Source organism: Bos grunniens, chromosome 19 (genome assembly GCF_055505025.1).
Source record: "Bos grunniens cultivar Pamir isolate PY7600 chromosome 19, Bosgru_T2T1.0, whole genome shotgun sequence".
NCBI classification, from domain to species: Eukaryota; Metazoa; Chordata; class Mammalia; order Artiodactyla; family Bovidae; genus Bos; species Bos grunniens.
This window is the reverse complement of record NC_141183.1, coordinates 22,307,583-22,360,034: the sequence shown is the minus strand read 5'-3', so window position 1 is coordinate 22,360,034 and position 52,452 is coordinate 22,307,583. Positions and strand designations below refer to the sequence as shown.

The following is a 52,452-nucleotide window of genomic DNA, read 5'->3' as shown; positions in this document are numbered from 1 at the left end:
TTCTGTCCTTAGACTCACATTTACATTATTGATGGTTTAAAAATAGCACCTTAGAACTTCCCTGGTGGCATGGTGGATAGGAAGCCACGTGCCAATGCAGGGACATGGATTCGATCCCTGGTCTGGGAAGATTCCGCATTCCTTGGAGCAACTAAGCCCTCAAGCCACAACCACTGAGCCTGCGTGCCACGACTTCTGAAACCTGCTCGCCTAGAGCCTGTGCTCTGCAACAAGAGAAGCCGCTGCAACGAGGAGCCTGTCCACTGCAGTGAAGAGTAGCCTCTGCTTGCTGCAGCTAGAGAAAGCCCGTGCACAGCAAGAAGACCCAGTGCGACCAAATATAAATAAGTAAATAAAAATGTAACAGCTTAGTTCCTGCTGCTTACATCAGTGGTTCATCATTGTTGAGGTCTACTCTCAAAACACCTATCCACGAATGCACATCTGATTATTTCACTTCCCTGAACAACACTTGGCACTTATGTGGTCAAGTCCAATACACAGCTCTCCAAGACCAAGCCCTTTGCCTACCTTTCTAGAGTCCCCTTCTCACCCCTTCATGCCTCAAACTCTACTCTTCAATAACACACCCCCCAATACTCCTCTATTCGATCATTTTGCACACACTATTCCCTTCCCTTTTTCTGGGTGTCCTTTCTTCCAGCTTTCTTTCTTCATCCCTGTGCTCCCCAATTCCTTTCTTTCCAGGACTGCTTAGGACTCCCCTGGTTTTAACACTGGAAGTCTCGCATCCCAGAAAACCTGTCACACTTAGGCAAACAAAGACAGCTGGTCACCCGATTCATCTCTCCTGTGCCCTTGTCTCGAGGACAGCCTGTGTACTCTCCTTATTGAATGAATGGGTGTGTGGCATGGGCAACAGGGTAAGAATAATTCCCAGGATTCTGACTTGGTGACTGGGTAGTGATAGTGTTACTGAGTCCGAGCTCACTCTGGCTTCCTGCACGACAGGCCAATGAATCTGAGACAAGGTGTTGAGGCAAGGAATATGACTTTATTCAGAGAGCTGGCAGACCAAGAAGATCACAGACTAATCTCTCAAAATAACCATCTTATCTGGGTCTGGATGCCAGATTCTTTTACAGATCAGAAATGGTGGTGGAGGTGAGAAAACAAAGTGAAAAAGGCCATTAATCTCACAAATATCCCCTAGAATGTTAATTTCTTCCTTCCTGCCATCTACAGGTGGACAGGGTTCTGAACAAAGGCACCTTGGTTTAACAGTTAGAAAGTGAAAGTATTAATTGCTCAGTCCTGTCACACTCTTTGAGACCCCTTGAACTGTAACCCTTCAGGCTCCTCTGTCCTTGGAATTCTCCAGGCAAGAAACTTGAGTGGGTTGCCATTCCCTTCTCCAGGGAATCTTTCCAACCCAGGGATTGAATCTGAGTCTCCTGCCCTGCACACAGATTCTTTACCATCTGAGCCACTAGGGAACTTGAGCCAAGCCTCTGTGTTAACAGACCACAAGTGACTGGGAGAAGCTGCCTTGCAGAAACCTCATTGCTACCTCGAAGTTTTCTCTTTCTCAAGACTACTCTGCTGCATTACCACTTTAGTGAGGATTTCATTCATTGTAATGATGAAAAAAAAAAAAAAAACAACGTAGTATTTATGTTGCTGGTATAATTTGTGATGGATCTAGGCTACCTGGCCTATATTTAGCTGAATGAATGGTAATAACCAATTAACATTGAACTTTTTGGACTATATTTTCAGGGAAAAAGTGATCAGTGATTCAGTTTTATGGGCATTATTTGAACAACCCAAACTTAGTGTATTTCAAAGACAAATAAGCACCATGTATTTTTACTACTCCTTGTGTTTATTTTTAAATACAAAGAACTATAAACTCACATCTCGAAGGGACCTTAAGCATAATGTCAGGCATCCTCCTCATTTTACAAACAAGGAAAAGGTGTTCATAGATTAAATGACTTGCGTATAGCAACAATACAAATATACAAAGTTAAGATTAATCAGTATAGTGTTTGCTCTCTAAATTGATTTTCAGTAAGTTTGCCTGACCCAGGAAAGTTGTCTTGTAAACACCACACTGATATACAAACAAAACTGTCACCAGTTAAACTACTGATTAAAAAGCTAATATAAGGTATATGCCCCACACATTCTAGTTTTCATCCTTGGTCTAAAGATCTAATCTTTAACTGTCTTCCTTCCTTCATTCCTAATAGCACAAAATTGAAACAAGTGCTCTAAAATATGCCTATGATCACTGGCTCCAGAATGCTAGAGCAAGGCACAGTATATACAGATACATCAAACTAGATGAAGAGATATATTATTAATTAGTCTTTCAGAACACAAACAGTAGATGTGTTCTCATTTGGGTGTTATGTCATTAGCTTTTAAAGTGCACACAGTTAAACTAGGGGAAAAAAAGTGTACAAAGCAGGATACTGATTGAAAGAGAAGCTCTAGATGTTTGTATTGAAAATTTGTTGAGGATTCAGAACAGAACTTGAAATTGACACTGAGCAGGACCCTGTGGGGCTCCTGGGCACAAAACTCTTTCTAGGTCTTCCATGTTTTCATTACAAGAAATAGGCTTCATTCAGCTTCCAAGGAGCAGGTTCAAACAATTGCTAATTAGGTAAGGGAGAGGATGCAAGACACGAGAAACAGATAATCGAGAGAAATGGTAGTGCAGCCCTGAGGCAAGGTCCTGGTTCCCCATCAAGGGATACACACAACAGTATCCCTTTGAGCTGTTTGCAGGTACTGAACCCCCTCCAGGTGGGAGAAGTATGTTGCTTACAAGCAGGTAGACCCCAGACCAGTTGGAACCAGAAAGTTGATGATGCTAAGTCCCACTTACCTCACCACTGTCCCATCAGAAGAATGTCCACAAGCTGATCATGCCCTCTTTCAACTATGAATGGAAAACATCTCACTACCTCCTTCAGGTTGGGACACACAGTTTTAAGGGCATTTGCCCACTGTGACCCCCTTTGCCTGGCAAAGCAATAAAGTTATTCTTGTCTATTTCACCCCAGACTGTGTCTCTGAGATTTAATTTGGTGTCAGAGTACAGAGGCCAGGTTCAGCTTCAAAATGAGGGGTGTGGAAGGGAGACAGAAAAGGGGGTTGGAGAGAGAGAGAGAGACGTTGAGAGAGAATAATCTTTTCCTAATGTCTAATTTTGGAAGGAGGGGTTATAAATAGGTTTGAGGGAAACTTGGCTATAAAGATCAACATATTCTGAACCAAGTAGTTGGAAAAGCATGAAATGACATTTTGAGAACTAGCTTCTGAAAGTAGAAAAATTAGTGTGTAAATGAGTCAGATCATTTATTCTTCAAGTATTTGTTGAATACTTACTTGGTGATCAGACTCTGCTCTCAAGGAGCTTATGGTCTAGCAGAGGAAATACATGGATTTCAATATTAATGTCAGTGGATAAGAAAGATGAGAAAATGTGGAATGTGACAACGGAACACTGAGACCCAAGAGACCTTAAAGGTAAAGAATTGGATGAGTTTGGACAGTCTGCAGGCCCCAAAGTCCAGGTTTCAGATTAATTATAGACTTGGGTTGTCAGCATGGAATAAGGTAATAAATCCTCAGATAATCCTACTTGGTTATCAGTGAGTCAGGAGGAAGCAATCTCATTGTGAGGAACCCTGTTTAACTTGATATAGAGAAATGAAGGTAGCAAGCCACCATTATCACGACAAGATTCAGCAGTGACAATAACCATTGCAGATTGCATAGCTTTCTGCAGTTTTGCATTTTGTTCCTGAGATATGTTTCCTACCCTTCTAACCAGGGGCTTTGCACTTTCTGGAGACTTACTAGATGTCAGTGGAGACTTGTTTCATCAATATTTTTTTTCCCAAGAATGATATGCTACTACTCAACTCTCCTGATGCAAGTAATATTTTTGACACCTTGTGTTCCACAATAGCCTCTTTGTTTGGTGTTTTCTACCTTTTTAAGCAATGAACAGGTGGAAAAAACCTGGAGCAATTTCTTATGTGTTTGACACATATGTTGAGCGATACTTAATAATTGCTACCCAGAGCAAAATATAACAGAATTTTATGACCTAGTCTTCTGCTGATAGAGTGGACTGACTGGTAGCTACACACAGTTTTTCAAAATAAATGCATCTCTGTGAAATGAGCTGTCAAGAGGACTCCCGGTTTTGAAAGCCTAGAGTAATTAAGGAGCAATGCGTTGCTTCTGAGGAACTGACATTAATGTTGACACATGATATTTCTGGGCAATTTGATCTGTACCAATAATTCACTTTGTTTCCAATAATTCACTTTGTTTCCTACTGCGGAACTCATTCTGTTCCTAAGTCATTTGAGGCTTTATTAAAAATTTACCCAGTAGCTTTTTAAAAGCACTGTATTTATTGTGGTGTGTGTTCAGTTATCATTTATGCTTGTTGAACATAATAAGTATGACATTTGACTAGAGTTCAGTCAGATCTCTAACTCAGATCTTTTTCCACTCCTAGATTACACTGACCTTATGCCCTAACGTCAAAATGGAAAACCGATATAGCAAAATCGATCCCAGAAGCAATGATCAACTAGTTGAAGAGTAAGCATGAGAATCGATTATTCTGGCCTGCCACACATGTTAAAACCATGATCCTTAATCTGTTTTCTCACAATGATTATGATCACTTTGTCTCCATCATTTTGCATCTTAGTATTCCAGGAATTTTATCCAAAATTTTTATGTGGAAACTTGAATGAAATATTATTTTGGTAGAACTATAAGAAAAATTTTAAAAGACTTTGTCCTTTTTATAGTTCTGTCAAAGTGGATTTAACAAGTAGTTCATATATTATTTCAAAGCTTTGATGTTTTAAATTTTAATGCAATATTTATAAACACAGGCCATAATCCTCAAAGTAAAACTGTCATCATTGAAATCTTCCTTTCTGGATAAACCAGCTTTTTTGATGAGGAAGGAATAAAGTTACTAGAAAAAAATGACTTCAAAACTGAAACCAACTCAAAAATATAAAGTCTGTTTTTCAAAGACCATTCCAGTAGAAGTGACTTTGCTGTAAAACAGTTGATTGGTGATTGATTTTGAATTATTCTTCCATTTTTTCCTTATAAGCCTATTTGTCCAACATATCACTCTGGTATGATTCATATTAATAACTGAAATGCAGTATATGTACATACACACATATTTGTATAATACATATATATGTATATGCATACACATGTTCACAACATTCTGGTGTAAAGGAAATGTCAGATTTGCATGTTTCTTGGAGAAAAAAAGATTGATGACATTTCTCTATTTTCTTATTTACTGAGAAACATGTACATTTAAAAAAACAGACTCAGAAAAAGAATTAAAGTATCTTTGTTTTGGTATGGCTATGAAAAAGCACCATTCAAAACCATCCAACATCACTTTTGCCTCTTTGCTGCACAGGCCATCCTGAACACGCTGCCAGTATTATAGATACCTAGAGTTGAAAGTATAGACTTTGGAGGTCTGGATTTGAATCCTGTCTCTGCTTCTTGTTTGCCATGTGAGGTGAGCAAGGTTCTTAACCTCTCTGAGCCTCACTTTCTTCACAGGAAGGTGGAGGGTGGGGATGACACGCAGCACAGTATTGTCATGAGGCTTAAATGAAATGACCTTTTCCAAGTGCTCAGCCCAACACCTGACATGTGGGAGGCACTCAGTGAATTGTAGCGATCATAGTAGAAGTGCAATAATTATAAACTTGGTGATGGTGGCATGGAAAGGGCCACTAAGGCTTACTCTTCAGTAAATACTAGACTAATAGCATTGTGAAATTGATGTTGATTGATGTAGCTAATACTAGATAAGCTGAAGGACAGCCTTCTGGATGAAAATGTAATTGAGGAAGCATGTGCTATCTTTGAAATCTACACAGTGACCCAGAAGTACAATGTCATAAGTAAGGAGAACTGTGAATGATTTACTAATACATGGAGCCTCAGTACATCAGATATTCATAGGTTACTTAGATAATAGGTCCTGTGCTGTGCTCTCAGTATAGATAAGGTCCTGTCCTTATGTATTCTCCACTCCTGTGTGTGTGTGTGTGTGTGTGTGTGCTGGTGTGGAGGGAACCAGAGAAGCAAGCTTGGTGTGGTGAGACCTTGAGAGATGAACTCAGCTATCAAGTTATTCCCTCCCTGTGGTTTCCAGGGCTGGTCTCATGTTCTCATCCCAGGTACGGTTTATAACCAAATGCAGAGGATGGATAAGTGAAGTTCCAACTAAGCTCCCAGAATGATGCTGTCCAACAGTGAGCCACATGAGTCATTAAAAATTTTCTAGGAGTCACATTTAAAAATGTGAAAAAAGGTGACTTACCTGGAGGTCTAGTGGCTGAGACTCCGTGCTCCTAATGCGGGGCATGTGAATTTGATTCCTGGTAACATGCTGCATGCAGCAACCAAAAAAAAAAAAGTTAAAAAAAACCCAGGTGAAAGTCTTTTTATTATATATTATACTTAAGCCAATATATCTAAAATAGGCAATCAATATAAAAGTCTTAATGAGATATTTTACCTTTTTATTTTGTGGGGGCTGTCTTTAAAATGTGGTGCATACTTCACACAGCATATCTCTGTTTAGATGAGTCACAGGCCTGTGAGGTTAGTGGCTACCTTAGCAGATGGGATGATTCTAGAGCTCCCCTATTCAGAGTGTGGTCCTCAGTCTCATGCCATGGTGCCTCCCGGTCCCTTGAAGAAAAGTGAAAGTGTTAGTTGCTCAGTCACGTCCGACTCTTTGTGATCCCATGTAAACTGCCAGGCTCCTCTGTCCATGGGATTCTCCAGGCAAGAATACTGGAGTGGGTTGCCATTCCCTTCTCCAGCTGATCTTCCCGGCCCAGGGACTGAACCTGAGTCTCTCACACTGCAGGCAGATCCTTTACTGTCTGAGCCACCAGGGAAGCCTCTGGGTCCCCTAACCACCTCCTTAATTCAGGATCTGCATTTAACAAGGTCTTTGTGAACCAATGAAGTTTGAGATGTGCTGCTTGATGACTTGAAAAGTTTGTTACTGGAGATTACACATCTCCTCTAATTACATTTGTGCTGTACGTTCCCCTATCATAGATTAGGTAAATTAGCTTATTATAATCAACCAAAGGTAGGGTTCAGTGTAACTCTGAATCAGTGGCATCCAGTGAGGGCTTGCCTGGTGGCTCAGGTGGTAAAGAATTTGCCTGAAACGTGAGAGGCCCAGGTTCAATCTCTGGGTCAGGATGGTCCCCGGAGAAGGGAATGGCAACCCACTCCGGTATTCTTGCCTGCAGAATTCCATGGACAGAGGAGCTTGGCAGTTCCCACGGGGTCACAAAGAGTCAGACAAGACTGAGCAACTTTCACTTTGTGATATTTCAGCAAAGATGGAAGGAAAGGGAAGCCAAAGATAAGACAAGAATAATTGTTTATTCAATGATATAACGAATGACAGCACTGTTCTCAGCAAACCTCTTCTTTTCTGGTACTTTTTGAGAGGGGGAAAGAAGGGAGGAGACTGAGGGAGTCTGGTTAGCTTCTCAGTTCAAGAGTTTTTCATTATGTCAGTCTCTTCATAGACAGATGGCCTTAGAAGGGCCTGGTGCTTGTTTTAAAGCTCGGCTGTTCCAGTGTTGAAATTCTTAATAATTTTGAACAACTGCCCCACATTTTCATTTTGCGCTGGGCCCTGAAAATTATGTAGCCTGCAATACCTGCAGCAGTAAAAAGGGCAAGTGGATGAGGGAGGTTTTGGGAGGAGCTAATGTTCTCTTTCACTTTCCCATCACCCCAGTCTCTTTATAACCTCAGAAATAACAAAGCGATATCCCAGGACTTAGGGGGATTTGGATTCAATAGTGCATTAGATAATGGTGTTCTAAAGTTGGATGTCAGTGAAGTACTAAATGCTGTAAACGTGTTACAAGACACCATTCACCATGGAACAAAGAGTAAATTTCTGAATCAACATATATAAGCAACCCCACCCTCCCAGCATCCCCACCAGGCTTACTATCATCTACACTGTTTGCACAGAGCTTGGGTACACCTGGGGAGCGCCAGTGAGTCAGCTGGGCCTATTCATATGGGAAGTTTTATATGGATGAGGGTTAACTGTTAACTTGCTTTGGTTTTGTCCAAAGTCTTAACAAAAGGCAAAAGTGTATTGGTAACTCTAGTGCTCAGACCCAAAATCAAATGCTTTGAACCAACTCAAAATTTTGGGATCTATGTTATTTAGTTTTATACTCTTCTACTTGGTACAGTTTGTGATGCCTTAACCTCAGTTTGCTTCCTGCTCTAACACATTGGTTTTTTCCTGGGCACTGGCTGGAAATGCAGATTTGGGGCTGTACCTCAGACCTATTGAATAATAACCTGCCTTTTCAAAAGATCCTTGGGTAATTTGCATGCATATTAAAGTTTGAGAGGGGCTGCAGTCATGTACTCAAAGCTGGCTAGCTTGGTTGGGATTGGGGGCAGGATATCTAACCTTTCACAGGTACGTGGACTCAGTGCCTGAGTCCTCTTGGAGGGTGATGGGGAAGCAGTGTTCTCAAAGTGTGGTCCCCAGATGGGCAGCATCAGCATCACCTGGGAACTTGTTACAAATAGAGATTCTCAGACCCTACCTGATCCTCTGAGTTAGAGACCCTGGGGCCGGGGTCTTAATCCTCTAGGTGATTCTTTTAGGATGACTGCTAGAAAGTTATGGTAGTAGTGACGTAGGAAGATGTTTCAGTTGGTTGTACATTTCAAATTTGAATGCTTTTATTTTGCTAAGCAGAGCCTAATGTTGAATCAGACATTTCATAAAAGCAAAAATTTTAACTTCGAAAGAAGCTGTGATGCTTTAATTCTATTAGTTGAAATTTATTTTGTATTTTTGAGGGAGATTTGAACAAGATACAGAATAATGGTTGAAAAATAAATGGAAACAAATGACCTGGGATTAGTCAGCCCAGAGAAGTGAGTGGGTAGAGGAATAGCAGTTGTCCCCACTTTATTTCTGCAAATAGTGAGTGTCTTGTCCTAAGGGCTCCCCTGGAACAGGAAAAAGTCATTTCTCTCTTGCCTGAAAGTCACGAGCAGGCTGCGTGTCCTTCGTTCAGAATCCCTGGGGACTCTTTTACAACGATAGGTCTGACGCTGTGATAGACAATGGGGCTCAGAGATGACCAAGACACTCCACGATGCCAAAGAGGCTGCAGACTAGTTGGAAAAGCTGATTAATAAGTCAGTAATTATAAATCAGTGTAAGTGTCAATGAAAAGTTTTGGGATATAGAAGAGAGATTCCCAAGAAAAACTGGCTGGAAAGGAATCACTGGATATTTCCTGGTGGTGGTCACGTGCCAGTGCCGTGCCCGACCAGCCAGGAAACTGGAGAGGACACGGGGGAGGCTCAGTGCCTCCTGAAAATGCAGTGATGAATGACTCATGGGAAAGTCAAACACTAGACATCTGAGAAATAATTCATTTATTCAGCAAGCAAAACAGACACAAATTTCTGTTTATGGAGCTTCTTTCTAGCTAGAATTGTATCTAGAGGGATTGTGCTCTAGCAATCAATTGTATTGATACATCCAATTATATCATTATATCTAGATAAGAACATAGAAATAAATTATAAGATAATGGTATATATTCTGCTAGGAAGGTAGAGAAGTGGGGACTGGGGGTGTCCGGTGATATAAGAACACAGTGTCATCTTCCACAATAGGAATTTGAGTCTTTAATGTCTTAAGTTGCATAATCAAGAAATAGCAGTATAAGCGTATTCCTTAGAAATATGCAGGTTAATACCACAAATGGTTAAGCAATTTTGGAGAGGAAGATTCAGGAGTGGGGAGACCAAGGACTGCTACTGTTTAGCATAAGCCTTGTAGAATATTTGATGTTCCATTCATTCATTCACTTGTTCACAAAATTTATAAGTACTTTAAGTGTGTGTCAGACTGTACTGTAGGTACTGAGAATACAGTAGTGAAAAAAGATCAAAATTTCTGCTCTTATGGAATTTAAATTCACAGGAGGGAGCCAGAGGTGAAGAGAGCATGTTAGAGGGTGATCCATGCTATGAAGAAGAAATGAAGGGGTCTGGCCTGGGGCTGTTGGGGGGGTGTACTTGTAAACAGAGCAGTTAAGACTGGTTTCACGGGGAGTGATATCTGAATGGGGTGAGGGACCCTCAGGTGCAAAGGTCTGGAGGTTTGAGTGGGTGGGATAGTGGATGGCCTGGCCCAGAGCTGGTGCTGAAGAATGGAAGGGAGGGTGGTAGGAAAGGAGATCAGAAGTAAATGCTGATGTAGTGCAGATGGCTCTGTCTTGCAAAGACTTTGGCTTTTACTCTGTAATATGGGAAGTTATTGAACTATGTCTGTAGAGTGATTCCCTGTAATGTTATAAAGAGATTTATAGACCATACATTATAAATACTGATTTTTTAAGTTAACAGAATAGACAACATACCGCTTTTTCAAATGTGTATATATATTTTTATAATCATTATTTGAGTGGGGAAAGTAGTATCAGTGATAACACACACACAGACACATGCAGTTTTGAATGTAAAGAACTTAAAAGCGAAAGAACAAGGTAATAATGATTCAGAGTGAGACCCCTAACATCTCCCAAATGGGATAAGAATCTTAGGACTCTGGAAACCCAGGCGGAGTCTAAGCAATCAGAGTTTCTTTTCATTCATCCATCCACCAGTCCATCCATCCTTCCATCTCCCCCTCTGATCACTAGAAATTGTGAAAGCTTAGTGTCATCCAGGTACAAATATGATTAAGCCTGTTCTCTCCTCGAGCATTCACCGTCCAGGCAGAGAGGCTGGCTTAGGGCTTGCAGGTGGATGTACCTGGAAGCACCTGGTGAAAGTGGAAAATAGGTGGGGACTGGAACAGACAACAGAATATTGCCCAACAGATGCCATCTGGCAGACACGGTATTCTCATCACAGCAGAGTGTTACTTAGTACTGAAGCAGTTTTCACATTCCTTAAAAAAAAATGCCTTTCAAGCCTATTCATAGCCTTTGCTTTTATTCCATGATCACTAAACACTTTTCTGATATCTAATTTAGTTGGCACATTCATCATAAGACAAAGCTGCAATGGATAATGGAAAAGCACCAACACCACTTCTATTGTAAGTGAATAGGAAACATTACTGAACCAAACTTGGATCCATTTGCCCATAGGCAGTAAAGCCAATCTATGAACAGTGGGTTGTGGTGAAGGAAAGTGACCCTAATTCCCTGATGGCTTTCAGGAAAAGGTTTTTCAAAGACAGAGTAAGGGAGAGGGTTGTGGGGTACATGATCAACTTGTTATTTTTCTGACTGGTTAGTGGTGGTTTCTGACTGGGAATCAAAATTATCAATCTTCTGGTTCCAACCTGTCTGGGGTCTATTGTTTGTGGTCAATATGCTGTTAATTTCTTCCACTCAGTGGGGGTTTCATATCCACAAAATAGCTTAAGTATATGGCTCAGAATATGGCTCTATATTGCTGCTGCTGCTGCTAAGTCGCTTCAGTGGTGTCTGACTCTGTGCGACCCCATGGACTGCAGCCTACCAAGCTTCTCCATCCATGGGATTCTCCAGGCAAGAACACTGGAGTGGGTTGCCATTTCCTTCTCCAATGCATGAAAGTGGAAAGTGAAAGTGAAGTCGCTCAGTCATGTCCGACTCTTAGCGACCCCATGGACTGCAGCCTACCAGGCTCCTCCATCCATGGGATTTTCCGGGCAACAGTACTGGAGTGGGGTGCCATTGCCTTCTCCCGGCTCTATATTAGGAGGAACTAAAAGTTCTAGACTTTAGTGGTTAAAGTATTGTTTTGTCTCACTTGATTGTTTTCCTTTGTTCCTGTGTTTTTTTCAGTCTCTGTAACTCAGGAAAGGCTGAGGGGGCTAAAGTTTTTCTACAAATAAGAAACAGACAGACATAGGGGAGTCTGTCCCAGGTAGGCCCCATAGGGTCCTGTTGGGTTACAGGATCTCTTGGTAATGGGATTTATATGAGTTCATCCCCTTAGCACCTATCAACCTTGAGCAAACTGATAAAGTCAAATATCTGAACCTTGAAGTCTGAGGACTGGACCTTTGCCTACAAATGTGTGTTGAATGAGTAAGCCTATAAAGTGCAATGACTTTGGAAAGCTCATTCGGAAATATTCTGTCCTTATCTGCTGTAAATAATACCTACAGCCACAAGTGTATAACACTGACAGCCACATAAGGAAACACAGCACAGTAATAGCCTGCATTGTGTCCCATGAAATATGCTATCTTAAGAAGGGGCTGCTGCTGCTGCTAAGTTGCTTCAGTCGTGTCCGACTCTGTGCGACCCCATAGACGGCAGCCCACCAGGCTCCCCCATCCCTGGGATTCTCCAGGCAAGAATGCTGGAGTGGGTTGCCATTTCCTTCTCCAGTGCATGAAAGTGAAAAGTGAAAGCGAAGTCGTTCAGTTGTGTCCGACTCTAGCAACCCCATGGACTGTGGCCCACCAGGCTCCTCCGTCCATGGGATTTTCTAGGCAAAAGTACTGGACTAAAACATCCCAAACTTCATTATAGGGCTATGAAGGTGTATAGGGCTTAGGTGGTCTGGATACATTGTTAACATAGTAAGTATACAATTGATGGTTAATAAATGAATGAATGATTGAATGAGTATGAGGGAATCTAATTTATCTATTTTAAAGAGGAAGAAGTTTCTGGTATTTTTCTGTTTTTTAAATCTTGGGTGCACTGGGTCTTCCTTGAAGCACTTGGGCTTCCCTTGTGGTGCAAGGGCTTCTTGTATAGGATGTTAGTTCCCTGATCACTGATTGAACCTGCGTCCCCTGCATTGGCGGGCGGGTTTTTAACCGCTGGACTACCAGGGAAGTCCCTCTTTGTAATTTTCTTAGAAATCCTTCCTGTTTTTATGGTGTCTGTGTGTGTGTTAGTCGCTCAGTCATGTCCGATTCTTTGAGACCCCATGGACTGTAGTCCACCAGGCTTTTCTGTCTGTGGGATTCTCCAGGCAAGAACACTGGAGTGGGTTGCTACTTCCTTCTCCAGGGTGTCTTCCCAACCCAGGGATTGAACCAGCATCTCGTCTCCTGCATTAGCAGTTCTTTACCACTAGCGCCACCTGGGAACCCTGCTGCTGCTGCTACTGCTGCTAAGTCACTTCAGTCGTGTCTGACTCTGTGCGACCCCAGAGACGGCAGCCCACAAGGCTCCCCCTTCCCTGGGATTCTCCAGGCAAGAACACTGGAGTGGGTTGCCATTTCCTTCTCCGATGCAGGAAAGTGAAAAGTGAAAGTGAAGTCGCTCAGTCGTGTCCGACTTCTAGCGACCCCATGGACTGCAGCCTACCAGGCTCCTCCATCCATGGGATTATAGTCACTAGGAGTCTGTTAATGAAAGAAAGGAATGTCTTAAAACTCAGAATGGCACCAGGCCCCTCATCCATAAGATGTATTTTGGGATAATCTTGGCACCAGATGATTCATCCCAGGCCATAAAACGATTGACTTGAGTCTTGTAGAAGGGCAGATTACCATACAAATAGTTTCGTTTACATAGATTAGGGGAACAATGTCTGAGTATAACATACTGGTTTGTCAAGTAGGTTCTGAGCCATTAGGCAGAACCGACTTGAAGACAGAGTCTGGGGTAAATGCACAGTACATTAGCATAGCTTAGGACAAACATTTCCATAAGAAAAACGCATTGGTTAACTCAAGGTTTGAGAATAGTTAACTTCAGGTGAGACCAGGTGTCATTATGGCAACACAGTATTTTAAGAGAAACCTTTTAAATTTGTATAGAGAAGGGAAAAAATATCGCTAGTTTGTTTCCTCCTGCCGCTTAAGAGAAATAAAAAGGTCTCACACTTGCAGCCTGTATTTCCTCTGTTTGGAGACCCCTGGCCTTCCTGCCTGTTAACCCTCTCACTACTATCAATTAAAATGTATTTTGCTATGTTCTCTCTTCTACATAAGGAATTTGATTACATGTTTCTGTAGGTAAATTAATATAGAAGAATCATTTCATGTCAACTTTGTCCTGGGAGAGAATACAAGACCTGGAGTCAAGAGATGGAAGGTCTTATTCTCTGTGTTACTGCGGCCAAGTTTCTTTACCTTTCAGGAAATAATATCACTGAAGAGAATATGAATCATCTGGACTCTAACGTCGTAAGATTCCATTTTATGACTTTGAAAGAAGTACTGAGTTTATTTGCCTCTTGCTCCCTCTGCTGGATAATTGGCTTTCTGTTGTGTTCTTATAATGAACAGTGTAACTAACTGTAGGATTTTCTTTTCTCTTTTTGTACTTATAAATCTCCAAGCTTATATTGAATTATACCTAGACTCAAGAGAAATCCTTCGACCCAGTGGTCCCCATCCTTAAGATGGACCTTGGAATCCCTTAGAGACTTGATGCTATAGACCAAGGAAATCTTAAGGCTTTTACTGTATTCAGTGTTGTGTCCTGGAGGCTGGCATTGGCCACAGTTTCTTCAAATCTAACAACTCTGGGGACTTCCCTGAGGGTCCAGTGGTTAGGGGAACTTCCCTGGTGACTCAGTGGTAAAGAATCCACCTGCAATGCAGGAGACACGGGTTCAATCCCTGGGTTGGGAAGATCCCCTGGAGAAGAAAATGGCAACCCACTCCAATATTCTTGCCTTGGAAATCCTATGGACAGAAGAACAGTCCATGGAGTCACAAAGAGTCAGACACAACTTAGCGACTAAACAATCAGTGGTTAGGACTCCCAAGTTTCCACTTCAGGGGCCCGGGTGTCTAGTCCTTGGCTGGGGAACTAAGATCCTGCAAACTGTGCAGCAAGGCCAACAAAACAAAACAAAACAAAACAAATCCAACAGCTCAGAGGCCGTGACTCGTGTGTGTGTGTGTGTGTGTGTGTGTGTGCGTGCGTGTGTGTTTAACCTGGGGACCATTGCCCAGTGGACACTAAAGGAAGTATTGGATCAGCTCAGGATATGAGCACTCTACTTTCTCCAACTTGGTCCTTCAAATAAGTCTACTTGTATAACAGGGAAGGGTTAATTTTAAATTTACACTGGATCTGCTCCCATGACTTTAACCCTATTTTGTTATTATAAACATACATAACAGCCTGCCTCAGGGAGATAACCTGAGCCTCCCACCTGTGAAGGACGGTTAGGGAAATAAAACTAGCATATTCCCCGGCCTGAGGCTTGCCATTCCAGGGGTTATTTGAACAGTCTTTTTACTCTGTTTTCTCACCTCCCCCCAATCTCTGATCCATAAAAGAACCTGGCAACCAGGCCCTGACAAGATGGTTATTTTGAGGCACTAGCCTGTCATCTTCTCGGTCACCTGGCTCCTGAATAAAGTCTCTTCCTTGCCTCAACCCCTCACCTCTCAGATTTACTGGCCTGTCCTGTGGCAAGCATAGTGAGTTTGGATTTGGTGACACTTGGAATTTGCTTTCTAAGGTCCTGCCGAGTTCTAAGACTGCTGTTTGACAGAGAATCAGGCAATGTGAGAACATGATGTTAAAATCTCCTTTTCTCTGAAGCTCCTTTATTAGGATACTTGTGTTAAAAGGAAAAAAAAAAAAGCTAATTAAAAAAATGTTTAGGTATCATGTGGAGCAGTTTTCTAAATTACCAAAAACACTTTAAAATTCTAGCCTCTACTTTTCATTGGTTAGAGGAATTCAGAGGATGCGCTCGGGAAAACTGTGAGGCCAGTGGGTTTACGTCCTGCACCCCCAGTCCCATCAAGAAGGGAAGCCTGCCCCCAGCTCCACACCTTCAGGCTTTCCTGTGTCTCTTTGTCAGTGGTTGATGAGCTCATCGTGTTCATGCTGTTTGTGGGTAAACACTGGAATACCTGCAATTTCATAGGGTTTGACCTATTTTGAACAAAACCCTTGGTCAATATTTTATCTCAAATAAGGAAATAAGTTCTTTTGCTCATTGTTAATGGAATTGGTGTTCGATGAGCTGTTGAAGAAGGCTGTAGTTTAGTTTTTATTTTTAGTGGGGAGACAAGCTTACAGGAACCTTAATTCCATTTTGGTAGTCGTCCTTTGCTACTGCGCCTGTCATACAAATTACTGAGATCTCAAGTTGCTAGGAGTACGTCAAGGCTGTATATTGTCACCCTGCTTATTTAACTTACATGCAGAGTACGTCGTGAGAAACACTGGGCTGGAGGAAGCACAAGGTGGAATCAAGAATGCCGGGAAAAATAACAATAACCTCAGATATGCAGATGACACCACCCTTATGGCAGAAAGTGAAGAACTAAAAAACCTCTTGATGAAAGAGAAAGAGGAGAGTGAAAAAGTTGGCTTAAAGCTCAACATTCAGAAAACTAAGATCATGGCCTCTGGTCCCATCACTTCATGGCAAATAGATGGGGAAACAGTGGAAACAGTGTCAGACTTTATTTTTCTGGGCTCCAAAATCACTGCAGATGGTGATTGCAGTCATGAAATTAAAAGACGCTTACTCCTTGGAAGGAAAGTTATGACCAACCTAGACAGCATATTCAAAAGCAGAGACATTACTTTGCCAACAAAGGTCTGTCTAGTCAAGGCTATGGTTTTTCCAGTAGTCATGTATGGATGTGAGAGTTGGACTATAAAGAAAGCTGAAGTGAAGTGAAGTGAAGTCGCTCAGTCGTGTCTGACTCTTTTCGACCCCATGGACTGTAGCCTACCACGCTCCTCTGTCCATGGGATTTTCCAGGCAAGAGTACTGGAGTGGGTTGCCATTTCCTTCTCCAGAGGATCTTCCCAACCCAGGGATTGAACCTCCTGCATTGTAGGCAGACACTTTACCATCTGAGCCACGCCGAAGAATTGATGGTTTTGAACTGTGGTGTTGGAGAAGACTCTTGAGAGTCCCTTGGACTGCAAGGAGATCCAACCAGTCCATCCAAAAGGAGATCAGTCCTGGGTGTTCATTGGAAGGACTGATGCTGAATCTGAAACTCCAGTACTTTGGCCACCTGATGCGAAGAACTGACTCATTTAAAAAGACCCTGATGCTGGGAAAGATTGAGGGCAGGAGGAGAAGGGGAGGACAGAGGATAAGATGGTTGGATGGCATCACTGGCTCAATGGACATGGGTTTGGGTGAACTCCGGGAGTTGGTGATGGACAGGAAGGCCTGGCGTGCTGCCGTTCATGGGCTCGCAAAGAGACGTACACGACTGAGGGACTGAACTGAACTGAACAAGTTTCTATCCTGCCTTGGGCATGAACTGAGAAGGGATTCATTTACCTCCTCAAGAAGCTGTATGGATACAGATTTCAGCTAAACCCGAGAGCCCTGATCAAGTAAAAGAATACGGACTTCAGGCCTAAATTGCCTCTGTGGTCAGCAGGGGGCGCTCTTGTCCTTCATATCACATCACGGCTAAAGCAACTCGATTTCCAGTGCATCTAGGGAAACCTGTTTGTGAATCATCATTGCTGCTCTTCCTATTCGGTTCAAGTCGGCATTTTGCAAAGAGCAGCATTACTTCTCGGTGAGCAACAGTTGGTCAGTCATCTCGAAAAGCATTTGGCAAACGTGACAATTTTAAAAGAAAAAGCAAACTATATCCTTTATCTTGTTTTTAATTTTTTTGCCACAAGCATGAAAGATCTACAGGAAAAGCAAATCCGTTTCCATCTTTTATTTTTTAATTATTTATTATTTTTGGTTTCCATGAGTCTTCGTTGCTGCGTGTGGGCTTTCTCTAGTTGCGGTGAGCGGGGTCTATTTTTTGTTGTGGTGTGTGGACTCGTCATTGGGGTGGCTTCTCTTGTTTCGGAGCACAGGCTCTAGGTGCACGGGCTTCAGTAGTCGCATCATGTAGGCTCAGTAGTTGTGACTCATGGACCCTAGAAAGTGGGCTCAGTAGTTGTGGCCCGCGGGCCTTGCTGCTCTGCAGCAAGTGGAATCTTCCCAGACTAAGGATCTTGTCTCCTGCACTGGCAGGCGAGTTCTCATCCACTGTACCACCAGGTAAGCCCATGTTTCCATCTTTTAAATTATTACACTACACCAACTATCCGGTGTTCTTTAAATTGGCCGTGTTTGTGTGCGAAAGAGTCAAAGCCCCTCAAGTTGTTTAATTGCTAAGTTGTGTCCAACTCTTTGCCACCCCATGGACTGTACAGCCTGCCAGACTCTTCTTTCCATGGTATTTCCCAGGCAAGAATACTGGAGTGGGTTGCTATTTCCTTTTCCAGGGGATCTTCCCAACCCAGGGATTGAACCTGGGTCTCCTGCATTGCAGGCAGATTCTTTACCACTGAGTCATCAGGGAAGCCCCATAGTTAACAAGAAAATAGTCAGATCAGAATATATATCTGGTTCCAGCCCTATTTGGAATTGAAATCTGGTTCCCCTTACAACATTCCTGCCAAACACAATTGCTCTCTGCTTTGTTTTCCCCGTCTCAAAGCAGTGACCCCGAAAAGCAGAGAGGATGGTAAAAGTCCATGGAGCTTTTTAAGTAGATAGCACAGCAACTTAGAAACCAGTGCTGCTGGAATTGTGAACTTTTAATCTTTTCATTCATCGTGTCATTTAATCCATATTTTAAAAGAAAGAAGCCACAGTATAAAATAACAGGCACTGACTGGCCTGAAATATCCCAGGAAAATCTGGTTTGAGATTTTTCTGGGAGTTGATCCAAAAACATTTTTCTTTCTGCCTTTTGATCTGTTCAAAGATACACAAGATACTTGGATGCCTTGAAGACATAGATGCCAGTATGGAAATAATCCCTGACAAGTTGTCTTGCAAAGGGAGCCAGCACTTACAATAGGGGATAACTGTAAAGGCAGGAACTGGAAAAAAAATATTTTTATGCTGCTTAACTTCAAACCCATTTTTGTGCTTATTTTGTAAATGGATTTTGTCTCCTACAAGCCTGAGTGGGTTTGAGGGGAAGAGAGGTACAACAGTTGCTGCCTGCAGTTCTAATTCCTCTCCCCCTCCTCCTAACTCCCCACCCCCGCAACTCCACTTCTGCTAGCCGAAGGTTACTTGCCCTGTCTATAAGAAACATTTAGCTGAGCATGGGCGTGCGAGCTAAGTCGCCTCATTCATGTTCGTCTCTTTTCGACCCTATGGACGGTAGCCCACCAGGCTCCGCTGTCCGTGGGATTCTCCAGGCAAGGATACTGGAGTGGGTTGCCATTCCCTCCTCCAGGGGATCTTCCCAACCCAGAGATCAAACCTGCGTCTCTTGTGGCTCCTGCATTGTAGGCAAATTCTTTGCCACTGAGCTGACTGCAGAGGAGCAGAAATGAGAAGAGACCAAGAGAAGGGGAACCTCTGCAGGTGCTTTTTATATTGAGATGATTTTACATAAGTATATAAATGTCAGAGGTTACTTGCAGGCACCGAAACAAAGCTTGGGTGGGGGCAGGCAGGATGCAGATATCTGTGGGCCTCAAGTCTCCCCCGCTCTGGGAACCAGACAAGCACAGCAGTGCCTTCCAGACGTCATTTGGATCCTTTAAGTGTAGCACAGACCACCTAGAAGGGGTATTTCTAAAGGGGTATGGGAATAGGCCCTGAATTCTCCCCCGTACTTGTTCCTGGTGGGGGAGATGAGGCAGATCTGATTCCAAACACTACCAGGAAGATCCTGGAAGAGAGTATTTGTGTATCAAAGCCTTGAACTCCCAGCCCTGAACTCCACTGCTCCCCCACTTCTTGTGGTGTGTTTCCCTCTCACCCAGCCGTTGAGTGTCTCAATACCTAAAGTGTCATAAGCTGTGGTTTTTAACCCTATGCCTGCTGTAAAAATGACCCTGATGCTGGGGAAAATTGAAGGTAAAAGGAGAAGAGGGCGGCAGAGGATGAGATGGTTGGATAGCATCTCTGATTCAATAGATATGAATGCGGGCAAACTCCAGGAGATGGTGAGGGACAGGGAGACATGGAGTGCAGCAGTCCATGGGGTCGCAAAGAGTGAGACACGACTCAGCAACTGAATAACAACAACAAATGCTGTAAAAGTAGTTAGCGGGCCTGTGCTTGTCCCTGGTGGGGGGGGGGGCTTATTTCTTCCTTCCGGTTCCTGTGATTGGGGGAGGGACATCTGCTATTAGAAGGTAGCCCACTGTGGCCTCCCTCAGAACCTGATCCTGGTCACTCTGCCCTCTGGTTGGCCCAGGGACAGTGTGGCTGGGGTGGACGACAGCAGACTTGAGTGCTGTCATCTCCTCCCTTGGGTCATATTGGCCTCAGGTGCATCTACATGAGAGCTGGGGGCAGAGGAGGAAGATAGATGATACCTTGTCTCCTGTAGAGAGGTCTCTTCTAGAACCTTCTAACCACCTAACGTGGTAGAGGGAAGAAGAAAGGACAGAGTGAGAAATGGAATCACCCACACCCCCACAATAAGGTCTCTTACCAGTGTTCCAGCCCTTTGTACATGCGGGAATGGTTAAAGATGCTACCTCCTTCCCCAGAGCTGCTCATCCAACCCTTAGCTCTGTAGCAAATGAAGTTCATAAGCTTTTAGCTGACTATTGTCTTTGTGTGTATGTTAGATCTTTCTTTGGAGAACAAAAAGGTCAATAAATTTAGATTTTCCATGGCTTCCGCAAATGCTTGGATTAATGTTTTCTTGGAATGCCCTTATTGGGTCTGTCAGTTGATTATTATTTTCAGAGGACATTAATGACAACTCAGGCGTGATGTCTACAAAGCCCCACATTAAGGCAGCTTGCATGGCAAACCTGCCATTCAGGTAATGACGGCTGCCCTCTGGAAAAACAGGCTGGGCCCTGGTGGGGGAAAGTCACATGGTAATGCCTGGATGCTTGGGAAGGGTGTGAGGCCAATTGTAGGACTTGACTTGGTGGAACTGGGCAGAAGGGTCAGGGATGGCTTTATGAAGTTTTTGTTGAGTGTGGGAGAAAATTCCAAGAGGGTGGAAAAAGCTTTACTGAAGAGACTTGCTTTCTTTTTGTCTCTTAGCTCAAATCAATTTCCTTATCATGAAACCAGCAAAGGTAGTAATTATAATGACTACCTACCATGATTATGGGTGCCAGGAAAGGCAGTTGGGCAAAAGGACTGCTTTGTATATTTTAATTTCCTTCTCTGAAGTTCTGACTTTACTAACTTCCTTGTTTTGTCTTCCTAATAGTGACTGGCTCCATAGTAGTCACATGTTAGGAACGTCATAAATATTTCTTGATTGGTTCTTATTCCAATTCATGCGTGAGTTCTTGAAAACAGAGACAATAACATCAATAACAACGAAAGCAACCAATCCAAGCTGGGTTAGTTTAGTGTGGGACAGGACATCATTTCACAGAATTGTTGGTTTCCTTAAAACTTCAGACATCATTTAGTTCTCTGAATAAAAAAATGGTCCTTGAAGATTATTTAGGAAGAATTTTGTAAGTGGATATTCATATGTAAATAGTGGCATGCTTGTTATTGCCATGTTTGCTAAAGCAATAGACAACATTGACAAGGCATTTTGCACCCTCATCAATGACTCTGGATAGTGGTGAACCTTTCAGGTCTTGTGCTAATACATTGACGCCAGAAATAGTTTGGGACAAGGTGATGGATCTCCTTAAGTTTCCAGACTATTCTGTTTTCTACCCTTGACTAGAACCAAGAAACACCTTCTTTCAAGCCCTCACTTAGTGCTCCTGTAAGCTTCACTCACTTTGAGAAAGACCATGCTAATAGGATTCTAATGGTGCTGCCTTTCCTGCATGACATCTATTGAGACAGCTTAAAGATAAGACTTTCAGTCTAGGGGATAGACTGACATGGATTGAATGCATATCTATAATCTTATGTCTCCAGGTGCGGTTGATAAATCAGCAGCCTCAGCATCATCTGGGAGCTTGTAAAAATGCAGAATCTTAGGCCCCTAACCCAGACCTACTAGAAACCCAGATCTGCATTTGTAATAAGAGTCCCATGTTATAGGTATGAATATTAAGATTTAAGAGGCACTGATATATATATATATATGTATATAATATATCATTGTTATGTGTGTGTGTGTGTGTGTGTGTGTGTATATATATAACTTGGGATTAGATATTGACTCCCAAACTACTACTTCCTAGAGTGTTGGAAATCCTTACAGCATATTTTTGTGATGGGATTCTGATTAAAATATTTCTAACAGATGACTCTTGAACATATTCTGACTATGGCCCAGCCATCATGACCATCTTCGCTTTATCCTTCTCTTTTTTTCTCAATCTCTGAAAATACGGGGAGAGATATTTTTGGTAGAAAGTAGGAGTGAGTATCAGAGAAGGCAATGGCACCCCACTCCAGGACTCTTGCCTGGAAAATCCCATGGACGGAGGAGCCTGGTAGGCTGCAGTCCATGGGGTCGCTAAGAGTCGGACACGACTGAGCGACTTCCCTTTCACTTTTCACTTTCATGCAATGGAGGAGGAAATGGCAACCCACTCCAGTGTTCTTGCCTGGAGAATCCCAGGGACGGGGGGAGCCTGGTGGGCTGCCGTCTCTGGGGTCGCACAGAGTCGGACACGACTGAAGCGACTTAGCAGCAGCAGCAGCAGCAGGAGTGAGTATAAGGTCAGACTAAGGAGTGAGATTCTCTGGTTTTGGAACTTAGATAGCATATTCAAAAGCAGAGACATTACTTTGCCAACAAAGGTCTGTCTAGTCAAGGCTATGGTTTTTCCAGTGGTCATGTATGGATGTGAGAGTTGGACTGTGAAGAAGGCTGAGTGCCGAAGAATTGATGCTTTTGAACTGTGGTGTTGGAGAAGACTCTTGAGAGTCCCTTGGACTGCAAGGAGATCAAACCAGTCCATTCTAAAGGAGATCTGTCCTGGGTGTTCTTTGGAAGGAATGATGCTGAAGCTGAAACTCCAGTACTTGGCCACCTCATGCGAAGAACTGACTCATTGGAAAAGACTCTGATGCTGGGAGGGATTGAGGGCAGGAGGAGAAGGGGACGACAGAGGGTGAGATGGCTGTATGGCATCACTGACTCGATGGATGTGAGTTTGAGTGAACCCTGGGAGTTGGTGATAGACAGGGAGGCCTGGCGTGCTGCAATTTATGGGGTCACAAAGAATCGGACACGACTGAGTGTCTGAACTGAACTGAACTGAAGCTCCTCTCTGGTGTTGACTAGTAGGGTTTTAGGCAAGTTAAGAGAATACCTCTAGAGCACAGAGGAATGAATGCTTCAAAATTTGGGCAATAGGCTCTCAGGTCAAAAACTCTGTTCCTGCCTAGTCCTGGGTATTTCTAACTCCTGTGTATTATTTTAGTACCATGCCCATTCAGATTTCTTATCCCTGGACCTTCACCTTAGATAAAAACCATCAGCAAGAGTTCATCAAAGCATGTTGCCTCTGTCTAGGTTTTACATAGCTCTTTAACAACAATTTTTGACTTTGTGCAACACAGTAGAAAGACTCTTGGGTACAAATGATGGTGTCATCATTTTTAGCTATGTGACCACAGGTCAGTTAGGTCACTCCATTTGAGTCCCAGTTTCCTCAACTCTAAAATGAGGATGATAAAACCTTACAGGGTTGTGATAAGAGTTAAATGAGGCTATGGGTGCAAAACTCAGTCAAGAAGAGTTGTTACTGTTAAAAATTTTCAAAAATATATGTGTGTATGTATATCACATATATGAGTGTTGGGCATGCATACTTTAAAAATTAGCATAAAGTGACTTGTAGTTTTTAATCTTGGTGGCTCAGTGGTAAAGAATCTGCCTGCCAGTGCAGGAGTTCAATCCCTGGGTCAGAAAGATCCCCTGGAGGAGGAAATGGCAACCCATTCCTCTATTTTTGCCTGGAAAATCCCATGGACAGAGGAACCTGGCAGGTACAGTCTATGGGGTCACAAAAAAGTTGGATACAACTTAGTGACTAAGTTTTTTAGATGGCTTCTAATTTAAATTTCAAAGAGACCTTATGGTGAGCAGTATAGTCCATGTACTGGTGTGACTAACACATACACACATACAAACTTCTTTAGTAAAAATTGTAAGTATGGTTAGGTCATCAGATTGTGAAGTATGTCAGAGACAGTCTTCTTTTCCTTTTTTGCATGACCTCACTGCAAATATATTTTAGAAACCCTGTAATCCTCTTCAGGAAGATGGTGACAAGTAGATGTTGTAATAGAATAAATGAGATGCAGAGTGAGTCACACACAGGAATGATCCCAGGCATCTTGGAAGTTGGAGAACCAATGTTGTTATGATACACAAATAACCAACAAAACACTTCAGGGTACCTATCTATCTATCCAACCAAAAATCTTAAAAGTATTTATTGATTAAAGGCCATATACGAGTATAGTATTTAATTTTGAAAAAAACATGCCTAGAATGAATGGACAATATTCTAGGGTCTTAATGACTTAAACATTATAACAACTTGATGATTGTGATCATCTTAATCTGTACAGGCTTTAATAGTTTCTTGGTGAAGGAGGACTTTGCTTACCTACACTGAAAACAGATCACCTTTCAGTGAAACTCTTGATCTGTGTCATACTTACTGTAATCATAAGTATTTAGAGAGAAGTTGTTAATGTCCCTGGAATGAGGAATGTAAACACAGAGTTGAAAGGAACTGAAACTCAAAGATACGATGGAAAAGAATCTACTTGGGCATCCTGACATGCTCCTTTCTGGGTTGGACTTACACTGCTTGGTCCCCACTTGTGAAGAGACACAGAGGGAAGCTGTGAAGATACTTAAGCATTGGCTTTACTCTGTTGCATCTTTGAAGAGTGAAGACTTTGGCTTTTTTGGAAACCTCTGGTGCTTCACCTACGGTTATTGGACCAGGACTTCTGTAGAGATCCATTTCAATGTTAAAATGATTAAAAAGCTTGGTAGAAAGTTGGATGGGATGCTAATAGACTAGTTTCACTTATTTATTTGTATTAAACTTTTTGTTGTGTATTGAATTTCAGGTAGACAGAACACGGACTCAGACATACATATGCATGTATCCATTCTTCCCCAAACTCCCCTTCCATCCAGGCTGCCACATAACATTGTTAATGGACTAGCCTTAAATCAGCTATTGTCACTGAGCAAATAATTGACTCTTCTATTTTAAAATACTTTGTTTTGTTTATCCACTGCTGCATGAAAAACTACCCCAACATATACTGGCTTTAAACAACAGCCTTTCTATCTTTTCATAATTCTATGGGTCACAATTTCAGATTTAGCATACTAAAATGGCTTGTCTTTGCTGTATGGTATCTGGGACCTCAGCTGGGTTGGCGTGAATGGCTGAGAACTAGCTGGAATGGCTTGATCTGAGTTATAGGTCTGGAGCTTCAGTTATGGCTGTTGATTGGTTTCTTCAGTTTTCCTTCGTGCGGCCTCTCCAGGAGGCTAGCTTAGACTTATTCAGTGCGATAGTTTTAGGGTAAATGAACTTCTTACATGGTAGCTGGTTTCCTGGAAAGAGCAGTCCAAGGGGTAAGGCTGATGTGTAAGTGTTCATCAAACCACTGCTTCATCATGCTTGCTGATGTTCCACTGGTGAAATCAAGTCGTGGCCCAGGACAAGGTAAATATGGGAGAAATTACAGAAAGGCATGAGTCCCGGGGCAGGGGGTGTGTGGGGTAGGGTGATGGTGGTGGTCGTATGGATTCATTGGGGCCGCCAGTATCTACTGCATAATCAGAAAAAACTACCATTTGGTATCCATTTTCTAAAGTGAAAGGCTAGATAGGTGTATATGTAACCATAATACAATATTGCTTGATGTCCATAAAATGTAATTTTGGAATTATATTGCTTTTTCCCCTGGAGAAATGGTATGGTATATCATCTGGCACAGTATAAGCTTTTAAAAATGTCCATGCTACATATAGTCTATGTAAAATAATTTATTTAAGACCATATGTAGAGAAAATAAAAATACTCAACCTCTAGTACCTATCTTAGGCTTACTTTTTTCTTGCAATTACTGGCATTTTTGCAAATTGTTTCAACTTAAGAGTTAATACCCTAATTATCTTGACTTTTCAGTAGTTCATGTTTAGAATTGTTATTTTTAATTTGCTATGTGTTTGGGGTCACAAAGAGTCAGACACGACTTAGCGACTGAACAACAACAGTGAGTATTAAAAATTATGTGATGCTCTCTTCAGTTCTGATATTTCCATATGTCAGAGGTGCTATATGTAGGTGGGAATGAGATTTGAATCCCAGGAGGGCTTGGCTAACCTTTCTACACTTTACCTTCCTCATCTCTTAAACAAGTGGATTCAATTAGTTGATTGCTGTGTTTTCTTCTAAAGCTACTTTTTTTAATTTGAGCTTATGCATGATGTCTAATTAACTGTTAGAGAAATAAAAAATGTACCTGTGGGAAATACTAAAACAATCTTATATTTCTTTAAGGAAAAATTTACTTAGGTGTTCCCAATACTAAATCTTTTAGTTGCTTGGCTTAGAGATGTTTTGCCTAAGGAGCCTCTTATCTGCATATGTTAATATTTTACTTTGCTCTGACAAAAATCTAAGAGGTAAAAGAAATGAAGAGGCTAAAATAACATGGCAAATTTTCATCATAGAATTCATTATAGGAGCTTTGGGAAAATATTTGATTAGGTACCTGGAAAGGAAAGATATATCCATCTGAATGCAGATTTCCAAAGAAGAGCAAGAAGAGATAAGAAAGCCTTCCTAAGTGATCAGTGCAAAGAAATACAGGAAAACAATAGAATGGGAGAGACTAGAGATCTCTTCCAGAAAATTAGAGATACCAAGGGAACATTTCATGCAAAGATGGGCACAATAAACGACAGAAATGGTATGGACCTAACAGAAGCGGAAGATATTAAGAAGAGGTGGCAGGAATACACAGAAGAACTATACAAAAAAGATCTTAATGACCCGGATAACCATGATGGTGTGATCACTCACCTAGAACCAGACATCCTGGAGTGTGAAGTCAAATGGGCATCACTATGAACAAAGCTAGTGGAGGTGATGGAATTCCAGTTGAGCTATTTCAAATCCTAAAAGATGATGCTGTGGAAGTGCTGCACTCTATATGCCAGCAAATTTGGAAAACTCAGCAGTGGCCATAGGACTGGAAAAGGTCAGTTTTCATTCCAATCCCAAAGAAAGGGCAATGCCAAAGAATGTTCAAACTACCACACAATTGCACTCATCTCACATGCTAGCAAAGTAATGCTCAAAATTCTCCAAGCTAGGCTTCAACAGTAGGTGATCTGAGAACTTCCAGATGTTCAAGATGGGATGAGAAAAGGTAGAGGAATCAGAGATCAAATTGTCAACATCCATTGGATCATAGAAAAAGCAAGAGAATTCCTGAAAAACATCTACTTCTGATTCATTGACTATGCTAAAGCCTTTGACTGTGTGGATCACAACAAAGTGTGGAAAATTCTTAAAGAGATGGGAATACCAGACCACCTCACCCACCTCCTGAGAAATCTGTATGTAGGTCCAGAGGCAACAGTTAGGACTGAACATGGAACAATGGACTGGCTCCAAATTGGTAAAAAAGTACATCAAGGATGTATATTGTCACCCTGCTTATTTAACTTATATGCAGAGTACATCATGAGAAATGCCAGGCTGAATGAAGCACAAGCTGGAATCAAGATTGCTGGGAGAAATATTAATAACCTCAGATATGCAGATTATACCACCCTATGGCAGAAAGCAAAGAGGAACTAAAGAGCCTCTTGATGAAAGTAAAGGAGGAGGTTGAAAAGCTGGCTTAAAACTCAACATTTAAAAAATGAAGATCATGGTATCTGGTCCCATCACTTCATGGCAAATAGATGGGGAAACAATGGAAACAGTGAGAGATTTTATTTTCTTGGGCTCCAAAATCACTGCAGATCGTGACTGCAGTGATTAATGAAATTAAAAGATGCTTGCTTCTTGGAAGAAAATCTGTGACCAACCTAGACAGCATATTAACAAGCAGAGATATTACTTTGCCAACAAAGGTCCATCTAGTCAGAGTTATGTTTTTTCCAGTAGTCATGTATGGATGTGAGAGTTGTGCCATAAAGAAAGCTGAGCGCCAAAGAATTGATGCTTTTGAACTGTGGTGTTGGAGAAGACTCTTGAGAGTCCCTTGGACTACAAGGAGATCCAACCAGTCCATCCTAAAGGAAATCACTCCTGAATATTCATTGGAAGGACTGATGCTGAAGTGAAGCTCCAATACTTTGGCCACCTGATGCGAAGAACTGACTCATTGGAAAAGACCCTGATGCTGGGAAAGATTGAAGGCAGGAGGAGAAGAGGACAACAGAGGGTGAGATGGTTGGATGGCATCACCGACTTGATGGACATGAATTTGAACAAGCTCTGGGAGTTGGTGGTTAGATGCCACGAAGTAGGTGGCAATGCCTTAGCTGTATGCGTGTTGTCAGGCCCGAGAGCCTCTTCCATCCTTGTCAAGGGGAATGCTAACCTTCTCTCCTTTCATACAACAGTTATGACCAACCTAGATAGCATATTGAAAAGCAGAGACATTACTTTGCCAACAAAGGTCCGTTTGGTCAAGGCTATGGTTTTTCCTGTGGTCATGTATGGATGTGAGAGTTGGACTGTGAAGGAAGCTGAGTGCAGAAGAATTGATGCTTTTGAACTGTGGTGTTGGAGAAGACTCTTGAGAGTCCCTTGGACTGCAAGGAGATCAAACCAGTCCATTCTAAAGGAGATCAGCCCTGGGATTTCTTTGGAAGGAATGATGCTAAAGCTGAAACTCCAGTACTTTGGCCACCTCATGCGAAGAGTTGACTCACTGGAAAAGACTCTGATGCTGGGAGGGATTGGGGGCAGGAGGAGAAGGGGACGCCAGAGGATGAGATGGCTGGATGGCATCACTGACTCAATGGATGTGAGTCTGAGTGAACTCCGGGAGTTGGTGATGGCCAGGGAAGACTTGCGTGCTGCAGTCCATGGGGTTGACTGAGTGACTGAACTGAACAGAACAAGTAATTAATTCTCATGAGAGTATTAAACAATTAGAAATATGGGAAACATACAAACAAATACAAAAGCACTTGACGCTACTAAAGCAACAAGTTCTCAAACTTGGTTGTACATTGTAATTACCTGGGAATCTTTAAAATATATGAATGTCTATATTCTAACCTTCAAAAAACTTGATTGAATTGATCTATAAGTTGTCTGGGCATTAGACTTTTTTAATCTCCACAGTTGATCCTAAGGCGCAGCCAAGTTTGAGAAGCTCTGTGCTAAAGTAACTTTCTCAGGTCCCTTTCTCTTACCCACCTTTTCCCACCATAATTTGTGATTCATCTTCTTGCTCTTTTCTCAGCTCTATGACATTTCTACCAACATAAAATTGCTACATTCCTTAATAATGAAATTTTATGAAGTTTAGTTTCCAATTCCACACATCATTAACAGGGCAGGTATATAAAAACATTAATGGAAAAATGAGCTTTTAGTCAAGGCATGCATTTGACTGGACTGAAAGATATTAAATGGATCTATCCACTTAACCATGTTATTATGGTACTACTGAAAGATATGTTGACATAAATATTCCAAAGTAATACTTGATACATCTTATACATCTCTGGATTAGCCAAGTATTTCTTTAATTGGATTTTGGGTAATGGAATAGCTGCTATTTACTTGAAGTGTTCCTGTAATGGAAACAATAGAATTTGTTACCAACTCTTTTATGTGGATTGGGTGTGCGTGGGTCAAAACCAAATACAAATGAAACCTTCTCAGTTGGCAACTTGCCTGAACCTACAGGCACTAATAAGTTTGTAATGGGTATTTTGAAATATTTTTGGACTTACTCAGATGTGTGAGAGAGGTTATTCTATGCTGCCTAGAGTCTAAACTTGTGCAACTGTCTCTTTACTCAGGAAAATGGTTTAATTCCTCTCTACTTGTCTGAAAAATTTATATGTTGAAATCTTACCCCCGCCAAAGGTGATGGTTTTAGAAGGTGAGGTCTTTGGGAGGCGTTTAGTTCATGAGGGTGGAGGCTCTGTGAATGGGATTAATGTTGTTAGAAAAGAGACTCCACAGAGTTCCCAAGCCCCTTCCATCATGGGAGGGCACAGGCTATGAACCAGGAAGAGAACCTTCCCCAGAATGTAACCCTGCTGGTGCCTTGACCTTGGACATTCCAGCATCCAGAGCTGTGAGGAATAAATTTCTGTTGTTTTTATAAGCCACTCAATCTGTGGTATTCTGTTACAGCAGCCTGAATAGAGTAAGGCAAGAGCAATTCTTTATCAATAGGCCGACCAAGCACTCCAGTTTGCTTGGGACTAAGGGGTTTCCTGAACAAACCAGGATGAGTTGGTTCACCTTAATTGGTACAGAGAAAATGAATACTTTGGGAGTATTTTAGCTGCTTGATTGAAATTATCCTTTTTTTTTTAAATTAAAAAATATTTATTTGTTTGGATGAGTTGGACCTTAGTTGCAGCAGGTGGAATCCTTTTGCGTCATGTGTGATCTTTCACTGGGGTGTGTGGACTCCAGTGGTGGCTTGCAGGGTCAGCAGTTGCAGAGCATGGCTCCAGAGCATGTGGGCTTTAGTAGCTGTGCCATGCGGGCTTAGTTGCTCAGCAGCACATGGGATCTTAGTTCTCTGACAGGGATCGAACCTGTGTCTCCTGCCTTGCAAGGAAGATTCTTAACCACTGGACCACCAGGGAAAAATTATTCTTATGTTTTGATTTACGACTACCAAATCTTATGTAAGTGGTAACAGTAAATGTAAGGTTAGTTGATTATTTTCTGGGGCTAGTATTAAAACTTTACCTTCAGCCTGTCATGCTGCTCTTAAAATATTTCTTCAAAAGATTTTGCTAGCATTGCTAAATTTCATCTTGAGAAAATAAGTATATTTTATGTCTAATATCTAGATTTAAAAAAAGAGATAATGTCTAAAATAGCAGAGTGAATTGATGCTAGAGAAAAAATCAATTTAAGATATGCCTTGAGACTATAGTACCTTATTAACATGAAGAAGTTCTAGTAGAATGAAATAGAAAAAGAGGACTAATATAGTCTAATATGGATCTTTTCTTGCACCCCCCAAAGCATCAAAATTTGCACAGAGAGGTATTGCACAAAAATTCATTGAAGATATTATAAATTGGTTATTTTTGAAATTCTTGGAAGTAATCACACACTAAAGATAAATTTATAGTTTTACCTCAGGGAAGTAAGGTATTTAATTTAAACCAATGATACATTTTTGCAATCATGTGATTATCCTGGATTCCTTTTGCCTAATTTCAAATTGTTAAGGGTTGATTTTCTATTCTTTGGGTATTGAGAATCAGAAAACACCAATTATTGCCTTAAAGGGAAGACTAATCCAGTTTTAACACATCCCAGGTCAGAAAAAAATCAAAAGCAATCCTTTCCAAGGGAGTATTCAGACATAGAGACAAAAAGTATTCAGGGTATTGCCAATGTGTTAGATGAACATGGAACTAAATGTATTTTTAGGTTAACACCTGGATATGGAGTCTAGGGGCTCAGATCTAGATCCAACTGCAATAATCCAGTTCGTGTTTGGGGCCATGCCTTTATTGTCTGGGTCTCACTTTATTTGTCTGTAAAGTGGGAGAGTTTGACTAGCCCGTGCCTGTATAGTGCTGTGCTTAGTCAGTCACGTCTGACTCTTTGTGACCCCATAGACTGTAGCCCATCAGGCTCTTCTGTCCGTGGGGATTCTCCAGGCAAGAATACTAGAGTAGGTTGCCATGCCCTCCTCCAGGGGATCTTCCCAACCCAGGGATCGAACCCAGGTCTCCTCCACTGCAGGCTGATTCTTCACCAGCTGAGTCTCCAGGGAAGGCTTCCCGGGTAGCTCAAATGGTAAAGCCGGTGCCTGTGGTCCAGAAAGTGAAGAGAAAAGTGAAAAGTGAAAAGCCTCTTGATAAAAGTGAAAGTGGAGAGTGAAAAGTTTGGCTTAAAGCTCAACATTCAGAAAACGAAGATCATGGCATCCGGTCCCATCACTTTATGGGAAATAGATGGGGAAACTGTGGAAACAGTGTCAGACTTTATTTTTCTGGGCTCCAAAATCACTGTAGATGGTGATTGCAGCCATGAAATTAAAAGACGCTTACTCCTTGGAAGGAAAGTTATGACCAACCTAGACAGCATATTCAAAAGCAGAGACATTACTTTGCCAACAAAGGTCCGTCTAGTCAAGGCTATGGTTTTTCCTGTGGTCATGTATGGATGTGAGAGTTGGACTGTGAAGAAGGCTGAGTGCCGAAGAATTGATGCTTTTGAACTGTGGTGTTGGAGAAGACTCTTGAAAGTCCCTTGGACTTCAAGGAGGTCCAACAAGTCCATTCTAAAGGAAATCAGTCCTGGGTGTTCATTGGAAGGACTGATGCTGAAGCTGAAACTCCAATACTTTGGCCACCTGATGCGAAGAACTGACTCACTGGAAAAGACCCTGATGCTGGGAGGGATTGGGGGCAGGAGGAGAAGGGGACGACAGAGGTTGAGATGGCTGGATGGCATCACTGACTCGATGTACATGAGTTTGGGTAAACTCTGGGAGTTGGTGATGGACAGGGAGGCCTGGCATGCTGGAATTCATGGGGTTGCAAAGAGTCGGACAGGACTGAGCGACTGAACTGATGGTCCATTGAATTGTTAATATCCTATTGTTTCATGTATGGCCTTCTGATGATGTCTTAGTGAATATGTAGGTTTCTGTCTTCCTTTTCTCCAGTGTTGCTCCTCTGTACCAGCCTTGGACTAGCAGCTCACACAGCTAAAATCTGAGAAAAAGACATCTTCTTCAGGGGCAGAGGTGCCTAGTCTGTCTTCTTTAGTCCTTACTACACATCAACATAATATCCTGGATCCTAATGTTTACAACTCAGATTTTGGATGGGTTGTTTCCCCTTTTAGGGTCTCAGTACCTATCTGTAATGAGGATTTTTTCCCCTGAATTTCCTTTTCTAATTTTAACTCTCTTCTAGGCACTGAAGTTGTTCATTCACTCATCTGTGAGGTAGAATAGTTTTTGGTCATCTCAGTGAGGCCTTTCTGGGCATTCCTCCCTCTATCCCTGCCCCACTCCCACTTTTCTGCTGGAAGAAGTCTAGAGATCTTGGAAAGCCTTGTGAACCACATCTTGTCCCCAGTTGCATCGCTGCAGGTAACAATTCTGCCCAGTGTTTGCTGCAGACACCTTCAGAGCATTAAGGTCCCTGTCGCTCTTTCATGGACAATGCTCCGAGGATCCATTTTTAGGATAAAGAGGTCTTGTCAAGACAAGACTGACCTTATCTTGAGGTTTTGTCTTGCCTTGTGATATTAAAAAAAAAAAGGACATGATGCAGCTGGTGTGGAGTTTTATTGGCTATAAAGCTTGTACAATGATGGGAATCTGACAACTGTAGTAGTAAAGTACAGCTTTAAGCTCATGAACTCATACTTCAATTGAAAAAGTGCAGCAATATATGAAGATCGTTATGGTGGGATTGTTAAAGAGAAAAAAAGTTTCTGAGTTTGTTAACTCCAAGGAAACCTCTTAGAATTCACCTGGGCAAGGACTTTCCATTGAGGGGAAATAGTTTTTACAACAGGCAGAAATTTTTATTGGCCTCACTTGTACTTTCAGATCTCATTCACTTGAGAAAGAATTATTCTTCCATTGACGCTCTCCTGTGTGATGGCCTTGATCTTTGGAGCTGCAAATTAAAAAAAAAAAAAGCAACAAAGAGGTCACTGCCATGCTCTCCCCACCATCTGAACTGCACTCCTTTCCAGGCTCCTGTTCTCAGCTCTCTAGAATGATCACTAAGCAATATGGTGGGCTCTAATGGAGTGAAAAAAGATCTTACCAAGGAAGATTTTCCTCCCACCTTCTAGGAAATGAGGTATCTGAACAGTGTCACTTTCTAGAGGTCAAGCCCTTCACCCCAAGTGTTCCTGATACAGAATCCAGTATTGGACCGCAAGTGCTGGAGGGGTCCTTTCTGCTTTTATGGGCTTTTGACCCCTTGCATCATAGAGTCTATGAACATACAGAGCCTTAAATGCCATTCTGGGGACCTCATTTTTAGATCTATAGAGTATGCCATATGAAAGATCATGAGAAGCCAGGAATGTTTATCATGGTCACTGTTTTCAAAGATAAGATTTATTTGAATAAGTGCTTTGTTGATGCATCAATACACCGATTCTAGACCAGAGGGAAGAATTGAAACCAGTAGTAGAGATCCAGGGAAAACTTTGTTAAAGTCAAGGTTCTCCAATAGTAGATTGTTCACCCTCTCCAGTAATGGGTTCCCTGACCCTGGACATGACCAAAGAGAGGCTGAAGGACCCTGTTGGGATCTTGCAGAGGGATGGCAATGAAGCCAGCTATTCTGTGATGGTTACTTGGACTCTCAGTCCCTGAACCTTTAATGCCTTAGAACATTTTATCATAAACTAATCAGAAAGTACCACCTGTCCCAGACTGTGACTTCTTAAACTTTCCTGTGAGATGTTAATTGTAATCTGAGAAAATAGGGTTCCCTGGTCAAAGGTATTTGGGAACACTGTGCTAAACAAAATAAATTTTGTTGTGGTTTCTTTCTCTTACTTTTTCTTCCTTGCAGCAGTGTTTGTTCCATCTTCAATGCTGAAACATAGCCTGATTCTTCACCAAGAGGATAGTGGTACATGTATTCCCAGCCATACTGGGCCACAGAACACATCTTTTATAATACACAGTTAAAATCTCATGGGATGCTAGTATTCAACAGAATGTAGTTTGGGAAATTATGGGACAAAATTTTTTCCTTAATTTCCTAGGAGTTTGGCCAGCAGACTCCATAACTTAATTGTTGTTGTTCAGTCACTAAGTTGTGTCTGACTCTTTGCAATCCCATGGACTGCAGTGTGCCAGGCTCCCCTGTCCTTCATTATCTCCTAAAGTTTGTTCAGATTCATGTCCATTGAGCCCATAATTTAATAGAGATATAATAATATCACTGATTATTTTTATCTACTTTACTGCTGGCAAAGAGCTCATATATATATATATTGTTGAGGACAAAATTGAGAGCTCACTTGGTTCAGCCATATCTAATTTAAGTTGATTCAATATTCCTGGCCATTTGGCAATAAAATAAAAACTGAACAAAGAACATTCAGTAGTACACGAGAGAGTATGGTTACTGAAGGATGGATAAATGTGCTGATTAAATAAAAAAAAAGGTAGATTCAAACAATGAAAAAGTATTTTTTACCTTTGACGTTTGACTTAGATTCTTCCATTTTCCTATAAAAGTGATAAAGGCTCATTTTAGTATTAGCAACAACCATAAAAATGTCTCAAGATGAACTAACTTCCTTTGCCTGCTAGTACATTCACAGTTCTTTAATGAGGATAATTGTTTGAGTTCTGTAGTTTCAAGGTCATGAGTTCATGGGAGAACCCTCCTGAACCAAAAGGCAGTAAGTACTGCCTCCCACTAACCCTGGGGGGGCGGGAGAAATCTGCTGAGTCACCTCCATCCTTTCAGCCAGCTTCAGGCTTTGCCTCCCTGGGATCCTTTCCAGGGTCTGCCTCTGAAGTGTGAAACCCCTGGGCTTTTCAGACTGTTTTGAATTTGGTCCAATAACATTTTATTTATGTACTAAAAACATTCTAACCCTTTCTCTTGGGTCATAGAACATATGTGCCCTTTTGTGGACAGTTATACCAAAAGTAGTCAGAGATTCCAGATAAAATATCTGGACATCTCAATCTCTTATGAGTCTTTTCCTGCTGTTAGATTCCTCAATCTTTTTTTTTTTTCTTTTTTGAGCGAAAATTGGGTGCATTCCCACTGGGAAACACTGTAGCCAAACTTTCTTCATTGTTTGTTTCTAGAGATATAAAATATTAAGTGAAACTGTTGACTTCAAATCTTAGTGTCCTGGGAATAACAGTTGATGAATTCAAACTTCCTACTTAACGGAATACAACCTGATCTAAGTAGCTACAGAAGAAATTCAGCATAAGCCTTTCTTTCTCTACATGGATGATGGCCAACGGGACCGTAGGGTACATGAATGCACACAAGGGTGGGTACACTTTCATTGTCCTCCCCTGCCAGTCTTTGCCTTACCCTCCATTCTCTCCCTCCAAGAGCTGGCGATAGGTGGCGATTTCCTTCTCTAGGTGGGTTTTGATGCCCAGGAGGACCTTGTATTCTTTGTTCTGACGCTCCAGGTCATGGCGTAGCTGCGTCAGTTCCTCCTCATAGTGGGAGATGATCTGTTGCATGTCCTGGAGCTGGCAGGAGTACCGAGACTGGGTCTCTGATAACATGTTTTCTAAAGCAGATTTCTGAAAGAGGAATGAAATTTCTTTCATCTACTGACTGATGGCTTGATTTAATAGCCTGCTGAGTTGGGCTTCCCTGGTGGCACAGCGGTAAAGAATCCACCTGCCAATGCAGGAGACTCAAAAGATGTGCGTTTGGTCTCTGGGTGGAGAAGATCCCCTGGAAGAGGAAATGGCAACCCACTCCAGTATTCTTGCCTGAAAAATTCCACGGACAGAGGAGCCTGACGGGCTACAGTCCATGGGCTCACAAAGAGCTGGACACAACTGAGCACGCATGCTTGATGAGTAGTGAGAATATACCAACCACTCTGCTGGGTGTCTTGGTGGAGCTGGGGATGAGTGAGGAGGAGCAGGCTGACTTTTAGGTTTGGAGCCAGGCAACGAGGAGTCAGGACTCTCTGAATCTCATTTTTCTAGGCATAAAGCCTTTGTGTCAGGGAGTTCTGTGCAACTTAGTTGCACTCTTGTAGTATTTATTGTTGATGTAGCTTGTTTGGGAGTGAGTATACCCCACCTTGCCCTGATCTGTTCCTTACCTACTTTTGCTTATATTTTGTCTCTGGCCAGACTGAAAGGTCCTAGAAGGAAATAGTAGCCAGGACTGCTATTTTTTTGTATCTTCAGAGAAGGGTCTCAAGTAAGGGTGCCAGATAAAATAGAGGGCACCTGATTAAGTATAAATTTCAGATGAGCAATTGGTAATTTTTTTTTTTTTAGTATAGATGTGTTCCAAATGTTCCCCCAATATTGCACAAGAACTTATACTAAAATAACACTTGTTCATCTGAATTCAAATCTCACTGTGTGTCTTCCATTTTAATTTGGTGACTCTGGTAACAAACATGTTGTCATTTTTGAGGAAATTCTGAAAGCTGCAAAATAAAGGAAGCAGAGAACCAAGTTCAAGTCCCTGTTCTGTTTGGATTTACCACCTACTTTTCTAGGACACATAACTTTAATCTTAAAGAGACATTCATAGCTAATAAAGCGCCCTGCACTTCAGGGCTGCTAACGTCCAGGGGGCCCTTCATGCTGCCTGGCTATTACCCCACATGTCCCTGGTGTCGTCACTTTCTTGTTCTCCCAAACGGATATTTTGTCCCTTCTTCTCTGTCTGAAAACCCCTCTTCTCCCTGTCCTTTCTCTTAGCCCATTACCTTGCTTCTTCTGTTGCCAAGGATATGAAAGCCCTCAGGGGAGGGCTCCCACCAGCTCCACCAGCTTCTGCCCACAGACATGAGTCTGTGTCGACACTCATTCCCCTCCTGTTATGAGGGGAATAACCGTCCCTGTCTGTGCCACGGTTATTTCAGCAATTACCCACCGTCTTGCAACATGAATGCTTTCCTCTCTCCTAGATTATTCCCACCAGCTTTCATATAGAATTTCTTCCACCTTAAAATTTGTTCTCTCAAGCCCATAACTACCTTCAGCGATCAGCCAATTTCTTTGCTCACCTTTGCTTACTGCAGAGCTCCTCAAAGAGTTGTCTATACCCTCTGTTTCAAATTTCCCTTGACTTCCCTCTAAGGGTCAAGGGGAATAACCCTAGGGCCTCCTCTTCTCTCCTTTCTTCTTCCTTCTGTTGACTCACTGCATCCATGTTGGCTTCCCGGCTGTTCCTCCAACCTGTCTGACACACCCGTGCCTCATAGCTTGTGCATTTGCTATTCCCTCCACCTGGAACTCCCTCCCCATAGCCATGTAAAGCATCTTCGTATCACTTTGAGGGTTTTGCTCAACTCTTACCTTAACAGTAAAGCTTCTCCCAACTACCTGGTTTTAAAATGACAGCTCTTCTCCTGGCAAGCCTAACCTCTCCCTCATGTTTCATTTCTTTGCAGCATTTTCCTCCATCTGGCATATTATTTATTTTGATGATTTGTGCCTTTATTGTCTGTCGTCTACAGTAGTATACAAAGTCCTTTATTATCAAATCCTCAGTTACTTAGAATAGTGTCAGGTAGTAGAAAGAATGAAACTGGGTATAAATGTCAAGCTGACCTTGCAGAGTTGTTGTGAAATATCTAATGCTAAAATGTTCTGAAGGCTACAAAACTATTTAGATAATTTTAAAATATAGTAATTTATTTGTATTTAAATAATATAAAATACTGTAATTATTTATGTGTTCATTATCATCACCTTGACAGTGTACATTTTAAATGTCTGTCCATCGTCACTGATTCTTAAAATGTGACAGTAATTTACCAGGTGCAACAAAATGAACTAATTATTTCTCCTCAAGACTGAGAGCAGAGTAGCACTGGGGAATGGTATTGATGAATGATTAGAAGATTCAGATAGGCTAAGAAGGAAATTCAATGATATATTTTATTTAATGAATTTTAAGTGCTTATAACACTCCTAAAAGCATTTTTACTGAAAACCATGATGATCAAAGAAATGACTTAGACACAAGAACTTACTGTTCCCTGGGTATAAGACTGTTCACTGTATAAGACGCATACACAATAATAGAGCAGCACTTTGGAGTCAGCCAAGCCTGGATTTGCCACTTACTCATGTCGGCACCAGAATTTCTCTTTCTTGGAACTGGGAGGGGGCAGCATGGTTGTAAGGGGGAGAGCACTGATAGGGGTTTTGAGAGTGTAGAACTGCCCACCCCACCCCCACCCCCACCCCATACCACCATGTGGCTTCACCACTGGCCACTTATTAACTGTGTGACCCTGGTCAACTCACTTAACTGTTTGGGGCTTTGGTGCCCTTATCTCCAAAATGGGGACACCAGACCTATCTGGAAAGGTTAATGTGAGGATTGATGACATTGAATGCAATGAATGTGGCACAGCACGGACACCTCAATAAATGGTAGCTCTTATCATCCTCATTGTGGACAATTTGGATGGAAAGTGGGAGTTTGGATGGAGAAGTGCCCCAAGGGAGTTGGAGAGACAGGCCCCGGAGAGAGAAGAAGGTTTTGTGGAGGAGGTGGTACCTGACCTAAGATGTTTCCAGCTCAAACTCACCTTGCTGCACTGTGCCTGCAGGTCAATCTCCAGGGCCTGGAAAGTGCGCTTCAGTTCGTGAAGGTCACTTTGGCTGCTCTGCACACCTGTTGGACTGGCTGCTTCCTGGGCCACGGCTGCTGACTGTGAGACCACGAAAAGAAGAGAGGCATTGGCATTGGGACCACTTGTAAGTGGAAACTTTGGGAAGTTTGGGCATCTTTCTTTTACCTGCTGTTTATACCAAGTGTCCAAGTCTTGATGCTTCTTTTTAATTATAAACTCATATTCCTGCCTCATATCCTCTAGGACCTTAATCAGATCTTCTCCCGGGGTTGTATCCACCTTCACGTTGACCTTGAAGTCATTTGGCACACGGTGTTCCTCCACTTCCTGTTTAACCACACAGAGAGAAAATGAATCAGTTTTGACAATCAGAAGGCCAGAAGTATGTTGATGGGCAGCAGTACACAGATCTTTTAAAAATTCAGCTTATGTGTTTGCCACTCCTCCATCGGCTTGGTTTGGTTTCTCAGTTATTATTTGTTGATGACAAAACATATATATGGGGAAAAAAGCATATTTTTAGCCACACCACACTGCATGTTGGATCTTAATTCCCCGAACAGGGATTGAACCCAGGGCCCCTGCAGTGGAAGAAGTGAGGAGTCTTAGTCAACGGACTTGCAGGGAAGCCCCTCTCTTATACTTTTATGAAGTAAAGAATAGCACCGGACAGGTAGTCAAATGGCCCCTGTGATTACTGACTTAATCCCTGGTTGAAAACATTTTACAAGGAATTTTGCTTACATAGAGTGTAAAGTACTCTTCAACAAGTGTTCATGAGTGAAATGATGACACAATGAAACACTTAAACATTTCAGGTTATAGGCCAAAGCTTTGGGGCAGCAGTTCAGTAACCCAAAGCCAAATGGTGTAAAGACTTTCAAAATCTTGTCAGTGTATTATGACTCTGTAGGGATGATGCCCATGAGGTATCATGAAACCAAGAAACTATAGGAAAGGTTTAATTAACAATCATGTCTAACCAGCTGTGCAGAAGGTGAGGTTCTTTGATAAGCAGTTTTGTTTGCCTAAAATGGGGTTTTTTTTTTCCTATATTTTCATCAGAGTCTCGGGGATTTTAGATGGATGCTAACTTTTAAAGTCAGTTAAATGCTTTTGGCAATTGAGACTCAATTTTTGCCAATAGTTATATCAAATATATAGTAACTGTAACTACGAGTTACTATAGAATATAACTATACTGAATATAATCTGGATCCATGGCAGATCCATAACAGTCTATTCTGTTATTCTCCAACTTGCTGCACATTGGGTTAATGAAATAAGTTCGATCCTACACATTTATTTTTCTCTTATCATATTAATAAACAGGTCTAGATAAACACTGTATATTAACAAAATTGTTGACTGATGTCATAGTTAATTGGAATTGTGTTTTAGCTGTTGTATTTGACACCAGGGTAAATAACCGTGAACATGGAAAAATTAGATATGTATGTGGTTCCTTATGATTATTTAGGTTGAAGACAATAGAGCTGGCATCCAGGTGGTGGTTTCTTCTGGAGCGACTGAGTCACCTGAAATGTGTAGACTAAGAGCTGTACTGGTTCCTGGAGATCCTGGGAGTCCTACCTGCTCATGACGCTTCTTCATGAGGATGAGCTCTTTCCTCATCCCCTCAACCTCCTGTTCTAGGTCTGTGGTGACAATGGTCAGATCATCCAAGGTCTTTCGGAGACCTTCAACTTCAATTTCTAAGTCTTTCTTGAAGGAGTGTTCATTTTCATACCTTTGGTTAGAAGGAAGAGAACAGAACACTTGTTATTGGAAGGATTCACCGTAGTTTTAGGCTGAACTTCTTACTTTTTACATTTCATGCAGGTTTTTCTATAATGGTGATCCAATATTATTTTTTTCATTAGAGAGAATGGCATAATAAACAGCCATATGTCCATCATTTAGATTTAGCAGCTATTAACATTTTGCTATATTCATTTCATCTATATTCTATCTTGTATTTTAAAGTAAATTATAGACATTATGTCCTTTCAACCCCTAAATACTTCAGAATGTATCTTTTAAGAAAAGAGAGTTTTCTAAATAAGCACAGTAACATAAAAATCAATAATAAGTTTTTAATATCATCTAACAACAGACTGGTTCCAAATAGGAAAAGGAGTACATCAAGGCTGTATATTGTTGCCCTGCTTATTTAACTTATATGCAGAGTACATCATGAGAAACACTGGGCTGGAAGAAGCACAAGCTGGAATCAAGATTGCCGGGAGAAATATCAATAACCTCAGATATGCAGATGACACCACCCTTCTGGCAGAAAGTGAAGAGGAACTAAAAAGCCTCTTGATGAAAGTGAAGGAGGAGAGTGAAAAAGTTGGCTTAAAACTCAACATTCAGAAAACGAAGATCATGGCAACTGGTCCCATCACTTCATGGGAAATAGATGGGGAAACAGTGGAAACAGTGTCAGACTTTATTTTTTTGGGCTCCAAAATCACTACAGATGGTGACTGCAGCCATGAAATTAAAAGACACTTCTTGGAAGAAAAGTTATGACCAACCTAGACAGCATATTGAAAAGCAGAGACATTACTTTGCCAACAAAGGTCCATCTAGTCAAGGCTATGGTTTTTCCAGTGGTCATGTATGGATGTGAGAATTGGACTATGAAGAAGACTGAGTGCCAAAGACTTGATGCTTTTGAACTGTGGTGTTGGAGAAGACTCTTGAGAGTCCCTCGGACTGCAAGGAGATCCAACCAGTCCATTCTGAAGGAGATCAGCCCTGGGATTTCTTTGGAGGGAATGATGCTAAAGCTGAAACTCCAGTACTTTGGCCACCTCATGTGAAGAGTTGACTCATTGGAAAAGACTCTGATGCTGGGAGGGATTGGGGACAGGAGGAGAAGGGGACGCCAGAGGATGAGATGGCTGGATGGCATCACTGACTCAATGGACGTGAGTCTGAGTGAACTCAGGGAGTTGGTGATGGACAGGGAGGCCTGGCGTGCTGCGATTCATGGGGTCGCAAAGAGTTGGACACGACTGAGTGACTGAACTGAAGGGTTTGTATTCAAATTTCCCCATACCAAAAAGTGTATTTTATATCTGATTTGTTTAAACTAGGATCCAGACATATATTTAATATCTGTCTGGACCCTAGTGACTGAAGCGACTTAGCAGCAGCAGCAGCAGCCGCATGCCTTTTCATTATAGCTTAGTAAGATTTTACACATGGGTAATGGTGAGATACGTCTTCTTTCTGCAAAACAGAAACAGAAACAAGAACAATTCCCCAAACCAAACCAACCCCTGTCCCCTCCCCCCACCCACCACAACACTGTGAAGAAGGAACTTACTTAAGGCTGAAGTCATCCACTGCCATCCTGGCGTTGTCAATGAGAAGGATGATCTGAGCGTTGTTCACCTTGCCATCTGCTATCTGTAAAGCACACACCAAGAGTCACTTCAGTCGCATGCAAATCCACAGGACAGCTGCATTTCTGCCCAGTTCCTGAGAATCTGACTTGTCAGCAGCTAAGGCTTTATTTTGTAGCAGTGGAATAATGAGCAGTGAAGTCAATTAATATTTATTGAGCACTTACTAAATGCAAAGCACAAGAGTGGTTTTGTAGTAAGGGTATGGTCTGCAGTCACTTTCACTGTCTTTTTTTATATTGGCTTTTGATAGGATTGATGCAACTGCTCAAAGAATGATATAGACGGGGGAAGGAGAGTAATTGTGGAAAATGCCTTTTAATTATTTAGTAAGATCCACACAAAGTGTAAGTGAAAGTCGCTCAGTCGTGTCTGACTCGGTTTTTCCGACTTGTTTTTGTTTTGTCAGACTTGTTTTGACAAGGCTATGGTTTTTTCAGTGGTCATGTATGGATGTGAGAGTTGGACTATAAAGAAAGCTGAGCACCAAAGAATTGATGCTTTTGAACTGTGGTGTTGGAGAAGACTCTTGAGAGTCCCTTGGACTGCAAGGAGATCCAACCAGTCAATCCTAAAGGAAATCAGTCCTGAATATTCATTGGAAGGACTGATGTTGAAGCTGAAACTCCAATAATTTGGCCACCTGATGTGAAGAGGTGACTCATTTGAAATAAGACCCTGATGCTGGGAAAGATTGAAGGCAGGAGGAGAAGGGGACAACTGAGGAAGAGATGGTTGGATGGCATCACTGACTCAATGGACATGAGTTTGAGCAAGCTCTGGGAGTTGGTGATGGCTAGGGAAGCCTGGTGTGCTGCAGTCCAAGGGGTCACAAAGAGTCAGACACAACTAAGTAAATGAACTGAACTAAGCATAATTATTTTTTGCCCTAAATGACCATATTTATATGCATAACTTATAGGTATGTATATGTGTTTGTAAATTATTCAATGATGAGAATGCCCCAGTTGTAGCTATTAAAATATTAACTGAAAGGGGAGAAGGATGAGTTGGGAATTTGGGATTAACAGATACACACTACTATATATTAAATAAATAACAAGAGCAACTGTTTTTTGCATGGACTTCCCTGGTGGGTCAGATGGTAAAGAATCTGTCTGCAATGCAGGAGACACAGGTTTGATTCCTGGGCCAGGAAGATCCTGTGGAGATAGGAGTGGCAACTCACTCCAGTATTCTTGCCTAGAGAATTCTATAGACAGAGGAATCTGGTGGGCTATAATCCATGGATCACAAAGGTCAGACATGATTGAGCAACTATGTCACACACACACACACACACACACACACACTGTATAGCATAGGGAACTATATTCAATTTCTTGTAATAACTTATAATGGAAAAGAATCTGAAAAAGGATATATATATATATATATATATATATATATAAGGAAAGTTATGACCAACCTAGATAGCATATTCAAAAGCAAAAACATTACTTTGCCAACAAAGGTTCGTCTAGTCAAGGCTATGGTTTTTCCTGTGGTCATGTATGGATGTGAGAGTTGGACTGTGAAGAAGGCTGAGCGCCGAAGAATTGATGCTTTTGAACTGTGGTGTTGGAGAAGACTCTTGAGAGTCCTTTGGACTGCAAGGAGATCCAACCAGTCCATTCTGAAGGAGATCAGCCCTGGGATTTCTTTGGAGGGAATGATGCTAAAGCTGAAACTCCAGTACTTTGGCCACCTCATGCGAAGAGTTGACTCATTGGAAAAGACTCTGATGCTGGGAGGGGTTGGGGGCAGGAGGAGAAGGGGACGCCAGAGGATGAGATGGCTGGATGGCATCACTGACTCGATGTACATGAGTCTGGGTGAACTCCAGGAGTTGGTGATGGACAGGGAGGCCTGGCGTGCTGCAATTCATGGGGTCGCAAAGAGTCGGATGCGACTGAGCGACTGAACTAACTATGCATATATATAAAATTGAATCATTGTGCTGTACACTTGAAACATTGTATACCAGCTGCTGCTGCTGCTAAGTTGCTTCAGTCAAAAACAAAAAATTAAAAATATTAACTGAAATAATTCTCTACCATAAATTAGATTAATAAACTTCATGTTAAAACTTTAACTTTGTAACTGCCTCTAGTTAAAGACTTTCACTAGATGTGTATATATTTTTTATTTAAAAAGAGAATTATTGTTGAAGTCTCCACCTGAGAAATTGGGTATATAAATGTTTGACTTGTAAATATTTCTAAGTAGTTGTAATCAGAGAAATACACATATCAGAGAAATAATATATGACACTCAATTATAATGTATGTCATTGTCTTGGGGAAAATTGGATGGAAGATATCTCAACGTCAAAAGTATACTACTTTTGTACCAAGCATTGCGCTGAACTGGGAACCAGCAGATTTTCCTTTTATTTCCTGTTACTGACCATTGGTGTGAACTTGGGTCAGTTACCCAACTCTGTGGACTTCAGTTCCATCAACGCTCTTTACAAATAAGGAGCTTCTACTGAAAACAAGTGACCTTGAGGGTCCTAGCTCCAAACTTCTGTAACTTACTTGGAGCCAAAGAATCTGTGACATTCCCATCGTATTTATGCAGATAGTTGCTTTAATTAGAGAGGATTTTCTTAGGACAAACTTATACTTCGACACAAAGACACCTTTCAAAAATCTGGCCCTGTTCAAAGTTACACTGATTACTTGGAATTTTGTGTCATGAATACACAATAGCAGGATTCAGAGGTGTTCAGAACACTGGGTCTGGAACTCCCAGAGCAGGGCCTGGGGTCCTGCTCCAGCACCTACCTCCTGAGTGAGCTCTGCCAAGTCTTGGCTTCTTCATCCATAAAATGGCAATAATAACAACCGCAGAGTTATGAGAATTAGATTAGAAGAGATTAAATAAAATAATGTAAAATAGCATTTCTGGGCACAGTCTAGACACTCTGAAAATCAGTTGAAGCTAAATTAGTTCAGAAAAATGTAAAGAAAATTTAATTTTCTTTTAAAAAGGCTAGCACTTTTGTAATTAGAGCCAGTGTCTGCACTGGATAAATCCTAAGGTTTAAATGTTGAGATGCATTGTCTACTTTGCTGTTCATGATGGGAGATAACCAGACTGGCTGCCCATGCCCAACTTCTTAATTCCCTTAGTGGATTCCAAATGGTATCATGACGACTTCCATAGGTCTGAAAAGGGATTCTGTAGATATTTCCTTGTCTTTCCTCTACAGTGCTGCTTAGCGATTTCTTACCAATGTTTTCCCCTCCATCTGTTTAGTCTTTGCATGATCTAAGCTCATGGGAGATGAAAAGTAACTCCATCCAAAATGGCCTGGGGATCCCTGCAGTTAGCCTCAGCTGTTGCCTGAGGTTTTGCTTGACATTCAGAGAATCCATGCCCTGTACACTCCATGAAATCAGAAAATAAAACATACCACCTGTGTTGAAAACACCACAGTTTTCCAATGAAGTACCTTATGTATAACATACTTTTAACTGGAAGACCATGGAGTAATCTTTAAGACATCACTTCCAAATAGAATGGATAAACAATATTCTGTGCTGTACAGAATGTATAGTGCATGGAACTATATCCAATATTCTGTGATAAACCATAATGGAAAATAATATTAAAAAAAAAGAAGTTGCCTCAGTCATGTCCAACTCTTTGTGACCCCATGGACAGTAGCCCACCAGGCTCCTCTGTCTATGGGATTCTCCAAGCAAGAACACTGGAGTGGGTTGCCATGCCCTCCTCCAGAGTATCTTCCCAACCCAGGGATCAAACCCACGTCTCTTATGTCTCCTGCATTGGCAGGAGGGTTCTTTACCACTAGTACCACCTGGGATATCTATACATCTACATATAAATATATATAAAACTGATCTACTTTGTTGCACAGCAGAAATTAACACAACATTGTAAATCAACTCTATTTCAATTAAAAAATAATGTCACTTTCTCTATACTGATACAGATATTACATTTGAGACAAAAGTGAATTTATTTCACAGAAGTGTACTGATGTTGCTTTGTTAGTTTTGACAAATGTGCCATGGTGATGGAAGATTTTAATGATGAGGGGAGCTGGGTGATTTATGGAAAGTTTCTGTACCATGTAAATCTAAAAACACTCCACATGAAAAGTTTATTTATAATAATAAGAAGGATGCAAAGCAGTGTGTATAGTTAAAAAAATCATCTGTGAACTTGTTTGGTTTTTCTGAGTTAAATTGATAATTTGTCCATGGCAAAACCCACATCAAAAGTCTGATTTCCCCAGGTAGCATTCTTAGAGTACATGAGTTGATATAGAAGAAATTTAAAAACCGAAACTATTTCTTCCTCGTTGGGTTACCTGATACAATATTATGATACAACCACTATTTCTGAGCCATCCTTCTCAGTAATGAATGAACAAGAGTGGGTTGAGAAATAATATATGAGGCATAGGTATTGCATTGTGTTGTAATTAATCACCTGGATTCTCCCCAAGGACCTGAGTTCATTCTTTTAAAATAATCTAGTTTGTGTATTAGTGTAGCATCATTGCTTCAGGGTGTGTAATCTACTAGGGAGAGGAGAACAGAACCTATGACTGTAAGCCAATGAGCCAAATATAGAACTATTGAGAGCCATTCTGCACCTTAATATTTGTATGATGATGTCCAACTCTGTATTTCAAAGGAATAGATTAATTTTTGAAATCATTTTCTTTTCTTTCTTTCTTTTTCTTTTTGGCCATTAGGTTTGTGACATCTTAGTTTCCTGACCTGGGATTGAACCCAGGCCCGCAGCAGTGAAAGCATCAAGTCCTAACGACTAGTACCAGGGAATTCCTGAAATGTTTTCTAACAGACTTTTGGAGTAACATTTAACATCCCTAAAGTTGGGGTGTTGTTCAATCACTAAGTCATGCCTGAATCCTTGTGACCCCATGGACTGCAGCACGCCAGGCTCTCCTGTCCTTCACTATCTCCTGGAGTTTGCTCGGATTTGTGTCCATTGAGTTGGTGATTACAAAGTGGGGGTGGGAGAGAGCTGTATCTACTCAGAACATTTCATGAGTCTTGAAAGGCCCAGGAAGGGGTAAGTCCTGGGCATGGTGGGACTTCTTTGGGTCTCTATTTTGTCACCTATAAACAGGGGAGGTCTGATAGAGCATCTGAACTTCAAATAGCTGTTTTCTTCAAACACAGAGAAAAACAACTGAAGTAAGAAATCCAGAAATGAATATAATTTGAAGCTGAAGGAGCTTCCTATTTAGTGTCAGAACCAAGAACCTGGGGTTTCCTGGAGGGTGGGCCAGCCACCCACTCCTTGTAATTGTCCCCACTCACTTTTCTCAATTCTGTTCCAAAGAATTTAGGCACCCACTTGGCCTCAGTCTCCTCATCCATAGACTGGGGATAAAAACACCTGCTTCACAGAATGAGATAATGGGTATGAAATACGTGTTGTATGATTAAGAGTGCAAATGGAATGCACTATCTTTATTAACAAGTAGCATCATTTTTTGATGAGGCAGACTGGCCAGCATCACGCTATGTGGAAATGACGAGGCCATTAGAAACAGACCTAGGTTAGAATCCCAGCTCTAGCTCTTCCTGGTGGCTTTGCATGGCTGCTTCACTTCTCTGAGCTTCAATTTCTTTCCAGGGTTGTGGTGAGAAATAAATCAGATGATACAGAATGTTTCCATCATTGCAGAAAGCTCTTGGACCATGCTGATGAGTGTATTCAGTACCTGACATGATGCCTGGCATATAATAATCGCTCAGTAAATTTTTCCGTCCCCTTTCCTCCCTCCTTCTGCTGTCGGCTCATGCATTATTTGACCAGGTCTAACCTCACGTTTCTTTTTGGAGTTATGTTCTTAGCTCCCCATTTGAAAAAACTTCTGTCCTCTCCATTCTAAAACCAAAGCAACTTTATTAATAAAAACAGTATGGTAAGGTTTGTTGAGTCATCTTGTTTTTTTTTGGTAAAGACAACCATGTACTATATAGTTAAGACAATTACACAGTCAGCTGTTAGGTTGATTATTCAATAATTAGGGTTCATTATAAGGACAGATTTCTATTATCTTGATTTAAGCAGGGACAACTAAATGTTGAGAAATAGTATCATAGAAATGTTGGAAACCCTTGATGCTCTTTCTAGGATAGGTTCAATCATGATCTTACAGGAAATTTTCTGGTACTGCTTTACTTAAGAGAATTTACATAGCTTTAAAATATAACCTAGATGACTGGATTCCCTGTACTTCCAGCCAATGTTATGAAACATCCCAGAAGGTATATTGGTGTAGGAAATGGAAGCCCACTCCTGTATTCTTGCCTGGAAAATCCCATGGGCAGAGGAGCCTGGTGGACTACAGTCATAGGGTCAAAAAGAGTTGGACACTACTGAGTGACTGAGCGGAAGGTATAAAGTTAGGTTTTTAAATGTTTGGTTGAAAAGCTATTCATATTTTGAAGAAGTCTCCATAATCCATCCTAACTCTAAAATTCTAAAAATCAGACCCATTTTTATTATTTTTTTTCCCTAGCAATATGCCATTTTTCAGAACTGTGAGTGGCTAGAATTCAGAACTTCTGGCAGTCCCCAAGAGGAAGCATCCAGGGAAATCCCAAAGATGTATCTGCTAGTGGAGTGACAGCTTTTACGTGTGATCTCCAGAATAGTACAACTCAGCCTTTTTTTGCAGGGTAATCACACTGTCGTCAGGACTTGGAGGTGGAGCAGAACTGATGTGACGAGACATAAATGCTCTCTTGTGCCTTGTGCACTGAGCGTGAGGAATGAAGACCAGCCCTGATCATTACGATTATGTTGTCGGATCGTAAGTGGTACCAGACAGCACCTGCTTTCCTTCCATTTTTTCTATATAATTCATGTACAGAAGATTAAATATACAAAACAGACTTTCCTGCCTCCATATTTAAGGTATGATAAGAAAATGTCCTTGGGCTTCCCAGGTGGGCACTGGTGCTAAAGAACCCGCCTGCCCACGCAAGAGACATAAGAGACGGGGATTTGATCCCTGCTTGGGAAGATGCCCTGGAGAAGGAAATGGCAAACCATTCCAGTACTTTTGCCTAGAGAATCTCAAGGACAGAGGAGTCCAGTGGGCTATGGTCCACAGGGTTGCAATGAGTTGGACATGACTGAAGCAACTCAACATGCACAAGAAAATATCCTTGGGTTTCCTTGGTGGCTTAGTAATAAAGATTCTGCTTGCCAATGCAGGAGACGTGGGTTCGATCCCTGTTCCAGGAAGATCCCACATGCCACCTAAGCCTGTCACAACTGTTGAGCCTGTGTTCTGGAGCCTGGGAGCTGCAATTACTGAAGCCTGCATGCCCTAGAGCTCATGCTCACCAACAAGAGAAGCCCCCGTACCATAGCTAGAGAGAAGCCCCCGCTCTCCACAACTAGAGAAAAGCTCAGAACTTCATCAACAAAGACCCAGCACAGCAATATATAAGTAAATGAAAAAACTCTTTACCATCTGAGCCACTAGGGAAAAGAAAGAAAATATCCTTGAATACTTTTGTTCGTGATTATTTTAAGCTCTTTTCATCATTTTCCAGGAAATTATCTTTTCTACTGATTTCTGCTCTCATGGGTCTCCTGGAAATGCAGTCCCCTCTTGAGTTCCAGGGTTACCCAGGATCTTACCTGCTCCTGCAGGTGGCTGATGCTTTCCTCATATTGGGAGTAGTCTTGCTTATTGCCTGAATCTCTTTGCTGATGCCACTTCAGGATGCAGCTTTCTAGTTTCACATTGGCCTCCTCCAGGGCGCGCACCTTTTCCAGGTAGGTGGCCAGGCGGTCATTAAGGTTCTGCATCATCTCCTTCCCATTTCCGCCTAGGAGGGAGCTGCCTCTTCCAGACCTCCAAGACCCTTCAGGGAGTGGACAGCTCGGTGAGGAGAAGGAAAGAGAGATGCGAACACCCCCGGCACCACCATGGACACTAGGAGCCCGGGGGAAGCTCCCTGGCCGGCCCCAGCTGCCTCCTGTGGCATAGAGGGAACCTGAGCGCTTCTGGCTGAAGCTCTGGTTGGAATTCATGGTCCCATCTGTGTCTGGGGCAGGACTGGGCTCTGGTCCACTCCCTGGCACCACAAAACTGAGCTGCCCCAGACTGCCCCAGATGGCTTTATGCCCTTTGCTATGGGAGTTCCCTCTTCTGACAGCTGTACCGACAAGATCCTATCATTGTGCAACACGTGTTTCCTCTTGGTCAATCCCAAAGCGCCCCCGGGCCTTCACACACGGGCTGTTGTTTAGAGTCGCATCGATATACCAGGTTGCTTCTCCCTTCCAGTGGTAACCTGGAGGTGTGGCCCACCGCCTTAGGTGGGTGTTAGTCTCAGGTGTCTTTCCAGTCTGTCTGTGGGTTTTTTCCATTGTCCATTTATCTGGAAAAGCTCTGATTAAAGTCCACAGAAAGGTGATTTGGGGTGGCATAGATTTCCTTTGAAAAAGTAGACATTAAACACACAAACACACACCTGCCCCTACCCAATCCCCAAATAAACACACCCCAGCTCTAAAGCAAGGATGGGAGGGACTCGTGATGCAAGAGCCAGATCAGGACAGAATCTCAGGTCCTGGATGAAAATACTTGTGCAGAGGAAAATGGAGACAGTTCTGAATATCTGATCCTCTGTCGCAGCCGCTGTTGGATGGAAAGTAATTTCAAAGGAATCATTCTTAAGAACAAACCCACAATTATAATTAATGAATGAATGACCGAATCTTCCACTTCCAGGCTGCCTTTCATCCCAGCACACCTCAAAACCAAACAACCCCAGCCTGTGCCCAGGACTTTCCTCGGCCCCTGGGAGGCAGATAGCCTTTGTTAAGTGGCCAGCAGGTCTGATCCCACTGAGCCCTGGAAAGGGCATCTATGGCCTGCGGAGGGAACAGAGGGAAACAGGAAATGTGCCATGGGTTGTCGAACACGCTTGATGAATCCTTTGCTTTGGCTGCCAAGGTAAATATTAGGAATGAATAAAGAAATAGTCTGGGGGTGGAGAGCCACGTGCTGCTTACTGGCAACTAGATTTAAAGGAGACTTTAGAATAAATGGCAGCATCTTGAAGTTCCTTAGTCCAAGCCACTGATTTTACAGATGAGGAAAACTGAGGCCCGTGGGGTGGGGCGGGCAGGATGGCAGAGGACAGATTGTGGGTTAGTGGCAAAGCCAGGGTGTGGCTCCTTCTGCCACATAGCGTGGTTATCATTGAGTTGAATCTTGACGGAGCCCTGGATCACACTTCTTTTTCATAATGGTGATAATGGGACTTCCCAGTTTACATAGCCCTTTGATATTCTGTATTTAATCCACATAGCAACTCTTGATGTAGCCAGGAAAGAGTTATTGTTCCCCTTTTCCTCCTAGAGGTGAAAGATGGGAAGCTGATTTGCGTGTAATGTAAATCAACACGGGAATTTGCGGTTGTTTTGCCCGTGGTCTGTGCTGTTTCCTCTGCCTGGAAAACCACTGCTTGTGCTGCCTAGGCCTGCTCTCCTGCCTTCCAGATGTAGTTCGAGGCTTACTGCTTTCATTGCAATCATTATCTGAATTTTCT

General features: G+C 41.9%; 1 protein-coding gene, 1 long non-coding RNA gene and 1 other non-coding gene across 3 annotated transcripts; 1 reads left to right on the top strand and 2 right to left on the bottom strand.

Moving 5' to 3' along the window:
* Positions 1 to 28,411: 28,411 nt before the first annotated feature.
* LOC147351669 (U6atac minor spliceosomal RNA) lies at positions 28,412 to 28,537 on the bottom strand. Its single transcript, XR_015148509.1, has one exon. It is a non-coding gene; the product is annotated as a U6atac minor spliceosomal RNA (small nuclear RNA).
* A 4,879-nt stretch (positions 28,538 to 33,416) lies between these two features.
* Positions 33,417 to 50,991, bottom strand: KRT23 (keratin 23). The gene is made up of 8 exons (XM_086357756.1): positions 50,531 to 50,991; positions 42,781 to 42,863; positions 41,037 to 41,193; positions 39,609 to 39,770; positions 39,399 to 39,521; positions 36,185 to 36,405; positions 35,321 to 35,352; positions 33,417 to 33,772 (listed from the first exon to the last, which is right to left on the bottom strand). Exons 1-8 carry the CDS (start codon positions 50,924 to 50,926, stop codon positions 33,699 to 33,701), a joined length of 1,248 nt encoding a protein of 415 aa, XP_086213882.1. The 5' UTR covers positions 50,927 to 50,991; the 3' UTR covers positions 33,417 to 33,698.
* On the top strand, positions 39,420 to 48,803 carry LOC147351668 (uncharacterized). The gene is made up of 2 exons (XR_015147615.1): positions 39,420 to 39,567; positions 47,595 to 48,803. It is a non-coding gene; the product is annotated as an uncharacterized LOC147351668 (long non-coding RNA).
* Positions 50,992 to 52,452: the final 1,461 nt, after the last annotated feature.

Excerpts from the sequence above, each read along its gene's own strand:
- KRT23 (XM_086357756.1), bottom strand. The coding sequence starts at position 50,926 with ATGAATTCCAACCAGAGCTTCAGCCAGAAGCGCTCAGGTTCCCTCTAT. Across the intron at positions 39,771-41,036 it reads TGAAGAAGCGTCATGAGCAG|GAAGTGGAGGAACACCGTGT; the intron begins GTAGGACTCCCA and ends GTGGTTAAACAG. Across the intron at positions 33,773-35,320 it reads ATCTAAGTCAAACGTCAAAG|CTCCAAAGATCAAGGCCATC; the intron begins GTAAAAAATACT and ends TTTAATTTGCAG.